The sequence below is a fragment of the Myripristis murdjan genome, chromosome 8, assembly GCF_902150065.1.
Source record: "Myripristis murdjan chromosome 8, fMyrMur1.1, whole genome shotgun sequence".
Lineage (NCBI taxonomy): Eukaryota > Metazoa > Chordata > Actinopteri > Holocentriformes > Holocentridae > Myripristis > Myripristis murdjan.
In genome coordinates this window covers 32,637,088-32,707,415 of record NC_043987.1, presented here as the reverse complement: position 1 = coordinate 32,707,415, position 70,328 = coordinate 32,637,088, and the positions used below count along the sequence as shown (strand labels likewise).

Sequence of the window (70,328 nt, the reverse complement as noted above, 5' to 3'; positions counted from 1 at the left end):
AGTTATTTAAGTGTAATTTATTCCGTATGGATCACCTGTATGGATGTATAAAATGTATAAAATAACATGGACATTTGTAATCTGAGGTTTTACTGTAGGCCTATTTTCCTCACAGACTTTCTTTTTTTGGTGTTTTTTAAACAGTTGCTGCCTCTCAACACACAAATGATACATGAAAATAGTACATAAAATAACAAAAGCGTATTTCTTTGGCATTAAATTAAGATTTTTTTTTAATTCAGTTATATCACCTTGACATTTTAAATCATAGTTAGTAAAAATGGATAATTCCTGCTTCCTAGAGACAACAGACCAATGTGCCTGATAAAAGCTCTCTCTCTCTCTCTCTCTCTCTCTCTCTCTCTCTCTCATTGAAACGTTGGACTTGAAACAAGTCCAAAGCATTAATTTTCAAAGACACAACAATCTTGGTGATGGATCTGCTGCTATAGGCCTAGACTGTCGGAGGACTTCATACCATGCTCTGAGCACGTTTCTCTTTCCTAATCTTCCTCTTTCTTTTCTTTTTTTTAATTTTCTCTTCTTCTCCCCCCTAACAGCAGAGGCTAACGTCAGCGCCGCTGCTAGGCAATAGCCATATGGGCAACAGCTGCACAGCACAGTCGACATTGTCTGGTATCCCCCTTACCCTCCGCTTCATCTCCATCTCCATCTCTCTTAAGCGCACTTTTAGCAGAACACACACAAACCTGGCAACCACAAGTGTGCGTACTTTATAGTCAACTTTCAATCAATAAATTCACTAGAGAAAACGTGTCTTTCAGACTCGATGCGTGGCTCTTAAAAGAGCCTTTTGCGTGTGTTGGTTTGGCTGTGGCTCTACTTGGCCTTGGCCGGCTTGTCGGTCTTCTTGGGCAGCAGCACGGCCTGGATGTTGGGCAGCACGCCGCCCTGAGCGATGGTGACTCCGCCCAGCAGTTTGTTGAGCTCCTCGTCGTTGCGGACGGCCAGCTGCAGATGGCGCGGGATGATGCGGGTCTTCTTGTTGTCACGCGCGGCGTTTCCGGCCAGCTCGAGGATCTCGGCGGTCAGGTACTCCAGCACGGCCGCCAGGTAGACGGGCGCGCCGGCGCCCACGCGCTCGGCGTAGTTGCCTTTACGCAGCAGCCTGTGCACGCGGCCGACCGGAAACTGGAGGCCGGCACGAGACGAGCGGCTCTTAGCCTTGGCGCGAGCCTTGCCGCCGGTTTTGCCTCTTCCGCTCATCGTCAGGTCTCCTCTGTGCAGCTCACACCGACAGGAAATGAGCCGCAACGGCCAAACACACCGCTTTATACCCGCAGAGCGCACGAGGCTGCGCGCGCCCGAGTTTGAATTGGGGCGGAAATTTCCGCACAGCTGTTGTCCAATCAGCGCCGGGCAAGGAGGAGCGTCTCGACTACAAACCAATCACACGCCGCTGACGTCAGAAGCGCTACGTCATTTAATAATAGCCCATTGATTTTTTTTTTGTTTGTTTGTTTGTTTGTTTTCTGCTTTGATTCCAAAACAATTTCACAACAAACGCGCTGTATCCCAACATAAACAAAAAACAGACAGGGGCATAAATAATGACATGAGCGGATACAGAGCGATGGTTCATTGATTATTATCAGTAGTAGGCCTAGTTAGTGAGTAATGAGCCTACAGGCTTTTATTCATTACTCATTCATTCAACTATAATCGATAGTCTACCAGTTCACACTATTTTAATGATTGTATACTTATTTGTCCGGGGACTATGGGTGGAAATTACCTTTATAGCTATAACATTGTACAGTGCATCTCTCCCTTTTGGGTTCATGTCTATTGTACCTTGTCCCAGTTTCAAAAATAAAAATCACTAGCCTATCACTATGTAGGCTAGTGGGTGTTTAAACAAACATTAACTAGAATTGATTGGATGTGATCGGATCCTACTGTATGATCATACACGATATCAAGTCTGCAGTAAGAGAGTGTGTGGCTCTGAAGAGCCGTTGTGTGTGTTGTCCGCGGTGAGTTAATTTTGAGCTGTTCCTCTTCTTGAAGTGATTTAACACAAGGTTACTTTAATTTTTTTAAATTGTGATTTCTTGTAATATACAAAAGAATAAGCTTCTTATGGCTGAAGCTCAGCAGGAGGAATCGTCTCTTCAGTAAGTGTGTGTGTGGCTCTGAAAAGAGCCGGTGTGTGTGTGTGTGTGTGTGTGTGTCCGGTGAGTCTAAGCCCTCTCTCCGCGGATGCGGCGGGCCAGCTGGATGTCTTTGGGCATGATCGTGACCCTCTTGGCGTGGATGGCGCACAGGTTGGTGTCCTCGAACAGGCCGACCAGGTAAGCCTCGCTGGCCTCCTGCAGAGCCATGACGGCCGAGCTCTGGAAGCGCAGGTCGGTCTTGAAGTCCTGGGCGATCTCTCTCACCAGGCGCTGGAAGGGCAGCTTGCGGATCAGCAGCTCGGTGGATTTCTGGTAGCGGCGGATCTCCCTCAGAGCCACGGTGCCGGGCCGGTAGCGGTGAGGCTTCTTGACGCCGCCGGTGGCCGGGGCGCTCTTCCTGGCCGCCTTGGTGGCCAGCTGCTTCCTGGGGGCTTTGCCTCCGGTGGACTTGCGGGCGGTCTGCTTGGTTCGGGCCATGGCGGATCAGCTTCTTCCTCCAAAAGAGATGGAAAACAACCAAATAAAGCTCGAATCAAAACTCTTATGGTCTATAGCAGCAGCGACCACACACATCTGCGCGCTGATTGGTCGGCTGGTGACGTCACTGCTAATGATTGGAGGAGAGAGCCCGCCACAGCCTCGAGCTCAACCCTCCTCCTCCTCCGCTGGGAGGCGCCAAGTCTCAGAAAAAAACACCTGTTCCTGTTGAAACCTTCACTTCAAAATAAAACCCCAAAATAAATACAAATCATCTAAAAGCTGTTTTTAACGCCAAACTGCCAGTGAGGTTACACAGAGGGCTATGGGCCAAAGAGTTTGAGTGTAGTAAATAAAAGGCTGAGTTAGTAAAAGCTGACGGAACACTTTACAGACATGGGGCTAATACAGGGAATTAACAAATGGTTCATTCCAGTATATTCTAAACAATATTGTTTTAGTTGGGGTTAACTAACTAACTACACGTTGGAACTACGCAGACCACAAGAGCTATGATTGGTCCGCCGAACTACATTATTTCCGGTATTTCGCTCCTCCGGCTTCACTGCTGAGTACTACGTCCTAATAGTTTTCACCTCAATACTTTGCACCTTTTGATTGTATTGATTTACGCATTTCAATTCTTTTGCACCCTTTGCACTTAACGTGCGCATTTAAATTCTTTTGCACCTTGTTTTGCACCATCAGGCGGAGCTCCGGGCCTCATAAAGCCGACAGGCAGCCTGACTCTGACCGCTCCGGCGTGCAGAGCGTGTGCGTCAATAAGCCCTATGGGAGAGGCGGTCTGAAATAATTTATTATTCATTTTTTTACTGAAATATAGTTCATTTATGAAGGCTTTTATATACGAAGCTTGTGGTTTGAAACAATTTTTGATAAGGACACTAGACATTGAAAAAGGTTATCTCTCATTTGAAATGTTTTCTCATTTTGTTCGTCCTGCTCACCTGCTGCTGGTGGGTGGACACCTGATGACGTCACCGTCACTGCGTCGCTCCGTCTGTATGATCAGAACTCCAGCAACTATTTTCTACACAATCAATTAATCAATCAAGAGGGAACCACATTTTAATTTCACTATACAACCTGTTGTATAATGACAAATAAACTTCCTTGTATCCTTGTTATTTTCCTATTGCTTCATTTGAATCCATCACCAGCAGATAGTAATTGGAAAGGCATTAAAAAGGCATTCACTTAACCTGCTGACAAGCCAAATTAAGGTACAGTAAACCATTTCCTAGTTGCTCAGACACAGTAAGGTTAACAATAAATCACAATCCAATCCTTTTGACATTTTTTTTTATTGGAAGGGTATGCAAGCCCTAGGTGACTGGAAGCCCCATCCCCCACTCCTTTGGGGTGCATGCTTCAGGTGGTCAGCAGCATGTTGCCTTATGGCTTCCTGAGTCGCATCATTGTCAAAATTCATCACTCCATCTGCACAAGTAGAAAAAGAAATAAGAAATATATCCAGAAAACTGCCTTCATACACCAAATCTGCATATCTGTAAGCCAAAGTGTGCTGCTCCTGCTATGCATCCACTACCAATTCTGTATTAATACATGTCAATAACATGTCATGTAAACAAAACTTAAAGAATTATGTGTCTTAAAAAAAAAAAAATGAAAGAAAGAAAGAAAGAAAACCAGTCAAAACTAAAAGCTTACCTTGTATGGCTTTGTAAATATTTGTTTTTTCCAGGGCTTTTTTGCCGCTCTTCCCCTTGCCCTTCATATTAAATTAAGCCATCAGGGAATTGGCAAAGAGTCTAAAGAGAAAACAATCACTTATATAAATCGTTTTGAACAATATATGCAGGGATAACACAGGAATAGCACATTTCATTAAACCCTTCATACTATACAGATTAAGGAAAGCTAGTAGCCTATGGACTATGCATTGTGTTGTGAACCTGTTATGTATTGCACACTCAAAATAGGGAAACTGCTAATGAAAACATGCAGTCTGGTACACAGCCCACACATTCAAAGAGCACATACCGTACTACCAAAACATTCAACACAAAATAAATGCTTTATGTAGAAACATACCTGTCAAGCACTTTATGGACACAGTCCCTGGTGTTCCTCCTGCCAATTTTTGCTATGTTCTTCACCTGTTAAAATAAGTGCATAATTAAGTTGACTTATTCCCCAGAGGAACATAATGTGCAAGTTCACTGGTTCTGTATTCCAGACTTGTCAATCCTACCAGGGTATCAAAGGCTTCCTTGTCACTCAGGCGTTGTTCCTCTCTCTTGAATTCCTCCATTGTCTCCATCTTCTCAATGTGAGCAGCTGAAGGGGCAGTCTGTGCTCTGTTACACAGATCACGGATGTCAAGCAGTAACCCTAGGACCTTCTTCTGGTACACTGAAATAAATGAGCATATATGATTTTTAGAATGGTTGCCTCTACAATAGCTTACTGACTATTTTAGCAATCAGCTTCAGTGTTTATCATCAACACAAGCAGAGTTGATTATTCTCGTTTATTAATTTCAAATTTTGTCTGATAGTTAGAAAATAGTTTTATTTATCTTTTGGTGTCTCACAGTTTGATTCAATTCAAAATCGATTCTTGACTGATGTGCATCAGGATAGTGCTGTGTTCTCTAGATGGTTAACTTGCAGTGGCACAGATGAGCTCTCTAGTTTATCTTTATTACAAGACTACCATTACCTGCTGGCCTTTCCAGCAAAAAAAAAAAAAAAAAAAAAAAAAAGAGTAATGTGTAGATCTAACTTCCATCTGAGGCACGACCAGCTGCACAATAGTGGTCATTGAATGGAGCATTTCAGTCTTTTTGCAGCAACTTAACTAGCAGCAACACAGCTTCCCACAGTGTCCTGAAGCCTGTGAGAGTTGGAGGAAATGTTAAGATCAATTCCTTAAGTTTATAAATCGATCCAGAAATGTAGAATCACTTTTCTTCCCCCACCCTAGAAGCCATAATTGAAAAGCAGACTGAGCAGTAGAGGGAGTAGGTGGTAGTTTTAAAAGTGTCTCTCTCAATGTCCTGTCATCATATTTGACTAAATACACTATATTACCAAAAGTATTCGCTCACCCATTCAAATGATCAGAATCAGGTGTCCTAATCACTTGGCCTGGCCAAAGGTGTATAAAATCAAGCACTCAGGCATGCAGACTGTGAAACAAGACATTTGTGAAAGAATGGGCCGCTCTCAGGAGCTCAGTGAATTCCAGCGTGGAACTGTCATAGGATGCCACCTGTGCAACAAATCCAGTCGTGAAATTTCCTCGCTCCTAAATATTCCACAGTCAACTGTCAGCTCTATTATAACAAAATGGAAGCGTTTGGGAACAACAGCAACTCAGCCACGAAGTGGTAGGCCACGTAAAGTGACGGAGAGGGGTCAGTGGATGCTGAAGCGCATAGTGCAAAGAGGTCGCCGACTTTCTGCACAGTCAATTGCTACAGAGCTACAAACTTCATGTGACCTTCAGATTAGCCCAAGTACAGTACGCAGAGAGCTTCATGGAATGGGTTTCCATGGCCGAGCAGCTGCAGCCAAGCCACACATCACCAAGTGCAATGCAAAGCGTCGGATGCAATGGTGTAAAGCACGCCGCCACTGGCCTCTAGAGCAGTGGAGACGCGTTCTCTGGAGTGATGAATCACGCTTTTCCATCTGGCAATCTGATGGACGAGTCTGGGTTTGGAGGTTGCCAGGAGAACGGTACATTTCAGACTGCATTGTGCCGACTGTGAAATTTGGTGGAGGAGGAATTATGGTGTGGGGTTGTTTTTCAGGAGCTGGGCTTGGCCCCTTAGTTCCAGTGAAAGGAACTTTGAATGCTTCAGGATACCAAAACATTTTGGACAATTCCATGCTCCCAACCTTGTGGGAACAGTTTGGAGCGGGCCCCTTCCTCTTCCAACATGACTGTGCACCAGTGCACAAAGCAAGGTCCATAAAGACATGGATGACAGAGTCTGGTGTGGATGAACTTGACTGGCCTGCACAGAGTCCTGACCTGAACCCGATAGAACACCTTTGGGATGAATTAGAGCGGAGACTGAGAGCCAGGCCTTCTCGACCAACATCAGTGTGTGACCTCACCAATGCGCTTTTGGAAGAATGGTCAAAAATTCCTATAAACACTCTCCTCAACCTTGTGGACAGTCTTCCCAGAAGAGTTGAAGCTGTAATAGCTGCAAAAGGTGGACCGACATCATATTGAACTCTATGGGTTAGGAATGGGAGGGCACTTCAGTTCATAGTATGAGTAAAGGCAGGTGAGCGAATACTTTTGGTAATATAGTGTACGTACCGGCCAAAGGCAACGGGAAGGTCCTCCTCCTTCCACTCTCACCATCTGCATCTGCAACACAGAAAATGTGTTTTAGAAATTACCAAATGAACATTTGTCAAACTTGGGCTTCATTAGAAGTAAAAAATCTGTAATATTCTAAAAAGTTAGAATACATCAATGCTACTGACTGAATAAAGTGTTTTGATGAAAATGTGTGGTCTTAAGACAACTCACTAGGCCTCGATGTGTGATGGGGGCAGCTGGTGTGATCAGATCTGGGCCTGGCTGGGGTCCTGAAGACATCTCTGCTGCTGTTAGATGTGCAGCGAGACCCTGAGACATCACTTTCGCTGCCTGATCGGTAGTAATGTCTGGAGGCATCACTTTTTGATCTGCTGTGAGGTTGAGATCTGTGGTGATGTCTCAAGTTGTCACTGCTGCTGCTAGATCCGTGCTGACGTCTGGAGGCGTGTCTGTGATGGGATCTGGACCTGTATTGGCAGACAATTGTTGAGTTAGTTGCCGGATCCACCACTGATGTCGTTCAATTCAAATGTTAAATCACTCTGCAATTTGGCAACCGACACATCTTGTTTCCTTACCTAGAGCTATGGCTATCAACAGCATGACCTCTGGCTTCATGCTGGGATCCTAAGAAAGACAAAGAATGTTCTTAAATTTCACAAGGCCTGATGACATAGAAAATTAATAAGATGAACACTTACCGGGTGAGGGCCTAAAAAAGACAATGTTCAGAGGTGGAAAATGAGCCAAAAGTAAACAAAACAGGTGAATACTTCTGACAAATATTTACCTGCTCTTGACTTTTCCCTTCCCCCTGATCCACTGGCACACTCCAGGCGAGGCAAGGCTGAAACACATGATTGAGCCTGTAACTACCGTCTTGTGGGTAAATAATGTGTAGTGAATATTGCAAAGGGGAAGTAAATAATTACAAGGAGTGAACATTTCCCTGCCCGAGTTGTCCGCAGTTGCACGCTCTGCTACGCCTTCATCCGCTATGTCTTCTTCTCCAGAGACTGAAACACAAAATCAGCCTATACTACCATTTTATTGATACAACACATTACCATGCTTCATAAGTTGTCATCAGTACTCACATGCTTTATCCATCATGGGTGTATCCTGTATGGGCTGCAGTTTCATCGGTGGAGCAGGGAAGTTAGGCAGCTCAACACCTAGGTCAGAAAAAAAAAAGACAAAAAAAAAAAAAAACAAACAAACAAACAAAAAAAAAAAAAACAGCATGCTCATCTCCAACGTTATCAAATTCAGGAGTTTAAAACTGGAATTTTACATACATATTAGAAAGACTTTACCATCTGAACTCTGCCTTTCCTCATCTGAATCTGTAACTGCCACAAAATAAATAAAAATGTTAGAAAAAATTGATGAGTGAACTTTGAGGCCAAATTTCTGACAGATTTTACAGTGCATTAATGTCAAGAGAAGGAGAAAACATACCATTTGATAGGAAATCCTCGATCACTTTTTTGGTGCGTTTTCTGGGCCTCTTCACTTCCTCCTCATCGTCATCGTCGTCCTGCTCTGCCTGACTTGTAAAGTTATAGTTTTCACATTCTCTACGGACAGCTAGAAGAAAGAAAATTAAACTTAAAAAAAAAAAATTAAAAGCATTCCAATGCTCAAACCTTGAAGTACGTATACTTGCCTGATGTCATTTTTACTTTTATTAATGTAAAAGTCATCCAGTCGTCTTCTGGGGTCATTTTGTCCTTGAGCGCCTTCTGAGTTTTCGTGGTGCTCATGCAGGGCCATCTAATGGTTCTCTTAGTGTTATCAATCCAGTTTACTGGAACAACACCCTCCTCCTCTCCTTCTCCCTCCTTCCACACGGCCCTTGCATACATGATCTGAAGAGGACAACATATGCAGGTTTTATTTAAGATACACAACTTAAAGCAGTGAGTGGACAAGTGGTTCTCCTTTTGATAGGATACAGTTGAATTTCACACCTAGGGGCCCTGAACCCCATTTTGAGAACCACTGTAACAGATCTGAGATACAAGGGGATATAAAATGACATGAACCCAATTCTGACAAAAAAAAAGTGACATGTTAGAAAAGACAGAAATTAGTCTGCAACAATTTTCCCTGGGAAAGGAAAGATTACCAATAAGTAAATGGCACCCACTTAAGTTAGTGTATAAAGCAAGAGAGTTGCGGTTGAGATGGTTAGGATATCAATCAATCAATCAATCAAACCTTTATTTAAAGCCTCGAAGATCATTGAGGTGTCCCTCATTTACAATGATGTCGAGGTCGACATACACCGCAAAAAAGTATATACACAATACAACATGAAAAATACACAATCAGATACATTCAGTGTTAAAATATATAAAACAAAACATTAAAAACAATTGCATACAGGAGCAAGGTAGTTTGCAAGTAGTGACCTAAAATGGCCAGGAAGGATGGAAGAGTCAAACAGGAGTGTGTTCTGCAAAATGTTCCAAGAGGTTGGTGCACAGTAACTAAAAGCAGTTTTTCCAAACTCGGAGTGAACTCGTGGAACTTGAAATGAGACATAGTCAGCTGAACGGGTATGGTAAGTATTTGTAGTCGGATTCAGCATGGATGAGATATATGGTGGCAAGTGTCCAGTAAGGGCTTTGTAAATAAAAAGATAAAAATGTTTGTCTCGTCTCTGTGCAAGGGAAGTCCAGCCAACATTACTGTACAAAGAGCAGTGGTGTGTTTTGAAAGAATCGCCAGTGATAAATCTGATGGCAGAGTGGTAAACTGAGTCGAGGGGTTTGAGGGTGGTAATGGCAGCATGTCTATAGATTGTGTCACCATAATCAAGTACAGATAAAAAGACTGACTGAATTATTTTTTTCCTGCAGTGCTGGGGAAAGCTGGACTTATTTCTATATAAAAAACCTAGTTTTTGCCGTAGTTTTGTGACAAGATTATTGATGTGGTGTTTAAAAGTAAATGACTCATCAAGCCAGATACCAAGATATTTGTACTCAGAGACTCGTTCAATATGACAACCATTCAGTGCTGATATGTGCAGGCTGTTAAAATCAATGCCTCTGGCTCTAGAAAAAAGCATGTACTTTGTTTTGCTTGCATTGAGAACTAATTTAAGATCAACAAGGGCATTTTGGAGAGCAGTGAGGGAAAGCTGCAGGTTCTCAACTGCATGATGAACAGTGTCCGCAGAACAATACAAAACAGTGTCATCCGCATAAAGGTGAGCATTACAATTAACAAGCGTAGAGGTAATATCATTTATATAGAGCGAAAATAAGACAGGTCCCAAAACTGATCCTTGTGGGACACCTTTTTTTACTGACACAACATCTGAGTGGATGTTTCCAGCTTTTACACACTGTGTTCTTTCGGAAAGGTAATTGCAGAACCATCTACAGGCAGATGAATCAAACCCAATGCTATATAGTTTTTGGATAAGCAGGGAATGATCAACCGTGTCAAAGGCTTCTGATAAATCAACAAAAACAGCAGCACAATGTTCCCTTCTGTCCATGGCTCCTCCTGACATGGAGCGGGAGTGGAGCTAACCAGAGCCTTGGGCTTAGCGTCCAGCCGGGACCAGTGCTCTGTAGCCGAGGCAGCAACGACATCCGCACATGGGAGTGGAACAGTTGAGTCCATCTCTCCAGCGGCTGCAGGGCTGGCAGCGAGACCCACGGCGACAACCATCGAATCGATGATCCGCTCTTCATCCCTCAGCTGATATAAGGTGGACATTCTCTCTTCCAGCTCGGAGATCCTCTGGGTCAGGCGAAGGCAGCCGTTGCATCCAGGTGAGGTGAGTGGAGGCATGTCTTGTTGTGTTAGGTGGTGGTTGCTGGGGAGAGAAAACAGCTGTGGCCAGTAAAGATGTCGAGATAAGGGGGATACTAGTGTTGTTGTTGTTGTTGGTGGTGGTGGTGGTGGTCGACTCGAGTTAGCAGTTATAGTGACACAGGGCAAGACTTACTCGCGAGGGCTCCACAACGGGAGCCCACAGCAGAGAGTAGATTTGACACGCTAAGCTGCAAATAGAGGGTCCTGGATCAGATCGAAACTTACCGGCACAGGCCCATAGACTGGGCCTGCTGCGTTGGATCAGCCTCCGGTAAGCAGGTTTGACGGTGGTTGATTCCTCTCGTTTGGTGGTGAGAGTTAGTCCAGTGCTAACCGTGCTAAAAACAAGCTGAGCCAGGCCAGTCGTGGCAACCGATTCGAATAGTTAAAAATCCGAACATCCGATGTCTAAGAGCGTTGTACCGAGTTAAAGCACAGACATAGGACGAAAGGAGTTAGACAAGTGTGACACAAAATTCTGTCTAAAAACTGAGTAAAATATAGATTAGTGACAGAGCTTCTGTCCGCCAACGCCAACGCCGGCGCATGTGTGGGTGGAGGAGGGATGAGGGTAACATTTGGAAATGTTTGGACAAGAGGAAAGGGGGCAGAGCTGGTAGCAGTGACAAAGGACATGCAGGTGGGAGGATTATCAGAGAACACCACAGGTGAATAGGATATAAAAAAAAAATAATAATTAAAAAAATGAGAACCGAACCTTTAATATTTGAGTTCCAGACCATGGCGAAGGGGTATAAGCACAGCACCACCAGATTCTTGTGAGAGATAGGCCACCTTGCGGACCAGGTCCTGTTCGCGCAGCAGCCCATTTTTCATCCTGACCTGACCATTAACTAGGCACACTATATTTACAAGTGCAGAGCCATATGTTTGGTGAAATAATGGTGAGGTCCGACGCTGGTGCAGGATTTGACAAGCCAAGGTACCATCTGCATTTTGTTGCCAAACAAAAGCAAATCTGTCATCCTTCAAGAGAAAACAACTGTCCCTTTCTTTAACGGAGACAAACACTCTAGGTTGCTTTTTGCTCACATTCTCTTCCAATTGCTCCATTTCTGACAGACGCCTAGTGACTTGTTCAAGAGGATTTCTCCCACTCCTGACATGTTTTTTGACTTGTTGCAGGTAGTTTTCAAATGGAAAACAGGAAATGTCATTTAATGAGCAGTTGAAGTGGCTGACATCTTTATGGAGATGAATTAGTCCGTGCACATTGTAAACTGGAAAGGTCTTGCCATACAGGACAGCACAGCAGGTGACAAAATGTTTGATGAGCTCCTGTGCATACTTGAGATAGCCATTTCGAACCCTAGCATCGGACTCAAGCAGTAGCGACATGGCTATTGTTAAGGACAAGAAATGCTTGCATCCTTCAGGGGACAGCACAGTTTTCAATACCACAGGTCCTGTGTATAAAAGAAACTGCCTGAGTTCGGTGGCTTTCCACCTATCCAATTCGTGGAGACCATGTGGTTGCCGAGCAAACTCACTAGGCATCCTCCCCCTTAGTGCAATAAGTTTTTGTGAAATTGCCTCTTTTTGCCTCGCAGATAGACGGCAGATTTTTGGGCCTCGAGTCATGTAGATTAAAAGGCGTCTACTACTCCCAAACAGACCATGTGCATTAGGGGTGGTTAATCTGTGTGATTTCACGATTCGATTCGATTACGATTATTGAGGTCCCGATTCGATTAACAACCGATTTTCGATTATTAGCGATTCTCGATTACCGCGCTCCTTCTCGTCTGTGTCTTTCCTCTGCTGTCTCGCGGTGTTTGTCTAACCTCTCGCGAGGGGATCGAGCGCGAATCGCTGATCGGCTTGGTGAAGCGTGAAGAACAGTGTCACCAAATAATCGATTCTTAAAAATTTAATAATGGATTCATAATCATCCACAACATAATCGTGATTAATCGATCATCGATTTTTTTCACCACCCCTAATGTGCATGCAATCTAGTACAAATGAACTGACGCAAGGAATTTCTGCAGCAATGAGGGGGCTGACATCAGTTTGGTGGTTCTTGTACTCGGCTCTAGAGAAACTGTCATCTGTTCGTGAAGTGCATTCATGGTCACTGAATACCATCCTTCCCTCCACACGAGTACCTCTGATAATGCATCTTTCACAACTCTCATAGGAAGTATGACCCTTAACACATTTGATGTATGCCCTTGCTGGTGCATCACAGATGAAAGCATCAATATTGACAGTGTAGGTCTGGCCTTTGTAAACTATGCCATTGTCTTTGAGATGCTTGTACTCGGTCAAAAAGTCTTTCAGGTAGTCCTCAAGTGGACTTGGCTTAGTTTTTCCACTAAATATGGCTGCAATGAAGGGATCAAAACTGCCACACTTAACCAGTATTGGCCAGAATTGGACTCCACTACTTTTGAAAAGTGGGATGCCATCAATGTTTACAGTGAGGTGCACATCAGTACTGTCCATCAGACTTATGGAACGACAAATTCCCTTCTCTAAGCCATAATGCTTGTAGTGCCCCCCACATTTAGGCTCTGATGTGTTTTGCTGTGGTGTAGCGAGGAGTGTCCGACAATCCATAGGCAATAGGTGCCCTTGCTTTCTTAACGTGGACAATAACCCGTTAAGTGCTCTGTGTGTCACTTTGTGCTCTATAGCCCACTTTCTCAGGTCATCTTCAAAGCTGCTAATCACTTCAGCTTCATCATCTGATTCATTTTCAGAGTCCGTAGAAAAATAGTCCACATCACTGTCAAAATCAAAATCACATGTTGTGTCAGGAATACTCTCACTTGTTGAACTGTGTGGGGCCTCAGACACATTGCTACTGCTACTACTATTCTGTATCCCAGATCCAGCATCGCTAGTGATGTCAATGCTCTGATATTCAGCTTCACTGTCAGAGTGACGTAGAAGTTCATCCATGTCTCTTTTGCGTTTACGCCATTCTCGCATTTTGTTAGCCATCTGTAGATACAGATGAAGAATAAGTCAGCTTGATCTCACAATGCCTTTGACTGGGTGTGTGCAAAAAAAGCACGTCATCATAATCTATACCTTGTTCAGTTGACTCTCTTTGAGGGGCAGGACACCTTACGCCCACGGTCAGAAAAGGACCTTAAACCACCTGAAAGAAAGATAAGACAGATTTAGCAACACTTTAGCTTTACAGTACTGAACTCAGTACTCCATTGCACTAAATTGTTATGTATTTGGCTGCCAGTGCCAACCCCCTCTTCATGACTCTCTGAAGAGCGCACTCCCCACGTCTTTATTCTGGACATCTTTGTCTCCTCGACCTGCTAGCAGGAACGGTTTTTGCTATGGGCAATGTGGCAGGGTATATGCAGGAATCTTGAAGTTAATTTTAATACCTTTAAGACTTTTTCAAGACCCTTTCAATATTTTTTTAATACCTCACCGCACAACAACAGAGTACTTTTTACCACAGATCTTTTGTAGCCCAGAGAAGATATGTTGCTCAAACACTCGGTATGTAGTGTTAGTGTATGTTTATGAGTTGTGGAACATAATAAATTATCTTGCAGGAGTACATGCTAAATTATTATTTGTTTTAAAAATGTAAATTCATTATCAAACAGACCAAACAATTCAACTACCATGAGCAGTAGTATGCCTGTGTGAATGAGCAGTAATATGCCTGTGATAACATAGATTGAAAAATAAAGTAGTGATACCTCTTCTATGAATAGACAAGCTCAGCCAGTGTGCTGCTGTTAGCCAGTGAAAATATTTCGGAGTGGCGACTTTTCACTTTGTTACACAATCTATGTCAGTGCGCTGCTGTAGCCTGGAGAATTGCTTTGCTTTTTGGACTCGTATGGTGCCGGTGCAGGTGTTGTAATGTTTTTTCTTGGTGGTGCAGGTGCAGGTGAAACCACTGGAGGGGTTGTGCAACCCAGATTCGCTTCCCTCCATGTAATTCTCCCCAGACATACGTTCATATTCCACACAAAACAGCATTTCATTCAAATTATGTCAGATTCCGCGTTAAAAATAGATTCCTTTTTATTTGGCAAATTCCGCGATTCCGCCCTAGTTAAGTTGAACGCATGGATTCATGTAATATCTCGGTGCGTTCGTAATATGCACTGGGAGCGCCAGAGCGTACTTTGTGCTTCTGAATTTCCACCCACCTGCTCGCTCGCTCTGGCGCTCTCAGAGACAATTTACAAACGCACCCATAATAGCCTAGTTTTTTATGTACCTGTTCATCTTTGTTTTTTAATAAAAATGAATAAATTCACACACTTTTACGATGTTTTTGGGACTCAAACTCTTGAACAACTAATTCAGAAAAAATACTTTCAAAATTTAAGACTTTATAAAGTCGTGATAAGACTTTTTAATACTTTTTAAGGGTCTTAATTTTCCCAAAATTGATTTATCACCTTTTAATACTTTTCAAGACCCGCGGATACCCTGTGTGGGCAACCGCCCAGGGCTCAATCCACTTAAGGGCGCACGAGCGCCCGCCAAAAAAAAAAAAAAAAAAAACGCCAGTTTTCTAGACTACCATATTGACCCACATAAAAGACGACCCTGATTTTAAGACAACCCCTCTTTTGTAAGACAATTTTTCGGAAAAATAGGCCACTTTTTATATGGACAAAATCTTGTTTGCATAAAAAACCCACCGGGCGGCATCAGGCGGGCCGACCGCGGTAGCAGTAGTAGGCTAACATGGAAGGGCGCAAGCCAGTAATTCCGCCTAGGGCGGCAACATAGGCAGATCCGCCATTGCCTGCTGGCCCCTCTAATGTTAGCTGTCCTGGAGCAAAGACAACTACAGGCCATTATCGACGGCTAAAACCTCGGTTAATAACATGTGTGAGGGCCGGAAGGTGAGCTAGCTCGACATTAACTTCAACTAGCGGTGACTGTTAGCGTCTGCCGATGGCCGGGAGTGGCCATCGGCAGACGCGGTTCTGCTAATGGTGCTGCTAGCTGGGGCAGGCGGTAGTCACAAAGCTGGGCCTGTGATAGGACTAAAACAAAATAAAAGAAAATCCAAACTCTACTTTTAGAACAAGCGTCACACAAATGCACCGTGTTATAACGCTGTGCATTGCTCTATATACAGTGGCGGTTCTGCCTATGTTGCCGCCCTAGGCGAAATTACTGGCTTGCGCCCTTACATGTTAGCCTACTACTCCTACCGCGGCCGGCCCGCCTGATGCCGACCAGTGTTTTTTTTTTGTTTTGTTTTTTTTTTTTTAATCCAAACAAGATTTTGTATATATAAAAAGTAGCCTATTTTTCCGGAAAAAAAAGGTCTTGCAAAAGAGGGGTCATCTTAAAATCAGGGTCGTCTTTTATGTGGGTCAATATGTTAGTCTAGAAAACTGGCGGGTTTTTTTTGTTTTTTTTGTTTTTTTTTTTGGAGGGCGCTCGTGCGCCCTTAAGCTAAGCTAAGCTAACGTTAGCGGATGCAACACTAATTGTAACGACAACCGGTTTGAAATAGATGTACAAAACGAAGCTAAAAGGGCAAACGCTTTAGATGAACATATTAACTAGACGCCCGATGGCTGACAACTTACCTACAATTTGAAGACTGACGGATGACTGACGGATGATGGGGACGTCGACGATACTGTCTGCCAGTTGCGATTTGCTTCGACAATACCTGAGCCGATGGGAGTGGCTCTTAAGTAGTACGTTGGGCTGACGCAATGCTTTAGCCAATCACAACGGCGTTGATTCTTCTTCTTCTTTTTCTTCTTCTTCTTCTTCTTCAATACACAATTTCTATACCATAGACATACAAGGTCATATAATAATCTCCATTCCGATTATTTTAGGTCTACTTTTTCCACAATTTTCTATTACGTTCAGAGGTCCGCATTTCTGGAACACCTTACCAATCCACATTAGACACTGCACCACGGTAAAGTCATTTAAGAAACAAGTCTTACATTTTTTACTGGCTCGGTTGTCGTTGTTGTTGTTGTTGTTGTTATTATTATTATTATTATTATTATTATTATTATCATTATTATTATTATTATTATTATTATTAGGCCTAAGGGCTATACTACATTTGTCTTAGATGTCCTGAAAATTGACCTATCCTGACGTCTTAATGTTCAGCAGCATATCGACGTCAAAATTTTGGTCATAATGTGACGTCCAAATGTTCAACTATATAACGATGTCGAAATTTGATCATAATTTAGACGTCCAGATGTTCAACTGCATAAAGACGTCGAAGTTGGGTAATAATTTAGACGTCCAGATGTTCAACTACATAAAGACGTCGAAATGGGGTCATAATAAGATGTCCAAATAGTTGACCTATTTTGGACGTCGAGAATAGGTCTATATCTAGTCTTGGACGGACGGACGCAATATGGACATGATCTGGACGTCCATACGACGTCCAATGTTTAAGGGGATGATATCCATAATAACCCTAACCCTGGAGGAAAGCCTAAAAACTAACTTGTTACTCTACAGAAGCAGTAACTTGGTAAAGTAACTACTAACTAGCAGCCAAGTTCAAATTCATTCTCCCAGTCTAGTTTTGTTTGTGTTTTGTGCTCTTTGTTTTCTCATTTCTCCCCAATATGAGACAGAAAAGTCAGGTGGAAAACATCATTTTACTGGCTATCTTTGTGATTACATATGGACGGCACAATGCAACATTCCACAATTTCCCTGAGGGAACCTCCCCAAAGCGATCAGTAAAGTTCTATCTAATCTAATCTAATCTAATCTAATCTCTAATCTAATCTAATAGTCATAAATGTCATAAATGTTTAAGATGCACACTTCTTGGATTGAGAAAATTGCGATACACATCGTCTAAGGCTGCGGCGCTAGCTCTGCGTCCCAGATGAACTTCAGTGCCAGGTCACCCAGTCGCTCCTCAAAGATCTGATCACACCTCTCGCTCTGGGCCACAGTAAAGGTGTTCTTCCAGTCACCGATCTTACCTGCAATAAAAAACAAATGAATAAATAAAATGTCATGTTTGATGTCTGTTTACAGAAACCTGAACAGGATCTACAGTTCAGAGGTTATACTACCTTTGCGCATGAACGGTCCCTTGAGGAAGTCCTTTGGCAGGAACTGATAATTGGCCTTTGGATCATTCTTCATGTTCTGGAAAGCCGTTTTCTCAACAATGTGATCAATCCCTGCCTCGCTGAGCTTTCTCCCCAGGAAGCTGCAGATCTTAGTTACTGCTGTCTTCGGATCCTAAAAGAGAGACAAAAAAATCAAGCTGAGAAAGGAAACGGTGATTGAGAAATTACTTATTTGGTAGTCAGCACTGATGAACATGACTTTCACTCTATACAAAGCATCAAATGGATTTGAAATGCATTTCTCTTCCAGACTCTTCACCAGCCTCAGGTCCCTGGACGTCCCCAGAGGAGACCACAAGGCCTGCAGGGCTGAAGCTTACCAGAACCATGTCCTCGTATGTCAGGAACAGGATGTCGTACTGGTCTCTCTCATCATGCCACTCCCTGATGTGATCAAACCAGGAAGATCCAACAACTGCAAGAAGACAAACATTCATGTTTTGTTTTAATATTTTCCTCAAATCAGATTTTTATTTCAGAAATTATGGGGCGGCGCGGCTCAGGAGGTAGAGCGGTCGCCTCGTAATTGGAAGGTTCCCGGCAAGGGCGGATATTCCAATTCCTTGTTGAGAGGGTGGGGGGTCAAAAGACAGAAAAATTTCCCTTCAGCAATTCTTAAGGAGGGACACCAAAAGTGATGCCCCCAGCGCCCCCTATTGGCCACATTTTCACCATCAGCAATCTGCTCCTGCCTGCTCCCCATGAAAGCTGAGAGTCACCAACATCACAACCAGCCAAGAGGAGCAGAGAGAAGCTTTACCCAGAAGTGATGTTACACCTTTACAGTTTGCAGATCAAAACCTGTGTGCCAGCATTGATAATCAATTTGGTTTCTGGGTTGAGTCAAAGTCTTGGGGGGCATTTTGATATGAAAACCAATTTTCATAATTAAACAATATATTCATTATCAGAAAAAAAAAAATCTGACATTTGTGACAAAGCAAACAACCTGAAAGGGAGCTATGGTTAGTAGTCCAGTAATTTTAGGCCAAAATTGGGGTCAACCTAGGACAAATTGCAAGAGAAGCAAACTCAACTGATTTTGTATCCTCAGTTTGTCCTGAGTGAGGGGAAAAAAAGTCCCAAGAAATCCCATTGGTGGAAAGTTTTGAAAATCACCTATTTATGACCACATATTACCAAAAAACACTGTTTTTAACACACAGGGGAAAGGGTTCAAAATTTATTTTCAGATATCACTATAAAAAGTCAATTACAAGTTCTTTGAATTATTCTGTTTACACATGCATATCACACATTATCTGATTTGATATGCGCTAATAAGGAATATAAGGAATAAATCCCAGAAGAGACATTTTAACAATGAATTAAAAGGTTGCTATTTATATAGTTACCTTGCATTAAAAGGTTACTATGCAACAGTGAATTAAAAGGTTACTATATATATAGTAACCTTTTAATTCACTGTTTAAATATCTGTTCTGGCATTTATTCCTTATATTCCTTATTAGTGCATATCAAATCAGATAATGTGTGATATGCATGTGTAAACAGAATAATTCAAAGAACTTGTAATTGACTTTTTTTCTTGTCTTTGTGTGTGTAATCAACTTATGAATTTTTATAGTGATATCTGAAAGTAAAATTTTGAACCCCTTTCCCCTGTGTGTTAAAAACAGTGTTTTTTGGTAATATATGGTCATAAATAGGTGATTTTCAAAACTTTCCACCAATGGGATTTCCTGGGACTTTTTTCCCCTCACTCAGGACATACTGAGGATACAAAATCAGTTGAGTTTGCTTCTCAACCTGAAAGGGAGCTATGGTTAGAGCTGGGGACAGAAGTCAGATAGGCATCAGGGGGGCAGAGCTACAGCGGCAGGCGGGAGGCCAGAAAACGAACGATAAACAAATTTTGTTCAACAGAGGGAAGGTGGGAGGAAACATGTCCATCACCTTGTTTTTTAAGTTCAGAGTGACGACTCACCAGAGGTGGGCAAACCAACACACACACACAGACACACACACACAACACACAACACACACACACACACACACACACACACACACACACACACACACACACACACACACACACAAAGAGTTGGCAGCAAACCAGGAGGTGCAGTGGACATAACCACTATGTAGCATGAAAGAGGGGTGTGTCAATCTTTCTAAACTTAAAACCACATTGTTTTCCCTCTATAATTAACACAAGTGCTTCCAAAATTTCTTGCATGTTTTAGTACTACATAGTTTTGTTTCCAATGACTTTTGTGGGGGAGACCTACCCCTTTTTCCCAGGATTGGGGAGGCAAACATTGTAAAGAGCTGTGAGTGGCCAGTAGACTAATAAAGCACTACAGAAATACAGTCCAAGAAACAACATCTGTGAGTGAGGAAATATGGTAAAAAAAAAAAAAAAAAAAAAAAAAAGGCAAAATGAAGTGAAATAATGTGAATCAAAAAATGCTCTTCCCTCAATTGTTCACTCTCAGCATCTTTGACAATCAGTATATGTTTTTATGAACTCACCGTTTCCTGCCAGATACTGCTCCAGGAAGTCCTCGAAGCTCTTGGGGGTCTCCCAGTGGGCTAAGGCACAGCAGAAGTGGTAATAGGACATAATGTTGTCCTTTGGGTTGCGCATCACATAGACAATCTGTCATGGAAATGAACAACCAGTGTTAAATTCTATTTAGTTTTAGTCTTAGTCTTGTGTCATATGACTAGTTTTAGTCATATTTAGTCAACTTGTATTCTTTTTTGTTTAGTCACATTTTAGTCAACGAAAAGTCTTGGCTTTTTAGTCTACTTTTAGTCGAAAATCCAAAGTATTTTAGTCTAGTTTCAGTCGACTAAATTACAAAGTATTTTAGTCAATAGTCTTTTTTTAGTCTTTGACCATGTTGACTTTTTTTTAATTTAACAGTATGTTAAATTATTATTATTTTAAAAATGTTAATTGCTTATCAAACATACCTAACAATTCAGCTGCCAATGAATGAGCAGTAGCCTAGTATGCATGCGATAACATAGATTGAAAAATAAGCCGAAGTGATACCTCTTCTATGAATAGACAAGCTAAGCCAGTGTGCTGCTGTTAGCCAGTGAAAATATAGCGGAGTGGCAACTCTTCGTTTTGTTACACAATCTATGTCAGTGCGCTGCTGTTTTAACTTTGTTCGCCGCGTGTGTGCTCCTCAGTCACACACACACACACACACACACACACACACACACACACACACACACAGACACCCAAAATTGACGAGTGTTTCCTCTGATTCATAAAATTTTCTACTCCACCTCATGCTCTTACAATTTCCAAGCAAGGCAATCGACCTCCAAACACCTTGCATTTCTGTCCGCATTTATCTAAAAGTCTATTGCTCAGTCCGTTACCTTTGCCTTCTTATTCTTCAGGCCTGGAGGCATGAGACGGGGCGTGAGGTGAGACATGAGGAGCCGGGGAGAAGGTCGTTGCGAGATGTCGTGCTTGGGCTTGTACTCCAGCCACGGCATCTGCCTCATGTTGGTGGGATGAGCAGGAAGACCGCCGTCTTGCTCCAAAATGGAGATGATGATGTTTTGAGTCCATATGGTGCCTGAGTGTAAAAACCACAGAGACAAATGGAAATGGCTCCTACTTTATTTTGACGGTGCACTGAGTCAAGAAAGGCTGATAAAATAATAATAATGATGATGATGATGATGATGATGATAATAATAATAATAATAATAATAATAATAATGAGACCCTAGGCCAAAAATTGTGAGTGCAAAAAAAGTATCTGTCGGCCAAATGCTCACCTGACTTCAGATACGTGACCAGGAATATGTCACTGTCACGGACCTCAAAGCTTTGGAGAGAGTCAATGTACTCTGGAGTGGTGTGAATGTCAAAATTGTAGTTCTTATACCTGAGGAAGTAGTCAGTGGTCTTCTCCATCATACAGGATCTCTGACTCAGACAGAGAGACAGAGAAGCTCATTAATGCCTAAATACCAGGAGGGAAAATCAAATGGCTGATAGGAGGATGAGGAGGTGTGGAGAGTGAATGAGAGGAGGAGGAAAAGTGAGAAGTCGCAGAGGTCTGAGGGTGAACTCGCCCCATCTCAAACGTCCAGTCTCACCAGACACTATGTTTGTCTCACAGTAAATATGGCTTTGTGTGAGGGGTTAGTTCATAATATTTCACGTTGGCTTTTAAAGCATTAAGTATATACACAATATCGAAAGAGATAGTCATCCAGAGAGATAACAGCAATACAGCAGCAGTATTTTACTATTTAATATTGTCCTTTAGGCCAATGTCCAATGTAAACCTCGTGTTTTGCATTACATGTCCCAAACGCCCAAGATGACCTGCATTAAACCCAGCTTTCATTTGAAAAAAAAAAAAAAAAAAAAAAAAAAAAAATCACCTTTGGGACCCTGATATTATAAGATGAGGTGAGGTGAAAACATAAAGTTAAAATAGTCATTCATAAATAATTTCATTTTATTTATTTATTTATTTAATTATTTATTCATTCATTCATTCATTCATTCATTCATTTAAATTGAAAAAAATCATAGTGAAATTAAATTTGGCCTCATTTTGCTGAGAACCCTCTGAAGGACCCCGGGAGGTTCCCAGACCTTAGGTTGAAAACCTAACAATAGGGAACAATAGGGAAAACTGTCCGTCACTGATTCTGTGCAAATGCAGCAAATTCAGGTGCAATTTCCATATCTACAGTAATAAAACATCAAGCATATGAAACAGCACAGGACTGAACGAATAAACAATAGATTACTCACTTTATCACCAGGGACTCACACCAAGTGAGAAATAATGTTCCTTAAACCACGACAACTTCAACAACTCTGGAGAGAGTTGACACAGCCGTGTCACCAGGTTGAGGAATATTATCTAACCTAACTGGGTGGGATTATGTGTCCTGCAAGATATTATTGGTCCACTGGGCTGGACTTGCCCTTCCTTCCCTGTATTTCACGTTAAAACACAATGAACTGTGGGTAATTCCCTCAGGCAGAGTCTGCAGAGATGCTGGAATGAGTGGCTGGATGTAAAGGATGTGGCAAATATGTTTAAGATGTTTAGTATGTACTGCTGTGCGTGCGAGCTTCTCGTTTGCTTTGCCCTGAGGTCAGACTAAGCAGTTTCATGCGTGGAGCACACATGGATTTGTTCATGTAAACGACTAAACCATTCAGCTTCATGGTCTTAGCCTATAGAAAACCACAAAATACTGCTTTGAGTCATGATGGGAAAAGTATTGCACTAAACTCACGAGGCATGTATAAGTTACATTCTTGGAGAATTTAATTACCATTCATCATATTTTACCATGTAATAACAAAGTGGTGAGCCTTCTTCTTTCAAACTACACACTCTGCCTTTAACCACAAGTTTTTAAAATGTATTTTAAAGGCTCCGTCTGTCTATCTCCGCATTTTATCGCTGAGTGAGGCGAGGCTCTGCAGTCAGCACACACAATGAATGAATGAATGAATGAATGAATGAATGAATGAATTAATTAATTAATTAAATTGTGGAAATTCACTTAAGTTTTTTTCCCCTCCAGGTAGTACACTGGTACTCTGTGGTGGACATTGAGCATTAATGAATATATCTGAACAACACCTGCACTGTGTCCTGTAACACACCTGCTGGCTGATGGCATGTGCAATTTAAATATGACTTTATTGAAATTTTACAAAGGTTTGAATTACTGAAAAAAGGAAAAAGGACCCATCCCATGTATAAAGTGTGTGAAGTTAAAGTTGAAGCATGTAAAGATGGTGCACGACTGGCCACAGAAAGGCCCAATGTTCGTCTCAGACTCGTATTATTTAACCCTGACCTCAGTACCTAAAACAGTATAGTTTAGAATATATACACTGTAATAAATTACCAGCATTTCACAATAATTGACAGTATTATTTTACAGTAACTTGTTGTAATTAAGTTCCCCTGTAATATCCCAATGAATACCTGTAAAAACTACAGCATCCTTGGATTTTACAGCATTTAACTGTTATTTTACAGTAAAATGCTGCAATCAAAACACCCCTGTTATATCACAACAAGGTCTGTAATATCACAGCAACACAGTAAAATAAAAAAAAAATGCAAGGATTTCACAGCATTCAACAGTATTATTACAGTGAAATTTTGTATTCAAATATTCCCTGGTAAGTCACATGACATAACCAAACTCGGCACTGAGCCTGAAGAGGCCATTTCCCTCTTCTCTTCTGGGCTGAATGGAGAAGGTGAGCTGCATGCAGAACATCTGTTTGCAGTACATCTGTGGTATTTTAAATGATATTAGCACTATTAGCTAAAGTGTACATGTGTCATTAACTTTATTTGCTGTTTTCCTCTGTGTGTGTGTGTGTGTGTAAGATTATGAAGGATGATGACTCAGCTTGATAAATGCTGCCTGCAATACATAAGTCTATTTAAAACTGAAACTGTCTTTGCTTATTAACAGGTACTTCTTGGGCATCAATCCTGAAAGAGGCTCAAAGACCAGGAAGCGGACAACAATGAACCCTCATATGAGCACCTTTTGAGGAAACTAACTGACTTTGAGTGGGCATCATAGGCTCGCTCTCTCCCTTCCTCTCTTACCTTGCCATGTAGGCCTCATTCCCATCCTCTTACTGTTATTGTGGCACATGATTAACCTGGGAAGAGGTGCAAAGTGACCTCAGTACGCAGGCAAGCCAAGACCAGTCATGGGTTGGATAGCAGTGTTAATGATTCTCCTGATACAATGGAATGCTAGAAGTTTGATGGCTAATGTACAGGAATTTAAAAAGTAAGTGAGTTATCCAGTAAACCAGATATTATTTTTGTGCAAGAGACATAGTTGAAGTCACAGTTAGATTTTAGATTGGCAGAATATGTTTCTGTTAGATGTGATAGGGAGGGGGGAGTAGGGGGAGGATGTGCAACGTTTATAAGTGAAGATATTACATACAGGGAAGTGATGGTAGGAACTGAGCAGGAGTATGTATCTGTAAAGATATGGACAAGTGAAGGGGAAATTAGGATTATAAATTATTACAATCCATGCCGAAAACTAGACATGGAAAAATTATCACAAATTAAAGGGGTCGATGAGAACAAGGTGGTGATGTGTGCGGATTTCAATGCTCATAGTACATTGTGGGGAGGAAAGAGAACAGATGCAAATGGAGAAATAGTTGAGGATTTATTAGAGGGAAAGAATATGGTATGTTTAAATGATGGGAGAGGGACGAGAATAAATGTACACACAGGGAACACTTCAGTACTTTTTTATTGATTTAACTCTAGTGTCTAGTAATTTGCCTGGGATATGTGAGTCAATCAATCAAATCAATCAAAACTTTATTTATAGAGCAGTTTTCGTGCATGAAATGTAGCACAAAGTGCTTTACATGTTAAAAACACCCCCGGCCCCCCAACCCCAACCCCTACACCCCCACCCCCACCCCATGATTCTCTGGTTGAGCTGCAGGAAGTTTTCTGTCATCCAGGATTTGACGTCTAAAATACAGTTAAAAAGGGCATCAAGTGGCCCTGTGGCATCAGGAGACATGGAAATATACAGCTGTGTGTCATCAGCATAGCTGTGAAAATTGATCCCATGTCTCCTGATGGCACTGCCAAGTGGGAGCATATATAGATTGAAAAGAATGGGGCCTAAAATTGATCCTTGGGGCACACCACATTTTATCTCATGCATTCTTGAGGAGCATGTATCCAAACTAACCAGGAATTTTCTTGCTGTGAGATAGGAAGTGAACCACTTAAGAACAGTGCCAGAGAGGCCGACAAGGTGTCTGAGTCTATTTAAAAGAATAGTGTGATCTACTGTATCGAAAGCAGCGCTTAGATCCAGTAGCGGGATGTATCAGAAGAAACCTCTATAGGAAGTCATTTGCCTTTATTAATATTTTACACAGGAATAGTGTGTAAAATATTAATGCAAAGGCACAGCCCTCAAAAACAAGGACTGGGGAAGTGGGTTTTTAACAGAGCACAGTGGGATATGTTTGAGTTTATTTGTGAGAGGGAAATAGGTGAAATAGATCTTAATGGGGATACTGAGGAGATTGAGGGGAAATTTAAAAGTATATTATTCGATGCTGCTAAGCAGACAATTTCTAGGAGTAAAGGGAAGATGAAGAGGAAAGCAGTCCTGTGGTGGACAGATAAATGTGGTGAAGTGATAAAAGAGAGAAATAAAGTTCTGAGTGTATTAAGGAGAACTCATAATTTTCAGAATTTAATTAAGTATAAACAAACACAAGCAAAAGTAAGGAAAATTATACGAAATGCAAAAAGGCAAAGTTGGCAAACTTATTGTAACAAAATAGGTAGATCAACAAACGTGGGAGAGGTGTGGAACATGATTAAAAGTATGAGAGGAATTAGAGGGGAGTGGAACTACCCAGTACTGAAGATGGGGGAGGAAGTTGCAGTCTCGGATGGAGAGAAGGTTGAAATGTTAGCAAAAGTGTTAATTCAAATTCACAGCTCCAATAATTTGAGTGAAGAAGGTAAGAGAGGAAGAGAAAAGACCAGATCAAATTATCCAGGAGTATTTGAGAGAAGGGAGGACATAACTAGTACAATGGACGCTCCATTTACCTTAGAAGAAATGAGGAGAGCGATTATAAGATCAGGGCTTACATCTCCAGGAAAGGATGAAATTTGTTATGTTATGTTAAAACACTTAGGTGTAAAAACATCTTTGAAGTTGCTAGGTCTGTATAACAAAGTATGGGAAACAGGGAAACTTCCAGTTGAGTGGAAAGAGGTAGTGATTATCCCTATCAGGAAACCAGGAAAGGATTCATCAAATCCAATGAATTACAAACCAATCGCGTTAACTTCACATATACTGTAGGTAAGATAATGGAAAGAATGATAACAGAAAGGTTGACATTTTATATGGAAAGTAGAGGAATGTTCTCACTTCACCAGAGCGGATTCAGGAAGGGGAGAGGAACCATGGATCCCATCATGTGTCTGGAGACAGAGGTTAAGAAAGCACAACTTAATAAAGAATCTGTGATGGCAGTTTTCTTTGACGTAGAAAAGGCATATGATATGGTTTGGAAGGAGGGACTAATGATTAAATTAAATATGATGGGAATAGGTGGAAGAATGTACAACTGGATAAAGGATTTCCTATTTGATAGATTTATTCAGGTTAGAATTGGAACAGTTTTATCACAGGTTTCAAATTTTCAGTTGACAAAACTAAATCTGTATTATTTACTAGGAAAAGGAATGCTGAGGGAAAGTTGTATATGTATGATCTAGGGATAGAGCAAGTGAAAGTATTCGGTTTTTTGGGTGTATGGTTTGATGCAAAGTTGACATGGAATGAACATATTGATAGGGTAATTTCTAAATGCAAAAAGGTATTGAATGTAATGAGATGCTTATCAGGATCAGAATGGGGAGCAAGCAGATGTGCTATGAAAAATATTTATATAGCATTGATTATATCTGTTTTTGATTATGGATGTATTGCATATGGTTCAGCAGCAATTAATGGTAACCTACTGGGCAAATCTCCAGGTAAATACAGGAGACAAACACCCAACGGTAAAAGTGCTTCTTCCATGTTGGGAAAGAGAGAGATATAAGGGAAAATGTTTTGCATGGAGCAGTGGAAGAACAGCTGCAGAGATGGAATTAAGTCAGAAAATTTTTATTTCTGCTGTGCAATTAACAGCACCCTGTTTTTTTCCATCAGTTCATATTGACTTTCACATTCAAGAAATTGTGCATAAAGGTTGTGGAGATGTTGTGAGTTTAGTGGAGGAAAGATTACATACCATATATCATACATTTATTCCAGTATTTACAAATGGATCCAAATACCCTCAAACTGGAAGAACAGGATTTTCTATTTTTATTCCACAATTGAAGAATTCAATCAAAAGGAGGACATCTGATGATTTGACTGTATACACTGTTGAGATATTGGCAATATAAAGTTATTATATGTTCAGATTCAAGATCAGCATTACTATCAATACAATCATTCACATCTAGCAGCAGGCAGGATGTAGTTAATGAAGTCTATGAATCCATGTATAGATTTCAGAGGCAGGATAGAATAGTCACCTTTATGTGGATACCAGGTCATAGAGGAATTAAAGGCAACAAGATGGCTGATACCAGAGGCGCCGCCAGGAATTTTGGGCCCCATGAAAAAGATATAGATATACAGTACAGGCCAAAAGTTTGGACACACCTTCTCATTCAATGCGTTTTCTTTATTTTCATGACTATTTACATTGTAGATTCTAACTGAAGGAATCAAAACTATGAATGAACACATGTGGAGTTATGTACTTAACAAAAAAAGGTGAAATAACTGAAAACATGTTTTATATTCTAGTTTCTTCAAAACAGCCACCCTTTGCTCTGATTACTGCTTTCCACACTCTTGGCATTCTCTCCATGAGCTTCAAGAGGTAGTCACCTGAAATGGTTTTCACTTCACAGGTGTGCCTTATCAGGGTTAATTAGTGGAATTTCTTGCTTTGTCAATGGGGTTGGGACCATCAGTTGTGTTGTGAAGAAGTCAGGTTAAAGGTTTAAGGTATTTGTGCAGGTGCCAGCGCCCCTGCTCTGGAAGCTCTAACACAGAAGGGCGCAAGACAGTAATTTCGCACAGGGCGGCAACATGGGCAGAACCACCACTGGATGCGGACGATCTCCATGCTTCATCAACATGAATATTGAAATCACCGGTGAGGATGATGCTGTCATACCTTCTGATAATCTCATACAACAGATTTTTAAACTCATTCAGGAAAAGCACATGGTTTGGTTTTGGTGGGCGATACATGTTGATGAGCAGGATCGGCGTATCCCACTCATCAGTGGCGGTTCAGCCTATGTTGATGCCCTAGGCGAAATTCATGCCGGGGCCAACCGGGCCTCGTGTAAGAAGCTAAAATTTTCAGGTGAAGCCTCAGCCAGGACTGCGTCTTCTCCGTGCCAGTCTAACCAGGTCTCGGTTGAGAGAAACACATTGACCTTGTTTCGTGTTATGAGCTGTCTGATTCGGTCCTTTTTGTCATTCAAAGACCGAGCATTGAGCAGCGCCATCCTGAACCCCACATCTCGATCAGTCTCCCTGTCGCTGTCCACCTCTGAAACAGCCTGGGTGTCCTGCCAGAAGCCTGTGCTCTCTTGATGTCTCGCCAACTCATCAAACATCGTCCTGTGAATAACAGTTATCAAGATCATTGTAGGAACACCACCAACACCATGCAATACCATAAATTCCTAAAGCATTTAACATGTAGGCCTATCTTAAATCCACATGATACTCTGGGCAAATAAGACAGTTTCAGAGTTGCTGTAAGGTTTGTTTTTTTCACTTTGACGGATCGAGGCTAATTACTCCCATAGACTTCAAGGAAATGCCACTCAAAGGCACATAAAACATTAAAAGACCCAACCACCAACGTTTGAACTCACTCTGCTTTTTAGTCATCCAACACAAATCTGGACCCTATATATTGATAATGACCCCGTGGTGGTGTCTTTGTCTGCTGAGCTCAGATCAAATTCAGCTTCTGTGTAGGAAACACTGAGGGCAAAGGTGCTGCTTATCCTGCTTCATCAGTGCTGTGTGTCAGTGTGCATGTGATCTTAGGTTTCTGGCACACCTTCATAACCCCAGGTGATGTAGTTCTACATAGCGGCCACTAGATGGAGCACATTTTATTGTTCTGGACTTCAGTCTGTGCAGGACAGTGACATCTCTCCCCAGTCACTCTCTGAGACATGACAATATATGTGGTGATATGGCATAAATGCTGCCTATTTTTATTTTATATTTTATATTTTATGTCAGCATTTGTTGAGTTGGCCTGCAATGATTTTCTGTTTCTGTATTATTATTTATGTTCTATGAGGGTAAGATGAGACGTAGAGCACTCAGCAATATGACAAATGGGCTGTATTTCCATAGGATTAGTGTAAATGCAAGTATTTATGCTAATGCAGGTGAAGAAACCATATCCGCCCTGCTGGTCTGTTTGTTAGTTAACTATATAGATATGGGTTTGGTTACTTGCATTGTTGTTAATATACACCTTTGGAGTGACGCTAACTAACCACTTTATTTTCTCAGACACATGAGATGAAACTTATGACAGCAGCAGGGATTCCTCAGACAGAAAGTGCCCAAGGGAATCTAGGAAGGCAAGTGAAGCCACGATGAAACCCAGCATGTTGCATAACACACACACCCACGGCAACACACACTAAACAAACATCGGTACAGCAAACATACAGCTCTTCTCTCATCAGGGAAACTGCACAACTAGTGGCCACAAACTAACTTTAAAAATACTTTTAGTCGTCAAAGTGCTTGACAATTTATAGTTTTAGTTTTCATTCTCAAATTCCACAGTCAATGCATATGTATAGTCCTCCTGTTCTCTCCAGTGGATGAGTAAAACTGTATCAGGTGTTCTGTGGTTTTGTTTCCACACCCTGGGTTTCTGCCAACTGGTTCAGACCGGTTTCCAACATATATAAAGGAAGTGGAAGCAGCCGACAGACACAAAGGACACACAATGGAGAATAAGAAATGTCTTCCATACTTCACTGCTTTATCAACTTTAATCTGACCAGGGAGTCCCACTGATTATAAAATAACGCTTTTTTTTTTGTTGGAGAGACCTGACCGAGACAAAATAAGTGACCCGCTGCTGAGACCGACAATCCAAGGAACAACTTGAGTAAGTGACACATGTTTTGGGGAATTCTCTATATTTGAGTCTCTGCCTTCTGATAACCTTTGTTTTTGGGATACTGACAACCACAAACTGCCTAATAATTTCATCTTGGGTGTCACAGCTCCCTTTGTCTTTAATGGCTGGTCAGAATCAGGTTATTAGTCGCAGAGATTTCACAGTCCACATCTGTCCAAATAATGCATCAACTCAGACATTTTTATATCTAAATGGTTCCTTTTATCTTAGACGTGCTCATTTTGTCATAACCTTGATATTGTGCTGACGCTGGGCTTTACGTTAAACGTTACTGTTTGTTTAAAAACTGAAAAACTGAACATGAAGAACAGAGATATGAGAGTTTCTGCATGACAGCTATACTGACAAAAAGAGGGCAATAGCAGACTACATAGTGTGATCATACACACAATAAAATGTAAATGTGTAGATATAGGCCTGATTTTAAAATCATGTCTGCATTTAAATGTCACACCATGTGATTCAGGAAAACAAGAATGACATTTGCCGGTAATGCGCTCTCTCTCTCTCTCTCTCTCTCTCTCTCTCTCTCTCTGCTGCAGACTTTCATACTAATTTCATGTTATGTGCTCAGTTAATTAATAAGACAGACATATTCCACCTCTGTTGCATTCCTTCAGGTTTCTCCCTATCGTTTCTTCCCGTTAAAGTTTTTTTGTTTGTTTGTTTGTTTGTTTTTCTTGAGGGGAGTTGTTCCTTATTGGATGTGAGGGTCTAAGGACAGAAGATGTTGTACGGCTGTCAAGCCCCTTGAGGCAGATTTGTAATTTGTGATACTGGGCTATACAAATAAAATTAACTTGACTCGACATTTACAACACAAGAACGTCCCACAGCACTGAGGTTCATGAGAGGGAGCGTGTTTTGTTCTGACCTTCCACTACAGGATATATCCACTGTGTGTTAGCGCTCCCTACTCCAGCTGGCCGATATGGACAAAATCAAATATGATATCACTGACCAATTTTTATATGATGACCAAGCAGGTAGACGCAAATATGAGAGCAGCTACAACAGTGTGTTAAGCTCAGAAAACTGGATATCTTTGCTTTAATGCAGCCTTTAAAACCACAAAAAGGCAGCACTTATGCCATATCACCACTATATCCATAATTCCAGAAGATGTTTAGTCTCATGTCACCATCTTGATATAATATTGATATATTGCCATGTCCTAGAGAGCGACAGGGGGGAGATGTCACTGTCCTCCTGCACAGACTGAAGTCCAGAGCAATAAAATGTGCTCCATCTAGTGGCTGCTGAATAGAACTACATCACCTGGGGTTATGAAGGCGTGGGCAGCAGCAGGTTGAACAGTTCTGATGTCACACTGATGACTGTAGATACTTTGATATTGAGGTTATGAAGGTGTGACAGAAACCTAAGCTCACATGCACACTGACACACAGCACTGATGAATCAGGATAAGCAGCACCTTTACTCTCCCTGTTTCCTACACAGAAGCTGAATTTGAGACACCACCACGGGGTCATTTTAAATATATAAGGTACACATTTGTGTTGGATGACTATAAAGCGGGGTGAGTTCAAACGATGGTGGTTGAATCTTTTAATGTTTTATGTATCTTTGATGTTTTCAGATCGAAACGTTCATTAGAATTCATTGTGCCATCGTTTTCTACATTATCACTGAGACAGTGCGGACAAAATTATAATAGTCTAAGTATGTTTCACCTGTGTTATTTTCAGCTGCGGTGAGAGTCACGCCTAGTTGCATTGACACCTAATGCCAGTGGTTTAAGATGCAGGAAGAGTCAGAAATAGTCTGGCAGCTTGGATTAGCTCAACTAAAGTGCACTGTTTCCCAGTGTTAACACACCAAGTGAGAGTACAAAACTAAAACACACTAACTTTGCCTCAAGACTCAGAAAGTCCACATTTCAGCTGTCCCAGGGGCTTAAAGGAATACTCCAACGCTTTGGGCAAAACACCCTTTTTCCTGACTTAGCCAGAATGAGACAAGATATGCCACACCATTTCCACCTCTGTAGGCCCACTGGTTCAGTTCCTATGGGTGACATTTCCTTGAAGTCTATGGGAGTCATTAGCCTCGTCTTATTTGCCCAGAGTATCATGTGGATTTAAGATACATGTTAAATGCTTTAGGACTTTATGTTATTGCATGGTGTTGGTGGTGTTCCTACAATGATCTTGATAACTGTTATTCACAGGATGATGTTTGCGAGATATCAAGAGAGCGCAGGCTTCTGGCGGGACACCCAGGCTGTTTCAGAGGTGGACAGCGACAGGGAGACTGATCGAGATGTGGGGATCAGGATGGCGCTGCTCAACACTCGGTCTTTGAATGACAAAAAGGACCGAATCAGACAGCTCATAACACGAAACAAGGTCGATGTGTTTCTCTCAACCGAGACCTGGTTAGACTGGCATGGAGAAGACGCAGTCCTGGCTGAGGCTTCACCTGAAAATTTTAGCTTCTTCCATGAGGCCCGGTTTGAGAGAGGAGGAGGTGTAGCGATTCAATATTCAGAAGTATTTCAGTGCAGGAAAATTGCCTTAAACTGCAGAGAAACATTTGAATGTGTTGCCATGGAACTGCAACATGATGAGTGGGATACACCGATCCTGCTCATCAACATGTATCGCCCACCAAAACCAAACCATGTGCTTTTCCTGAATGAGTTTAAAAATCTGTTGCATGAGATTATCAGAGGATATGACAACATCATCCTCACCGGTGATTTCAATATCCATGTTGATGAAGCATGGAGATCGTCCGCATCCAACTTCTGTTCCCTTCTGCAGGAATCTGGTTTCGATCAACATGTGGATCAGCCAACCCATAAAAATGGCCACACGTTGGACCTGGTCATCACCAAGAACGTTGAGATTTCCAATCTCTCTGTCCAGGATGATGGCATATCTGATCATTATACTGTGCTATTCAATGCAATGCCATTTTAAAAAGGTTAGGAGTAAGAGTAATCAATGAAAATTATTGAAAAAAGTTGGTGAAAAGGTGAAAGTTGCTCTGAAAGTCATTGGTAGAAAAGATTCTGTCTCTGAACCTGATCTTTGAGAACATTGTGGTAAATCAGACATGTCTTGTACCCTGAATATGAAGTACTTCCTTCAGGGAGACGTTATAGAGCAAGTAGATATAAATACAATCGATACAAGCTCTCCTTCCTCCCTACTTCCATAGCACTTTTGAATAAATTACCTGCTATAAGTTAGGTGCTATCTCTTCCTTCTTTTGTCCCCCTCTGGTGGGCAATTTTTGATTGTGATGACTTTTAACTATATTTTATGCTGTCATGGGTTTCCATGGTTATAATTGTATTTATTTTCATGTATCTCAGGCTCAACAAGTGTATTTGCAGTGCTAAGGACTCATGCACTTTTTAAACACAAGTGGGGCGATGCAATATAATGACTTGTGCGAAGTCAGGTGCGGACTCGTGTTATGTCTTGTGTTTTTTCTTTCTGTATTTTAAATGTTGTTTTGAGTGTGGTGTACTGTACTCGCAGCTGTGGTACTTGAGTCCACAACAAATGTCCCCTGGGGACAATAAAGTCATTCTGATTCTGATTCTGATTCTGAAAAAGTGAACAATAGAAAGCACTTGAGGCCCAAGAAGCTTTCACTGATTTAATGGGATGGTTTTACTTTGTTTAATAAAGGATTCAATAAATTTTTAAAAAATCATCTGTGAGTCAAATATGTAATTGTAAGTACGGTGGACAAGCTGCCCAAATAAAACTGGGATTGTTCGTGACCATTATTGCACCAATGTCACTTTCAGACTATGAGGTGTTTTCTTCAATCCCAGCTCCAGGGTTTGTAATTTTTTGAAGACATGGATTTGTGAGTGATGTGTGTTAGGGAGCTCCCATATCATCTAGTGGCCACGATTCCTGTTTTTCCCCCCAGCAGCCTGGGTTAAATTCCCAGCATCTGGGGAGGATCACTTAAATGTGGTCTTTAGAATGGGTCATATAAAATACCAGAGATTACACTGGAATTTATGAAACCATTAGAATATGTAGATCTGCTTTTATGGAGTGAAAATGTTTTACAAATCCTATTTATAACATGTTTGTTAAAAGTTGTTATAAACATAAATATAAAATTCACTCCAAACCATAAACTACATAATTTAACGCAATTTTACATATAAAGTCAGGAAAAAGATCACAGTTTAACCTTAAAACCCCATATGGGGTGGCTTTCCTTGAATCTGAGCACCAAGGTTTTGAATTTGTTGGAATAATGGGAATCAGAATGGCTTGGTGCGTAATGTCCCATATGGTCTAGCGGTCAGGATTCCTGGTTTTCACCCAGGCGGCCCGGGTTCGACTCCCGGTATGGGAATAACTGTTTGAACAAACTTGTGTCTCTGACAAGAGGGTGGACAAGTGTTTCTAACAAAAAGGTATTGCTTGGGTGTTTTGAAAAATCAAAGACACCAGGAGACTAGAAAAACCTTATCATTAAGTTGCGTTGATTAACGTGACAGACTCCCTTCTAGAAGTCACTGAAATGTTTCCTTTAATCAGGGTTTTGAATGATATTAGATGATGATGAGAGTATAGCATTTATCAATTAGATCTGTGTTAACAAGCTCCCATATGATCAGCCTGGGTTCAGCTCCTGGTATGGGAAAGAATGTGTTTTAATTGGTGAGAAACACATTGGTCTCATGTTTTAAATTAAATAATTCTGTGGTGGTTTTGATTGATTGATTGATTGATTGATTGATTGATTGATTGATTGATTTGATTATAAACAACATCATTTAACGCAGTTTTACATATAAAGTCAGGGAACAGATCACAGGTTAAACTTAAAAACCTATATGGGGGGCTTTCCTTGAATCCCAGCACCAAGGTTTTGAATTTGTTGGAATAATGGGAATCAGAATGGCTTGGTGCATAATGTCCCATATGGTCTAGCGGTCAGGATTCCTGGTTTTCACCCAGGCGGCCCGGGTTCGACTCCCGGTATGGGAATAACTGTTTGAAGAAACTTGTGTCTCAGACAAGAGGGTGGACAAATGTTTCAAAATGAAAGGTGTTGCTTGGGTGTTTTGAAAAATCAAAGACACTAACAAACTAGAAAATGTTGCACGTTAAGTTGCTTTGATTAATGTGTCCGACTCCCTTCTAGAAATCACTGAAATGTTCCCTTTAATCACAGTATCAGGGCTTTGAATGATATTAGATGATGAGAGTATGGCATTTATCAATTACATCTGTGTTAACAAGCTCCCATATGATCAGCCTGGGTTCACCTCCTGGTATGGGAAAGAATGTGATTTAACTGGTGAGAAACACATTAGTGTCATGTTTTCAATTAAATAATTCTATGGTGGTTTTGATTGATTGATTGATAGATTGATTGATTGATTTGAACATAAACTACATAATTTAACGCAACTTTGCATATAAAGTCAGGAAACAGATCACAGTTTAACCTTAAAAACCCATTTGGGGAGATTTCCTTGAATCCCAGCACCATGGTTTTGAATTTGTTGGAATAATGGGAATCAGAATGGCTTGGTGCATAATGTCCCATATGGTCTAGCGGTCAGGATTCCTGGTTTTCACCCAGGTGGCCCGGGTTCGACTCCCGGTATGGGAACAACTGTTTGAACAAACTTGTGTCTCAGACAAGAGGGTGGACAAGCGTTTCAAACAAAAAGGTATTGCTTGGGTGTTTTGAAAAATCAAAGACACCAGCAGACTAGAAAAACCTTATCATTAAGTTGCATTGATTAATGTGACAGACTCCCTTCTAGAAGTCACTGAAATGTTTCCTTTAATCAGGGTTTTGAATGATATTAGATGATGATGAGAGTATAGTATTTATCAATTAGATCTGTGTTAACAAGCTCCCATATGATCAGCCTGGGTTCAGCTCCTGGTATGGGAAAGAATGTGTTTTAATTGGTGAGAAACACATTAGTGTCATGTTTTAAATTAAACAATTCTGTGGTGGTTTTGATTGATTGATTGATAGATTGATCGATTGATTTGAACATAAACTACATAATTTAACGCAACTTTGCATATAAAGTCAGGAAACAGATCACAGTTTAACCTTAAAAACCCATTTGGGGAGATTTCCTTGAATCCCAGCACCATGGTTTTGAATTTGTTGGAATAATGGGAATCAGAATGGCTTGGTGCGTAATGTCCCATATGGTCTAGCGGTCAGGATTCCTGGTTTTCACCCAGGCGGCCCGGGTTCGACTCCCGGTCTGGGAACAACTGTTTGAACAAACTTGTGTCTCAGCCAAGAGGGTGGACAAGTGTTTCTAACAAAGAGGTATTGCTTGGGTGTTTTAAAAAATCAAAGACACCAACAGACTGAACAAATCTTCCTCAGAAGCCAGTCTCAGCATGGATTTGGTGTCCATGACACTTCCAGCTAAGTGAGGATGGTGTGGTTTTGTTGCCAATGCACTGGGTGAAAGGGTGATTTTGGTTGTAATATGGAAGAGGCGAAAACAGAAATTCTGCTAGTAGGCACTGAGGCTCAGAGATCATTATTTTTTAGAATATCTGTATGTAAAGGCTAAAGCTCAACAAATAAATTCAGGGATTGTTGTGGATGCTAACCATAACTAAGACAGAAAGAAAAAAAATCACACCAATAATGTTTCCAAAGCAGCCATTTAGCTCTTGAGAAATATTCAAAGTACACAACTATATTTCTGTTAGACTCAGAAAAACTTCACTCTAATTTGTCACAAGTTGCTTTGATTGTGACAGACTCCCTTCTAGAAGTCACTGAAATGTTTCCTTTATCACAGTATCAGGGTTTTGAATGATATTAGATGATGATGAGAGTATGGCATTTATCAATTAGATCTGTGTTAACAAGCTCCCATATGATTAGCCTGGGTTCAGCTCCTGGTATGGGAAAGAATGTGTTGTAATTGGTGAGAAACACATTGGTCTCATGTTTTAAATTAAATAATTCTGTGGTGGTTTTGATTGATTGATTGATTGATTGATTGATTGAATGATTGATTGATTTGAATATAAACAACATCATTTAACGCAATTTTACATATAAAGTCAGGAAACAGATCACAGGTTAAACTTAAAAACCTGTATGGGGGGCTTTCCTTGAATCCCAGCACCAAGGTTTTGAATTTGTTGGAACAATGGGAATCAGAATGGCTTGGTGCTTAATGTCCCATATGGTCTAGCGGTCAGGATTCCTGGTTTTCACCCAGGCGGCCCGGGTTCAACTCCCGGTATGGGAACAACTGTTTGAACAAACTTGTGTCTCAGCCAAGAGGGTGGACAAGTGTTTCTAACAAAAAGGTATTGCTTGGGTGTTTTGAAAAATCAAAGACACCAGCAGACTAGAAAAACCAGATCATTAAGTTGTGTTGATTAATGTGACAGACTCCCTTCTAGAAGTCACTGAAATGTTTCCTTTAATCAGGGTTTTGAATGATATTAGATGATGATGAGAGTATAGCATTTATCAATTAGAGCGGTGTTAACAAGCTCCCATATGATCAGCCTGGGTTCAGCTCCTGGTATGGGAAAGAATGTGTTTTAATTGGTGAGAAACACATTAGTGTCATGTTTTAAATTAAACAATTCTGTGGTGGTTTTGATTGATTGATTGATAGATTGATCGATTGATTTGAACATAAACTACATAATTTAACGCAACTTTGCATATAAAGTCAGGAAACAGATCACAGTTTAACCTTAAAAACCCATTTGGGGAGATTTCCTTGAATCCCAGCACCATGGTTTTGAATTTGTTGGAATAATGGGAATCAGAATGGCTTGGTGCGTAATGTCCCATATGGTCTAGCGGTCAGGATTCCTGGTTTTCACCCAGGCGGCCCGGGTTCGACTCCCGGTATGGGAACAACTGTTTGAACAAACTTGTGTCTCAGCCAAGAGGGTGGACAAGTGTTTCTAACAAAGAGGTATTGCTTGGGTGTTTTGAAAAATCAAAGACACCAGCAGACTAGAAAAACCTGACCATTAAGTTGCGTTGATTAATGTGTCCGACTCCCTTCTAGAAATCACTGAAATGTTTCCTTTAATCACAGTATCAGGGCTTTGAATGATATTAGATGATGAGAGTATGGCATTTATCAATTACATCTGTGTTAACAAGCTCCCATATGATCAGCCTGGGTTCAGCTCCTGGTATGGGAAAGAATGTGATTTAACTGGTGAGAAACACATTAGTGTCATGTTTTCAATTAAATAATTCTATGGTGGTTTTGACTGATTGATTGATAGATTGATTGATTGATTTGAACATAAACTACATAATTTAACGCAACTTTGCATATAAAGTCAGGAAACAGATCACAGGTTAACCTTAAAAACCCATTTGGGGAGATTTCCTTGAATCCCAGCACCAAGGTTTTGAATTTGTTGGAATAATGGGAATCAGAATGGCTTGGTGCATAATGTCCCATATGGTCTAGCGGTCAGGATTCCTGGTTTTCACCCAGGCGGCCCGGGTTCAACTCCCGGTATGGGAACAACTGTTTGAACAAACTTGTGTCTCAGCCAAGAGGGTGGGCAAGTGTTTCTAACAAAGAGGTATTGCTTGGGTGTTTTGAAAAATCAAAGACACCAGCAGACTAGAAAAACCTGACCATTAAGTTGCGTTGATTAATGTGACAGACTGCCTTCTAGAAGTCACTGAAATGTTTCCTTTAATCAGGGTTTTGAATGATATTAGATGATGATGAGAGTATAGCATTTATGAATTAGATCTGTGTTAACAAGCTCCCATATGATCAGCCTGGGTTCAGCTCCTGGTATGGGAAAGAATGTGCTTTAATTGGTGAGAAACACATTGGTCTCATGTTTTAAATTAAACAATTCTGTGGTGGTTTTGATTGATTGATTTGAACATAAACTACATAATTTAACGCAATTTTACATATAAAGTCAGGAAACAGATCACAGGTTAAACTTAAAAACCTATATGGGGGGCTTTCCTTGAATCCCAGCACCATGTTTTTGAATTTGTTGGAATAATGGGAATCAGAATGGCTTGGTGCATAACGTCCCATATGGTCTAGCGGTCAGGATTCCTGGTTTTCACCCAGGCGGCCCGGGTTCGACTCCCGGTATGGGAATAACTGTTTGAACAAACTTGTGTCTCAGACAAGAGGGTGGAAAAATGTTTCAAACAGAAAGGTGTTGCTTGGGTGTTTTGAAAAATCAAAGACACTAGAAAATGTTGCATGTTAAGTTGCTTTGATTAATGTGTCTGACTCCCTTCTAGAAGTCACTGAAATGTTTCCTTTTATCACAGTATCAGGGCTTTGAATGATATTAGATGATGAGAGTATGGCATTTATCAATTAGAGCGGTGTTAACAAGCTCCCATATGATCAGCCTGGGTTCAGCTCCTGGTATGCGAAAGAATGTGATTTAACTGGTGAGAAACACATTGGTCTCATGTTTTCAATTAAATAATTCTATGGTGGTTTTGATTGATTAATTGATTGATTGATTGATTGATTTGATTATAAACAACATCATTTAACGCAGTTTTACATATAAAGTCAGGGAACAGATCACAGGTTAAACTTAAAAACCTATATGGGGGGCTTTCCTTGAATCCCAGCACCATGGTTTTGAATTTGTTGGAAAAATGGGAATCAGAATGGCTTGTTGCATAATGTCCCATATGGTCTAGCGGTCAGGATTCCTGGTTTTCACCCAGGTGGCCCGGGTTCGACTCCCGGTATGGGAATAACTGTTTGAAGATACTTGTGTCTCGGACAAGTATTTCTAACAATAGGGTGTTTTGAAAAATCAAAGACACCAGCAGCAGCCTCTGGAGACTCCTTCTCCAGAGGCTGGTCTCAGCTTGGATTTAGTGTCCATGACATTTTCAGCTAAGCGAGGATCACAAGGTTTTGTTGCAGATGCACTGTTTGAAAGGACCTCAAGGTTTTGGTTGGAATATGTGTTCCTCAACATTGTTTGGTCCAAGGCTGAAATTTACGATGAAGATTTGTACAAAGCCATCCCAAATGTGTGAACCCAGAGAGAATCTGTCAGCCCACATAGCAGCATCTCTTTGTAAAGGCCAAAATGCATCATACAGTTTATGTGAAGTGGTCTAGTGACACAGTCTACAACACCCATCCCAAGCTTTCCAACCAGACTCTCAGCACTCGCAGGTTTTGCCCATGGAAGAATTCACAGAAATATAAAAGCACAATGTCATTGTTTGGAGACTAATCCCACATGTTGTTCCCCAACAGTCCCTGATTTTGCCAAAACCTCCAAGCTACTCAGACGGGAAAGTGTCCAGTTAGTGATCTTTAATTTTGAATTTCAAGGAAAGACCTAAAGTTAAACCAAAAATTTTTTTTCTATAAATCTGTTTATGTAAAATTCATTTCAACAGAGCACTGATGCCATATATTAATTCCATTTAATGTGTAAATAAATCAAAATAAATTAAAGTTCTGTACTGTATATAAAGTACCAGTGTCACCACCAATATATGAGGGGATTCCTTGAATTCCAGTATCAGGGTCTCAAATTTGTTGAGATCAGTAGATTGGGACTGAAGTGAGTTAGGATGTTAAACGTCCAGCTGATGGACTTTCACCAAAAGTTAATCACACCCACACACCCTCGGGCCAGTCAGTGTGAAAAGTGAATCACTTCTTCCAGCCTTTCCAGTTTCATGCAAATCTGTTCATAACTTTGAGAGATTTCCTGCTGACAAACAAACAAAACAGACAAACAGACTGGGCCGACAACACAACTCCCTTCCACCTTCCACCTAACACTTTTAGCGTAGAAATGAAAATGAACAAAGTGGATTATGCCAGTTTAAAAAAAAAAAAGAAAAAAAAAGTCCTGGTGCCTTTTTTCAGTGTAATTGCAATTGTTTGTTTAAGTGGCAGCAGGTCGTTTCGTCTTACTGCAAAGCTCCTCTATGAAGTTTCCTGCAGACTCCACCTGCCGGATCTACTTTCCAAATCAAATATGAAAATGACAAAAGAAGGTACCAAGACTTGGTTTGTGTTCATTTACGTGCTGAAAGTGTTACTTTGGGACCAGTTTTATCATTTTGGAAGTGGAGTGATGGAAATACAGTTGAGGATTTTGCAGCCCAGAGCAACAATTGAGGATATTTCACCACCATGTGTTTATCACAACCGGGGAAATGTATGAGCAAACACTGCAACAAAGTTCAGGACCACACCACAACAAAAAGTCAGAATAGTACCTGTGTTTATGGTCCTTTAAACACCAAATCACTCAAGTCAAGTAACTGAAAGCTGATCAGATTATTTCAAACCTTAACACTTCAGATTAAACTAACCGGCACAGTTACTTTAACAAAATAAGATTAACTAAGTCACAACATTACAAGCAGCTAATAGGAGTCCAAGGGCCAGGTCACCTTCCCCTGTGTGTGTGTGTGTGTGTGTGTGTGTGTGTGTGTGTGTGTGTGTGTGTGTGTGAGAGAGAGATGGGACAAAAGAATGAGACATGTCATCTTTCATTATTTCCACTGACAGTTTTTATTTTTTTATTTGTTCTGGTAACGCGGTTTTGTCCGGTAAAAGACGTCTAGCAAGGATTCCAGTTCAGCTCGGAGCAGACCATACCTCAGTGATATCACACAGACATGCGCGCACACACACACGCACGCACACACACACGCAGGCACTCACTCTCTCACACACACACACACAATGCCAATGATACTTTTTCCACCTAGTAACTCTGGTCTGCTACAAATATATCCATCATACAATATTTACACACACATACAAATATATACAGAAACGTGCGCTCGGGACAGACAATCTCTCTCTCTCACACACACACACACACACACAGTCAGTCTCAGTACATACGGCCAGTCTGGAAGGTGCAGGTCGTGGGCTTTTTGTCAACCAGGCAGCAGAGAATTTTTTTACGAGTCCGTCCTGCAGGTTAGTGGTTTCCAGTTTGTCCTGCGGGCTGCCGGTCAGGGCAGGAGCGACCCTCCGTACAGAGGTGAGAGTATTCTACTGCACACTGAAAGACCTCAGACCTGCTCCGCTTCCCGTCTTTGACGCACTGATCCACACCTCTTTCAAATAAATAAATGTCCACTTTGCTACTCTGCATCGCTGATTGCTATAACACAACAGTGATCCAAGTTTTCTCCATGTGCTGCTCCTTTTCCTGGGAAACATCCTCCGGGCGCACGGGAAGTGGTGTGTTCTGCGTTCACGGTTGGTTTGGAATAAACAGAAGAAGAAGAAGAAGAAGAAGACGAAGAAAAAGTGGGCAGTTCGGCTGAACAGACACAGAGAAGAGAAACTGAAACTCCATCGTCGGAAAATCCAAGTCCCGCACAAACGGCTTGATTGGCAGGTGATCGGTGGGAGGTGCAGTGCAGAGACACCACGGCGAGGAGCGCTTAGCACCAAAGACGGAGACAAAAATCAAATCAAATCAAACCAAACAATAATCGTAATACATCATTTCACAAATAATTACTACGTCATTCTCTCTGTAAATCAAGAAGTGCATTGGAGTGAATGAACGATGCGCCTCAGGTCTCGCAGCCTTTCAGTGCACAGTATTCATACGTCCTTCGACCGTCGAGTCCCACCGGGCCTCGCCAAGCCCCCCGCACACTTTGACATCTTGGGAGCTCGGAGCTCGGCGTCGACGCTCACAGTCTCCATCTCTGCCGGGACAAAAGTCGCCCAAAGCAACATCTCTCACGCAAATAAAAGGTCCTGTTTTGTTGGAAAAGCCCAGCTCAGGCGCTTCCTTGTCGTGGTGAAAAGTCGGCCTCGGTGAGCTCTGTGAGCGTCGCAGTACAGTAGTAGTCATGGTAAGCTTTTTTTTTTTTTTTTTTTTTTTTTTTTTTACTCTTATTTATTTTTTTGTTTGTTTTTTTACTTTTTTTTTGGTAATACTGCCGTAACAGTCAGTCCGGCAAGTCGCTTCTAGGATCCTTATGCTTCCCACGGTGATTTTTTTTTCCTGGTAATTCGTGCATTCGCTACCAGCCGTGGTGCGTTGCAGTGCACACAGCTGATAGAGCAAACAGGATCATTCAAGTAGTTTATATTTGATCACCAGTGCCTGTTTGCCTTAAAATGGCAAACAGTATTAAATTATTACACAAGGACAGTGCATGATGAATATCCAAATGCAACATTTTTTGCTATTTTATTGACCCCTTTTTGGAAATTAAATCAAATTATTTTTTATTTTACCCATTTCTCTTCTTGTAGTTACTTTCACTGACATTTTTTTGTCTGTAAAGCACTTTATCTTTTTATTTATTTATTTTTTTAAAAAGTGCTATCATGTAGGAATAAGGCCATTGTAACATTAGTTGTGAAGTGTTGAGGACAAAGTGCCTTGTGAAATTGCACATTCAAGTTTGGGAAACAAAAGGATTCTAGAAACGACAAAATGTTTCACTACTCAGGCGGAGTTTGCTGTTGTTTTGTTTTTGTATGTTTTTTTTTTTTTTTTTTCTTTTAACAAGTTAGCTTTATCGCTAACAGTCACTTTTCTTCAAGTTCAGCCGCTCAGCTATGACATCAACAGAGAGGCGGAGTCTCCACATCCCCTGCCCCGCCCCACTCCCCGCGAGCCAATCAGAGAGCTGGGCCGGTGGATCATCTGAAACTCCGCCGGGATACGGAACCGATCTGAGGGAGCTGATTGGCCGTCAGCCCCGTCTCCGGAGGGAGGTTGTATCCAATTGCATGTGAGTGTGTCAGTCCTCAGGTCAGCTGTTCAGGTATCAAAAACAAAAAAAAAAAACACCTGGAGAGGGACAGGAGAGAGACATCAGAGTCACAACTGGTAAACATCAAAGTCCGGGGTGTACTTTGCTGACTTCACATTAAAGGAGCATTTCACCAAAAAAGAAAAAAAAAATGAAAATGCCCTCATTATTATCATCATTATTGTAGTTCTCTGTGCAGACCACATGAGGCTTAGGTGCACGTTTGCATGAACTCTTTAGCTACTAAAGGCTATAGTGAAGATCTGCACGACATAACAGTGTGACCATCAGTCTCTGCTTCAGGATGAGATGGTTTGACTTCAGATGATTTGGCTCAGGCTGCATGAGCTGTATGGACTCATTCTTCAAACTCATTTTTTTTTTGGAACTCTAAATGCACGACCAATTGAGTTCAGTTGTTTTGGAAAGAGCTGCTGCAGAGACGGATCAGCCTCCCTGCACGTTTATGGACCTTTCACATATAAACAAACAGAGCTTTCACCTTAGAGAGAGAACGTTCATCACATGCAGTCAAATCCAGGTGAGTCCAACACAGTGACGATATCAAATTACTTTGATACTGCAAAGCTGTTGCTTGTGGCAACATGGGCCCTTATTGTTGCGTTTACCCTCAACCAAACCGGTTTCCACTGGAATTGCATGACTGAAATTATACTGTTGACAGTGACCTTTTCTGACTCTGTAAACTTTTATTTTCTCCTGTTTTTCTCTGCACGTGAAGACTGAAAGCTATGCAGAGGTTCACGTCTCCTGGCATTTAATTTTCGGCCACAAGAGGGAGACAAATCATACACAAGTGGAAAGCTTCATACTGCAAGTTTAACCTGACTTGCTGTTGCACTGCATCCTGATCTATTTGCTTCTGTGTTGGAGAAATTGCTCTGTCCTCCTCTACAATAGGTTTCTCGCTGTATGTAGAACACTGGTGTAAAATGGCAGCACCAGAAAAAAATCCTCTTGTTCTTTGCTCATCCCATTACAAATTGTTGACATATTTTGTCTTTAACACACTATGACAATAATTTAAAGCGATAGTTCACATTCTTATCCATATAGTGATATTTGCTGAACTGTGCGCTGTCAACTCCTTCCCTGTCAGTTTTTTGGAGCAGTCCACTCCCGGTGGAGGTTATTACAGTACTACTCTCGCATGGAGGAGCAAATACAACTAAGAGCCCAAACTGTTACTTGAATTCAACTCTGCCTCTACTTTAAAGATCACTCACTTTGTCCTATCAGGCCCCAGCGCTACGTTTGAGACTCCACCCCCAGCTGGGTGTTCTGCTCCTGCCCCCTCTCCTTGATTGACAGGTACATCTCCTCCTCGGGGTCATAGTAGTAGAACTTCCTCAGATACATGATCAGAGGCCTAGAGAGAGAGAAAGGGAGAGAGAGATTCAGTTTGTATGTAATGCTCTGCTGCATGTGATTTATGCAGGCCACGTGTGTGTTTGTGTGGGACATGTATGTAGTATGAGAGTATTTATGTCTCTGTGTCTGTATATGCATGCAAGTACCTGTGTGTGTGAGTGTGTGTGTGTGTGTGTGTGTGTGGTGGGGGGGTTGTCTTAAAAAGCAGCTTTCGCCTGCTTGTGCTTTCTGAAGGACATTGGGGGGATACTGCAGTGTTTTGTTTCTGTGGTTTGGCAGAGAGACATTTGCCTCCCACTCCTCAAGTCAACATGACAACCATGACTGCAGCAGCAGCCCGCACAGAGAGGCGGCGTGCCAAGTTGCATGATAACCTAAAAGGGGCTAGGATCAAAGTAAAACCACGCCGCTATGTACTGGGAAGGGGAAAAAAAAAAAAAAAAAGATTCAATGTTGAGGAAAAAACACACAAAACACACACCAGCTTCCAGTTCATGCAGTCTTATTCTCTGATGCTCAAACCAGTGAAGAAGAACACCTGAAGAAACACATGAATATGAGCATCAGGCCACTCTTTGGCTCCGTCTAAAACATGACGAAGCCCCCGACATGGGTGGCATTTAAATTTAGGAAGTCGATTTTTTTGGCTGTGCAGCGGTGTCACTTCAGTTGGCGCTTCCTTTTAAGGTTCCTTCTTTTGGGCAGAAGTCGCCACTTTGTGAAAACAGTTCCCCACATATGACGTTAAAGCTGTGAAGAATAAACATCGGGTAGTTTCAACCGATTTTGTGTGCAAATGGTGAATACATTATCGCTTTAATTCACTGCAGCCAGTTCACTTGTTTCTGAAAAACTGCTGAAATTACTTTTGCCGGCTGGATGTGCCTGTGGATTTTAAAAAGCATTAAACAGGTCACGTCTTGCCGTCTCCCTCAACCCATAATCCCTTGCATTTTGCTGTTGTTTCATGTATTTGGGTCAGACGACACCCGTAATCAATCGCACGGCAGAAAAACAAACCAAATAAAGACCTCCGAACACGCTCGGTGTGAACGTGTCCTCAGAAACGGAGATACTGACGCAGCCTGACAGAGAGCTGCACTCCAGCAGAGGTGAGGTTTTTTGTTTCAGCTGCACACCGCCGCTGAAGGAAGGCATTGCAACGCCGTGTGTGCACCATGGGAATCAGCTGTGTGTGTGTGTGTGTGTGTGTGTGTGTGTGTGCGTGTCCTTACGTGGGCAGGGGCAGCTCCTGGATGTGGTCGATACGGACCAGCTGTCTGATGCAGAAACGACAGAGGTGCTGCAGCGACTTGACGCTACTGAACCTGGACACTGGGTACAGGAGCTGGACCGGGGTGGGTGGCAGGCCTGGAGCACACACACACACACACACACACACACACACACACACACACACACACTATGAATTACACAACAATAACTGAAAATACTTTCTCATCGTAGTTTGTTCCAGACAGAGACAGAAGGTCACACGTGATTGGCTGCTGGTTACCGGGCACTCTGGAGCGCAGGAAGTAGAGGAACTTCCCGTTCTTGGAGTGCATGATGGCTCTCTCGATAAACTCCACCACCGAGTGGCAACGGTCCTCGAACTTCGGATGGCACCACAGGCTGAACGTACCTGGATGGAAGGCGGGGTGGAAAATTAGGGAGGGGGGCGAATCGGGGAATTTCTCAATAAGACACATTTCTGTTGCGGAACAAAGGTCACCTTGCTGCCGCGGCTCCGAGTCGCCGTGTAATCGGCGTTTACGGCGGCTGTGAAAATATTATCTGAACGGGACAGAAAGCAGACCAGCAGCAGCCGCAGCCTCAAGAAAAAACTGGCTTTTATATTGTGGAAATTTATTTTTAGGCCTCTCATTAACTCCAATCTAAACCTTCAGATTAATGCATAAATGGATGGAAATTCCAAATATTAGGTTGTGTCCAAAACCATAATCCAAAAATGAAATTCAAATGACACTTTAATGAAGTCATGTGCATATCCTCCTGAGACCCAGCCTATGCAATTATGTCCTCTGTAGTGGACATCAATTGATCGTCTATATCCTTTTACTCATTTGAGCTATCCTATCAAGTCCTGGTGTACAGAGGACATCCAGGCCTTTCCAATGATATCTCATGTGATAAGGTGGGATGAGGGAAACACCCACTTTCTATTGAGCCAAAATGGCAGCTGCAGAAAAACGCACATGTCGTGAAAAAAGAAACAGGAAGTCAAATATTGTTTAGCTATTGGTTTTTACTTATGAAAATTATATATTTTCTTGTTAATGGCATTGATTGTCTGTAATTGATTATCTGTGGTTATTTGGCTGTTTTTTTATTTAAATTTAAAATTATCTGTTTTTTACAGTAAAATCCACTACAGTGGACGTACTCTAAAATCTAAAATAAAAATATTTTTGTGAAATTCTAAATTGTGAGTTGTTGTTTTAACTCTAAATAGACAAGAAATCACAAAAAAGTTAAATTGGAAGAAACTTTTTTCTCAGGTCTCAGGAGGATATATTAAGAGTTAAAATAAACAAGACAAACTTAAAATCTGAAAGCTGATACAAAAATCCCAACAGGGACTGTATACTTGAAATCTTATGAGTATGCACGTGTTTTATGAGTATGGAGACTGTTATATGTATTTGTACTTCAGAGATATTTTCAGTGGTTTGGTCTCCGCTTCAGCCACGGCGAATATTTATTTCTTCGTCTTCGGTTCCATGAGCTGGTTGATCTGCTTCAACAGGATTATCCCCTTTGTTGCTTCACACTCACCAGCTCATGCCAAATAAATACTTGGCAAGTTATATCACTTTTACACCAAGTGTGCAGGTTTCACACCAACTTGTTTTTGGACTGCCCGCTAAAGAAAAACCCAGTGAACATATTTCACCTCCAGGTACGACCCGACTCAAACGCTGTTTGCAGAAACTTGAAATGGGCAGAAATTTCAAGCACACGGGCCAGGACGGATTTTCAGCCTCAGGTTTCTGATTTCATATTTTTCTGTCTTATTTAATGAATGCTGGATATGTTGTTTTAAGGCGTGGGATTAATGAGATTCAAGTGGCATTTCGATTTTGGATGGATTTGATGGATAAAAGGTTAATGTTAAATTGAGATTTTCCATCTATCTGTTATAATTTGAAGGTGGCAGGCGCTACATAAGCTACAGTTAATGAGAAGTCTACAGGTACATTTCTACCAAAGGCCAATAATTTTGGTGTTTTGTTGAGGCTGTGGCTGCTGGTCGTCGCTTTCGGACAAATTTTGCTCCGCCACGGTTATTCAGAACATCAGGCCTGATTTAATATGTCGTTTTTTCACCTCTGCTGATGGAAGCTGAAGCCGATAATGACCCCGGACTGCCGCAGAGGTCAAAGACGCGCGACTTCAATGTTAACCTGTTTACACTGAGACCGAGTCCCAGATGGCGGGGAGTTTAGAAGGGCTGTTATCAGCAGACTCTGCATGGCGGAGCAAAGAAAATGCCTCATGTGCCCTTTGACTTGTGGCTCTCATCTCACCTCGCTCCGTCTATACGCAAGGGAATAAAGGCTCATTTACGCTCCACATTAAATACAGATCCGGATATGGACGGAGCCTTCTGTCTGCGCTCTGTGTTCATTTCGTCCACATTTTTGCTCATTTTCCGGCAGCGTACGGATACAGACCAAACAGAGCAGCACCACCACGGATCATGGGGGCAGTGCAGCCGATGGTTCAAGCGATACACAAAGAAAAAAATTTAAAAACCTGATCATATTAGAGAGAAGAACTGTCCGTCCTCCTGTCGTGATGTGTTTAATGACCTCACAGACCTCATTTGCCATATGCCACGCCACTTTTTGCCTCTTAGGCGGCCTGTGATTACGACTTACACTACTCACAAAAAGTTAGGGATATTTGGCTTTTGGGTGAAATTTATGGAAAATGTAAAAAGTTCACGCTACAGTGATATTATATCATGAAAGTAGGGCATTTAAGTAGAAGCATACGCTGGTGATTTCCTCATCTCAAACAATTTCTTGAAACAAAAGCCAACAACCGTGGTGGATATACCACAACAAAAAATGTCAGTGTCAATAACTTGTCATGTGCCCTTGAGCATCAATTACAGCTTGACAGCGACGTCTCATGCTGTTCACAAGTCGACTTATTGTCTGCTGAGGCATGGCATCCCACTCTTCTTGAAGGGCGGCCCTCAGGACATTGAGGTTCTGGGGTACAGAGCTCCGAGCCTCTACACGGTGACTCAGCTGATCCCATAGGTTTTCTATGGGATTCAGGTCTGAGAAAGTGCAGGCCACTCCATTTGAGGTACCCCAGTCTCCAGCAGCCGTTCCCTAATGATACGACCTCGATGAGCTGGAGCATCAAACACCTGATGTGAATTTTGCCGTTAAACTCCTTGTTAGAGAACAGCAACTTGTGCAAAAAGTACTGAAACACTGAACAGTTGGACATGTGCATTCAAAAGTTTACAGAAGGTCACATTAAGTTCACCTGTAAAGGTTAGAATGCATTTTAGGTTCATCCTGAAATTTCACCCGAAAGCCGAATATCCCTAACTTTTTGTGAGTAGTGTATTTTGGATTCGTTGCTAATCACCCACCCCAAAATAAAGGACGTACAGAAGTAAGTCAGCAGTGGCAGTTACATCGTTTGAAACACATATTTATTTTTGTCCATAAAGGGAGCATAAATGAGCCTTTAGTGTCCTGCCAGAACGCAGCCTTCGCCCCGTACTCCCACAGCAGTGAATGAACATGTGTGTGTGTGTGTGTGTGTCTCACCTCGGTAGTGCTCCATGCGTGTGTGGTGTGTGACCCCCTGCGACCTGAAGCTGAGGCTCAGGATGTATCGGGGGTCCGAGCTGTCCCGCACCAGGAAGGAGCCGTCCGGTTTGCCCTTGAGCTTCATCTCTGCGTCCTCCCAGTTCATGGGACCCCAGTACCAGCCGCACTGCGCGCACACACACACACACACACACACACACACACACACAGCACCGCAGGGTCAGGATTTAACATTTAACACACAAAATGCTGCCTTCGGGTGCAGGTCGGAGGATCGTACATCTGACTTGGGAAGGACGAGCTGGGTTTTCCAATGAACTTTGCAACAATACAAACACCATTCATTAAAAAAGTTGCTTTGCTGTTCAGAATGCATTCTCAAGGGGGCGTTCATGTGCTACAAACTCATAAATACAGTAAATATGATGTTTCCAACATGCACATGACTTCAGCTTCGGTATATTCCATCTATTCTGCAGCGGTGCACATTATGACCGCCCTGCTGTTTGGATGGCCAGAGGAAATATTTCCATAATGTTAACATCACAGTGGTTTAATGTTTTAAGAAGCTAATATTACTGCTTGGGTTGTTAACACTGTAAGAAGGCTTTGTGTTTTTATTTTTTATTATTTTTTTTTTTTCAGCCGCTCCTGCATATTTTTTGTCCTGTTGCTTTTAGCGTCTCTTTAATTGTGCTGATAAATAAACGTTAAAGTTCATATGAGCCCCACACCAACCACAGTGGACACGGATCAGTGCACCGCATAAAAAGCCAGGGTGGGAAATTAACATCAGTAATCAACAATACCTACACCACACATATAGAATACAAGGGGAAAAGTATTGATTAAAGTTTTGCCTGTGGCCATTAAGGTTTTCTACAACCTATTAATCTTCCTTAGGGTCTCACAGAGTGTTTTTCTCTGAACGTGTTGCTGTAGAAACAGAGAGGTGGTCTGGATGTGTAATTTTAAGTCTGTTCCCTGGTTAAAAAAAGGGGTTTAAGGTAAATGATGTTCTAAATTATTCTGCTATTTATTACTCCTGGATGTTTGATATCATCAGATTGTCACATAAAGTGGTGATGGATCTAAAATTCTGATGATTCAACTGGATCGTTCTGATAAAAGAAATAAATTGTACAAATCAGCCTGAAATTATATAAAATGTTTTGAAATGATTCACTCATATTTCTTAAAAAAAAAAAAAAAAAAAAAAAAAAAAAAAAAAAAAAAAACAGGCCTTATATGATTTGTTCAGTATTTTTTTTTTTTTTTTTTTTTTTATAAATTTATCAGCAAATCTGCCGTCTGATGTTTCTCATTTCAGAAGGAGAAGAACAGTCTTACTTTACTGCACATGTTGAATGGATACAACATTTTGGCTAAAAAGTAATGGATCAAATTGCTGACTCAGATCTTGGTTTGCAAACTCGAGTCGACCTGAATCGCTCTGAAAAAGAAAAATTTGTTCAATTGAATCGCCGACCGGTGAATCATGAATCAAACTGAATCGCAGCCGTACAGAGTCATAGGCTTAGAGCAGAGAAATTAAATGGGATCCCATTCACTTCAATTCATTCAGTTTCTGTGGTTTAACGCTTCATTGCTGACTCATGAATTTGCTTTTGTATCAACCTTGAAAAACCGAGACTGATTCTGTCTGTATTTTGCTTCTGTCGTTATTATTGTTATTGTCTGACACATTTCTGTGTGTTTCGATGCTTTTCCCTGAAAAACAGATTTCTGATACTCTTATTGAGCCTCTATTGATTCTCTATTCACTGTCTCCACGCACAGGGACCGGGACACTGCAGCAGGGCGGATGAAGGTTGGTCTGCATGCCCACTGCACCAGAGGCTTTCCAAACCTTTTCATGTTCACACCCTCTAAAGACCCTCTGGACCACACACACAGATCTGACTGTTGCTTATTTCGCTGGGGACCCGCAGGAGCTCTTCGAGGACCCCTGTGGGTTCCCAGTCCCCAGTTTGGGCACCACTGCACCGTGCCTCCCCGCTGCTTGGCGGTCAGCTAGTTAAGATAACAGTGAAGTCGCGGCAGCTGTCGCCGCAGTCCCGACCTTTTCCAGTTCCCGCAGGCTGGTGGCGAAGCTGCTGGCGTCGGGCCGGCTGAGCGGACAGAGGACGGGGCGGGGGCCCAGCCGGGGAGGGGGGGGCTGGCCGTCGGGACGCAGCGGCACCGGCCTCGGCAAACCCCGCAGGAAGGTGTCTAGATCCATACACACACACACACACACACACACACAGATTCAACAGTCGCACAAAAGGTGAAATCCTTATTGTTTCACCTCCATAATTCTTCATTGCATTTGATGCACCTTACATCAACATCATGATTATTTTCAACCGCAGTGCAAAAATAAATCAGTGGTTCTCCGTCGTGTTGGTTTTCTGTCCTACCAGCTGGTTAAGTGAAGTTTGTCGTGTTGCCTCTAAAACTTGGCTTTAACAAATCCCTGATCACACGGCGAGAATGAAACCCATCAGAAAGAGCAGGACCGAAAAACAAAACGCTCCCCTGATGAAGTGATGGTGTGTTCCATCCAGAGAGAGTAAAATAATGCCTCTGTATTGCCAGAAAATATCTAGTTATTAAAGTTGCACTACAAATGATTTGTTTATGCAAAAACACTTGAAAGGATGAGGTTTGATCTCTTCCCTCACCACACTAACCTCTGACCTTATCGTTACTTTACTGTTGTCATGGCTGGATTTAATTATTTTACCTTTTTATTTATTAGCTTATTACCTTCATCACTTGTATTTTACTTATCTTTGTGTTTACTGATTCATCCTTATATGATTATAAGGTCTGCCCTGTGAAAACTGACAAGCCCTAGTCATAGATGTCCACAGCTGACACAGAAGCTGGGGTCAGAGTGTTTTTTTTTTTATTTATTTATTTATTTATTTATTTTTATTATTATTGTTCTGTTTGTTTTGGATAGTTAATGGGCATTGCAACAGGACAATAAAACAAGACACATTCTCTAATGAATGCACCGGGAATATAACGCAACATGGTGTGGAAAAATATAAAGCTTATGAGTCGTCGTATTAAAAAAACACTGACTCTGAGTCAACTCTGGAAACTGTGAACTGCGTACAGCCCTGATTATTATTATTATTATTATTAGCCTTATCATTATTATCAGTATCAACCTGAATCAAAATGATGCTGCAACAGAACAGAGCATCCGGTTCTCAGTAAGTGAGACACACACATTTGCCCCAACAATTCTTGTGTCTTGTGGACACGGGTGGGAAAGAAGCTCCAACAAGTACAGGGTGAACTTTTTAACAATCCAATAAAACCAAGAGTGATGGAAGAAAAATATTTCATTCATAGTAATTGAAACCTGAAAACATGCCATTTGAGAAACAATGATGGAATTTTCATTTTTTTAAAAATTGTGTTGCCACTAGCTCACGTCTGCCAATACGCACTTCAAAGATTCCCGTTTTTTTGGGTCACCCTGTATAACAGTTGTCCCTCGCTATAACGCGGTTCACCTTTCGCGGCCTTGCAGTTTTGCGGATTTTTTTTAGTGCAATTTTGCATGCTTTTTTTTTTTTTTTTTTTTTTACCCAGCGCATTGTGCTCTGCGTCCTTATTTTTCTACGAAGGTTTGAACTTTGAGAGTGTTTAACCCTCTGAACCCTCTGAATTTTCTGCTCCCCTCACATTTTGCCTCACTGTGGGCTTGTTTTTCATTGCAATTACAAGTGCTGCACCTCTATGGAAACAGCACAGCTGTGGCTATCACCTGAAGCCATTCAAAAATGTCTTTCACACAGTATGAAAGAGTTATAGTGCCATAAATAATAAAAAAAAAAAGGGAAAACTGATTTTTTTTGGATAATTTATTTTATAAAAATCGAGAAAAACTGGAATAAATGTACAGAACATTTTTTCAGGTGCCCACAAGTGTCACTGATCCAGAAAAAAAAAGTAGGGCTTCACATGATTTATTTCCTGAAATATTAAAATTTTTCCAACCTGAATAAACTCAGGGGTTTTTACTGCCTTGTGCCCTTCCATATTACTACTGTCGCCTACACACTGAAATTCAGTGAATTTTTGTCACGCGACTGTTGGGCTCACCTGAATCAATCAAGATGTCTCAGATCCGCTGAAGACCGCAGAATTTTCTGTTTTTTGAATGATCTGGATTGAGTAAACGACTATTTTTTGGCCAATTGTTGAATGAAGCATGTATAATAAAATGATTCGAATGAAAAATCACTTTTTTAGCCTTAGTTTCGTCCTTTTTTCTACTGCTAAATCGAAGTCGTACATGTTGCATTCAGGGACCGTTGGAAAATTCAAATTCCGACGAAAAAATAGGTTTTTAAAGCTTCCAGCTATGATAAACGGTTGAATTTTGGCGATTTTTTAAAAAATACATGTCTTTCTATCCCGCCGGCGGGTTTGGGGTTCAGGGGGTTAAACAAGAGAGAAAAGTGAGAAAATGTTAACGCCTGTCTGAGAAAAGTGTATAAAGTGTGTAGTGAGGGGTTTTACAGCCTTAAAACATCTATAACAATTGTAAAAAATAAAGTTGACTACTTCGCGGATTTCGCTTTTTGAGGGTTATTTTTAGAACGTAACTCCCGTGATTAACGAGGGGCCGCTGTACATCAAAAGCAAACAAAATGCAAACTGTGTCCTCAGCAACGGTGGGACGGAGATGTTTTTTTCAGCACAAACAAGCCAGGTTCAATTCCCAGCTCATGAACATAAGTTTTCTACTGAGAGGAGAAGTCTGGCTTTATTTAACCCAGACCAAAACCGTGAGACAACCTGAGCCAAACTGCTTCAGCTGCTGTGAAACTGTCACGTCCATCATCCACGTCCAACACATCATCTACATGTCAGAGTCGGTTCTGATTACCACATTTGTTTTCTGTGTGTGTGTGTGTGTGTGTGTGTGTGTGTGTGTCTCACCGTTGAGGCTGAGGCTGTGCTGGATGGTGCTGAGGGAGGGGGGCAGCGCCAGCGGCCGCGGGGGGAGAGACTGCATCGAAGCCCCCACGCTGCGCTCCAGGAAAGGCCCCTGCTGCTGCTGCGGAGGCCCGCCAAAGTCATCTGGAACCACAACAACAAGCCAGGTCAATATTCATCCATACACTGCAAAAAGTCAAAATCTAAAAATTAAAAAAAAAAAAAAGTCAAAAAAAAAAAAAAAAAAGTCAAAATTTACTTGAAACAAATTCTGCCAATGGAACAAGCAAATTTTTACTAGTGACACAAGTGAACAAGTAAAAATTTGCTTGTTCCATTGGCAGAATTTGTTTCTTGTTTCAAGCAAATTTTAACTTGTTTCAAGTAAATTTTCACTTGAAACAAGTGAAAATTGTCTAAAGACAAGTAATTTCTCAGGTGATCATGTCTTATTTTAAGTGTAATGAGAAATTTTGACTAGAAATAAGACATTTTTACTTGAAATAAGACAAATAATCTTGGTAAGATTTTGAGTTTTTGCGGTTTACATTCACCTGTCTGTCCATCCGTCCGTCTGTATCTTACGTTTTTTAATCTAATCTCACCCATTTGCTCACATTCCTTCCACTCATCCATCCACTTTACGTCTGCATTCATTGGACTTTGTTTATCTGGATGATTCCCTTTGCATGACGGTCAACATTAGCATCCAAACACTATCAGCCGCTGGCGTTAGACGCACTAGACGCTGACTCTCCACTCTGACCAGCCTCTGTTCTCCAAAACACATTTGGCCGGGAGGAGAAACAGTAGGAGCGCTCATTTTTTTCTCAGTCTAAGAACGAGCGCAGGTCATTTCTTTTAACGGCTCCTTGATAAAAAAAAAAAAAAAAAAAAAAAAAAAAAAAAGAACTCCACACTACGGACTGTATAGCAAGCATGGAGCCTCTTCACCCAGATGACATTAAATCATCACATCAAACCATTTTGGATTTATTTATTTTTTTCATTAAAATGGAAAAATAAAACATACATTGTCATTTTTAATGTTAGAAAAGAGCTGAGACACTCAAACAAGTCAGTTTGCTACATTGTTACTTTTTTCATTTGGTTTGGTTGGTTTTCATACAGCTTCGGCGGGATGCCTCAGACGTCATGCCGACATTTGTCAAAAAATAGTCTGTTGCAGAAATGAATAATACCGGGCGTTTAGTGATTCTCCTCTTAATACTTTTGTTGTCGTCCTTGAACAAAGAGAAACAGATCAGACAGACACACGGCCAGAGTAGCTGCTATCCAGCTAGATTATTCTGGTTGGAAATTTATCGGGGAAACTCGCTCGCAGAACAGCTGGCTGTGTGTTCAGCGTGCTGCAGCGTTCGCTTTTTGGTAGAAAAATAATGAGCTGGGCTGGAAGGCGGCAGCAGAATCCAGTGGATCCGGTCCCATTTAAGGGAGACACGTGCAGATAAAAAGATCAGGGTTTTTATTTTTAACACCAGCTTCGATCACAGACTGTGACAGAGATGTGATGTGATGTGAAAAACCCCTCGGATTTTCTCTGTTCAATATTTGGGGAGAGGTTAGCAGGCGACTTTTGAGGTCTGGAGTCATTTCCATTACTGTAAATCATGCGTGGTTGAGATTCAAATGAACTACTCCAGAGTTCAGACAGGGGACGGCCTCCTGGAAGTGGACTGAGGTTTGAATGTTTCTGCTGCCTGAGCAAACCGCACCAAAGGTGTTAAACACACCAACGTTCGATTCAAGCGGACTAAACGCAGGGCGTGTTAAAGCGACCTTGGTTTTCACCTGCCACTGAGGCACGATGGTTTAAAAAAAACCCGTTTGTTCACTGGCCGGCGCATGTTAAACTTTCAGAGCCGGGACTGCTTTGTCCTTCATGTCTGACGCTGACAGAGACAACATCAGCGGCAGGTGAGACCGACACTGCAAGCAGAATCAAAAGGACGACTTCCTCTGTGAGAAGGGATGAATAATATACAGCACTCAGAAGGGGTGTGTGTGTGTGTGGGTGTGTGTGTGTTGGGGAGAGTAAAAACAAGACAGGGAGAAACTCAAAAGGAAGATGGACAGAAAGGAAAATGGAATCAAAGGAGGACAGAAAAGAGAGAGAGTACCAAGCAGACTGAGGCTCCGTCTGGGCGGGGGAGGAGGGGTCGGGGGGTGCAGAGAGTTGCCCCCCCTCCGAGAAATATCCACATCAACTAGAGACACCGTCTCACCTGCACGCACACACACACACACACACACACACAGAGAAGAGGAGAGAGAGAGAAATTTTAGAGCAGAGCTGCGTCTCAGAGTAAAATGTTAGTACAGCAGAGCTGAAGCAGCAGAGGGAAGAAGAAGAAGGAGCTGGAAACACAGAAGAAGAGACCAGGAAGTCAGTCGACACCGGGAGGCAGGAAATAGAAACGGCACCGCCGCTGGAAATAAGAGCAGAGAGCGGCACGAGCAGCGGCTCAGGAAATAACATCCACAGCTCCGTGTGCTTCCCTGCCCTGTGTGTGTGACTTCCTGACACACTCAGCCATACCAACACTGACATCTGACATGTGTGTCAGGTTACGCTCACATAATGGAATTATGAGCTGGCAGTATTATTATTATTATGTTGGGCTTAATCATATGTCACAGGTCACATGGAGGCGTTTTGTTACAACTCAACTTCCCCCACAAGTCCCAGCGTCGTGTTTCAGTCACAACCTTTGCACACTCGATATGCATCGTATTATTAATTCTTCAAGTAAATGGGGGCGTCCCGGTGCCTCACTGACTGGAGCTGAGTCCAAACCACAGCGGCCAAAGGTTAGATTCTTCACTGCATGTCACCCCCCCTCTCATCTCTGCCCTTAATGCCTCTCTCTACTATCACGATCGAATTAAAAAAAAATAGTCATGATGAGCAAAGTTGAAAAGATCAAACTGGTTTTCCATTTCCAGTAGGGCGGACATGGCCCACCCACTCCTGCAGATTGCTAGAAGATTGCTATAACCACTTAAACCCTTATTTTCCCTTAAATTTCCCCTTAAGAAACTTCAGAGTTAATAAAAAGGCTGTTTTTTCCGATAGAGCAGGACAGAGTCACATCCGTATCATGTCTCTGCTGGTCGCAGCTTCACTGAGGCTCCATCACACTGATATTGCGTGAAATATTAAAAGCCTAGATGCCATTGTTTTATGGCTGCAGCATCAAACAGAATACCAGAACATATCTGCATGTCTCGCGCATCATTTTAGACATATTTCCCTGGAAGTCAGCATGTTTCAAGACCTTGGGATCTCAACTAGAATTGAAAAGCAACTTCTGTGGGTTGGAACGAAGCTCGGCTGCACAGTAATGATAAAGCAGCTGAAAGAAGTGGATAAAGCGTATTTTGACATTTTTGACACTAGCTGAAATGCCATATACCCCACCCCGCCCCAGGTGCACACCTAAACATGCCCCCTCTCCTTTTGAGACCAAAGCTGCACCCCTGACTTTTACTTTTTAAATGATGATCTGTCATTTAAAACAAACCAATGACAAACAAGAGCAGATGCTACGTAAACATTTGAGCTTTGTTTAAAAAAATGACACAATAAGAGAAAGAGTTAAAACAAGACGATCAAGCTGCTGAGTGAGAAATACAGCACAGAAAAAAAAAAAACAGAAAATTGGTGTTTGAGTACAAAAGTGTATCCTCGCAGCTTCATGATCACATTATTTAACAAAATAATTGGTATTATCTTTTTTTCCTATGCTGGGTCAGTTATCCACAGGAATGGGAAATTGCCGAAAGCGAGTTTTCAACAGCATCTCGGTGCTCTAACGTGAACTTTTCCCTTTAAAATTCAATGCTAGATGAAGTGACAGGACACTTTTACTCTGCAGAGTAAAAAAGCAGGAAACATGTGAACGTCCCCAAAAATAACCCCACGACGATTCCATCCCCCGCCAAGAGCAAACGGTCACACAATGTCAGGTAAAAATACCCCACCTACATGCGAACACACACACACACACACACACACACACACAGCCACACACACCGAGGCAGACTTACCGGTGAATGCAGGAGTGAAGGGCACCGGTGAGAAGGCACTTTGGGGCCTGGAGACCTGCAGCCTACCAGAGAGAGAGGGAGAGAGGGAGAGAGAGAGAGAGAGAGAGAGAGAGAGAGAGGGAGAGAGAGAGAGAGAGAGAGAGAGGGAGAGAGAGGAGAAAGACATTTATATTTAAAAGGCGTTCAACTTGTCCAGAGAGACTTTTTAGTCCGTGCAAACGGACAAACGTGCTGCAGTTCCAGGATCAGCAGTATCATTGCAATGAACTAGGTCAAAGGTCAAAGAAAACAGATGCATTGGGTGACCTTGTTTCAGCAAAATGAAGATAGATAGATAGATTCACTTTACTGATCCCAAACTGGGAAATGATTATGTTACAGCAGCATCAAAAACACACTGTGCAATATAAGGCAGGTAGATTAAATAGAATAAATACAAATATATACAATAAAGACTATTTAAAAAGAATAAATCGAAATATATACAATAAAGAGTATCGTGCAACTGTGCAAAAAAATGTGGCAGTGTAAGAGGTAGAATGACTTCTGATTTTTTTAAGAGGCACTTTAATTCCTTGTCTTTTTCTATCTGTTTGTTGCTTTTGTTTATTTGAGAGACACTTAGGTGCAGAACTTGCTTTCTTTTGAAAGCGCTGCAAAAATTAAATAAACTTGATCTATGACAGAGATGAGCTGAGCACATGAGTAAGGGCCGACATGATTGCGGGGACTTTTGTTTTTCGGGCACTTTGATGCATCATAGTCACCTTCTAACTCATCTGTGTTGTTTTCAAATGAATTTAGGTCGCAACACAGACCACAATGAAACAACTGGCAGCACCCAGGAGGAGAAAAACTTAAACAAAGCCACACTTAAAAATTAAAAATGGTGGAGACGGGAAGAGGTAAACGTCAGATGAAGGGAGAGAAGAGAGGTAGAGAGAAGGAAAAGACGAGTAACAAAGTGGGACACAATGAAACGCTGACTTCTGATGCCCTTTGATAAAAACGTCTCAGTTCGGAAACCACAGCAGAGGACAGCTCAACATGACAACAAACGTTTGACACACAACCTCAGATAAAGACGCTGCACGGAGCAAACACCACGACAGGAAAAAGCAGCGATGCAGATGAGACAAGACGAGACGAGAGCGAATGAGGACAAGAGGGGACGTGATAACAACTATTCATCCTTTTTTCCACCTGCAAAGATCTCTGAAACATGGCTATTTTTTCCTACAAGTCGAGCACTGCAAACCACGGGCAAAAAAAAAAAAAGAAAAAAAAAAGAAACCCAACCAAGGGTGGAGATGGAGGCTGTGACATTGTAGAGAAGATTCAAGTTCAACGTATTCTCAAAATCCCATCCACGTCCATTTCTTATTCCTGCTGTTATACTACAGCGGTGGGAGGAAAGTGGGCACCATGAAACTGTTTCCTTCACATTGACTTTCTCTAGCACTGACGCTAAAAGGAGACTAATGAGAAAGAAAAACACAGGCAATTAAAACTTTTCGCAAGTCCTTAATAGGATAGGATGAGCAAAATCTAGGGCTCGGGTTCAGGTCGTGTTCAGCGACTATGTTCTCGGGCTCGGGTCAGCTTCAGATAAAAATATGCATCCCGATCTGCAGGCCTTAAAAATAAAATAATAATAATAATAAATTTAAAAAAACATAAAACTTCCCTTTAAGTAGCATTATTATACGATCATGTCAAAGCTGAGTTCCAAGCAGCGACACGGGCCTCATTCTGCTTTACGCCAAAAAATGGATACCAACTCTTGCAAGCAGGGTGTCTTTCTGTAACTTCTGCAGACGACCCTTCAGTTTGAATGAGACGCTCCAGACGGTGCATGTGATCTTACAGCCACGGTGTGAACGCCCCTAAAAGAGCATCCTGTGCTGTGCTGGAGGGTATTTTAGTGACAGGGGCTGTCAAGATCTAAAATTAAGACCTGCCAAGTGCCAAATACTGAGACGTGTGATAGTGTCTTTAGCTTCAATATGCTCGCTTTTTTCTTTTTTTTTTTTTTTTTTATTCTGTTGCACTTCATAAGGAATTACAAAGTGACTGGTCAAAGATGCAGCACCTGATTCTTTGCATCAGGTGCAGGGATTTTTTTTCCATTTTATGTTCCAGTGAGATCACCGAGGTCCTGCACAGCTTATCGTTTAAATGGTCCTGCTGTGTCCCCTAAAAGTACCAGAGAGACTGCCTCCTGTTTTTACGTCCCTAAACCGTGCAACAAACTGCCTCCAGGAAACTTAAGAAATATCTTTTTAAATCGGCCTTTTATTTTGGAGTAACATTACTGCCTCAGTTTTCCAGTTTAATCGCTGGTTTTCACATTTGTTTTTGTTTTTAAGTTTTATTGTAGGGACTTTTATTCATTTGGTTTTAACATTTTATAGTTTTTATCGTTGTGTCTTTTAGTCTAGCATAATTTTTATTGATGTCTATTTTTATTTTTCTGTCTCTTTTCTCTTAATCGTGCAGTGTGAAGCACTTTGGGCTGCATGTTTGTATGAAAGGAGCTACATAAATAAAGTTGAGTTGAGCTGAGTTCACATGAAATAGCACTGATTTGTGGTGACTTTTCTATTGCTGCCATCCTAAGTTCAAGTGTGTAAAACTTTTTTTTGCCCCCCGTTAGGCAGATTATCCTCTCATTTACCAGCTGTGGGCGGCTGAGTTGAAAAGTGAATTTCAGACACTACTGACAGCACTTTACTACACTTTGTACCCACCGGGTCACCACGAATTCCAAAAACAGTAAAGAATGTGATCTCTTCTCTTGAGACTTTGAACCTAAATGCCTGACAAACATCCAAACCCTCCAACTACAGTTTGACAAAAGACAAGTCTTGATGTTTTGCAGTAAAGCGATGCCATACATCCATGACTGCTGCTGTGAAATCAGCACAGTGTCGCCATGGGGATGAGCATCACTTCATACATGTAACACAGAGCATCGAAACTCAGGAAGTCGGAAACACATTGCGGCAAACGATGTCCGCGCCATGGTAACGACCGGCTTGCGGAGTCTTGTCGCCTTGACAACAACAACAAAGTTGTATGGCTGCTATTTGAGAGTATTCCATAAGTGGATTTCACATTATTGACATATAGTTCATACTGTTGTGCAGAGAGCTACAATTCAAAGTCTCCATCTTTGCAAGCAAAAGAGTGGAGTGAAAGGTGACCACAGCACCCAGAGAGGAAATTTAACAAATATTATGCAACAGGCAGCTCCAGCCAAGCATTTCTGTGTTCTCAAGTGATAGAAAAGACGAAGGACGCTGATTGCGGAACTGTCACTTTACGTGACCTTTTTTCTAGGACTGAGTCACTTTGTACAGCAGTCAATTTAGTAGTGTAAAACGAACACACTCTTTTGTTTAAAAAATAATTATCTTAAGACAAGCCTGTCTAAAAAGCTTCACCTATTCTGCATCTGCTTATGTATGACAATTGGTACAAAAATGTGTATCAGCCACTGTTCTCAGCTTAAAAAACATATTTGGTGCATCCCTAGAAAAAAGACAAGAAAAGAAAAACAAGAAAAAGTCAGGCAGAAAATATTAAGTTGTCCTTTCTAAGAAGCTTGAGGGCAAGTGGAGGAGGAGAGTAGGGAAATGTTGAGTTGATTTGATTCTTTGATGTATTTTGATGGATTTTTGTCTTAATTTGCTAGTTAAGAGTGGAAGGAGAGAGGGCAGATTGGGAGAAATTGCAAGCTGATATGCAATAAACTTCCCAGACCACATTCAAACCTGTAGTTACACTGTGTGCACCTCAGCCAGGTGCAAAAAAAAAAAAAGGTGCCAGAACACTTCTCAGACACAGCTACCAAACACTGATACAGTGTGGAGTTAGAGGTTATATGCTGGCCTAGAGGAAACCCTGGCACAACATGAAAAAAGTGAGACTGTCCTCTTCCCACCTCTCTGAAGGTCCAGGTGGGCAAACAGTCACCATCACCTTTTTTTTTTTTTTTTCAGTTAAATCCTCTGTCTGTTACACTGCTCTGCATCTTATTACAACTTCATAGTCTATGTTACTATGTTAAAGTACGCTTTATCGTTATTGCTCCATCCTCCCCTTACCTAGCGTTGTCCTGCTCCGTGTTGCTGGAGGTCGACCCCCACACATCCAGCAGACTCCCCCCGGAGGAGGTGGATGATGCAAGGGAGGGCCTCTTGTCCAGGAGGCCCCCGGACCCGCCGCTGGAGCTCTTGGTTCGGAACAACTTGCTGAGACGCACCTTCAGCGAACCCCCCTTCCTCGACTTCCCCCGTGGAGTTTTCTCTCCATCCCCTCCTCCTCTTCCTCCGACATCCCCTTCCAGCACCACCAGGGGTGAGGCCGACCGCCCGGCTCCCCCAGAGGCGATGCCCAGCTTGGGTGTAGTGGCTCGGCTCTGGGGTTGGGAGCGAGACTGGTGCTGGTGTGGGGGTCGTGGGCTGGGGGAAGGTAGAGCATCCGGTGAGACTTGTAGCCCCGTGAGGGCCAACGCGGCCTGGGAAGCCTGCGGCCGGACAGGGGCATAGGGGCCAGGTGTGGACGTATTGGTTGGGTGGGGGTCTGTGAGGGGGGTGGAACAGGGGGGCAAGGACACTGCTGCACCCAGGACAGCCAGAGAGGGACGGCAGCTCTGGTCAGTGCAAACCCCGGCTTCCTCTGCCAGTCGGTGGACCTGTCGCATCAAACCGCTTAACGTCCCGCTGGAGAACACTGGCCCAGCTCCTGCAGATGTCCCACCTCCTCCACCTACACCTCCTCCCCCTACCCCAGCGTTCTCTCCCTTCTCCACATCCCCCATCTCCCCCGCATCCCCTTGTCCTCCTCCTTCCCCTAAACCATCCACCTCTTCAGACCCCAGACCCTCTAGAACCAAGAGGGCATCACTGGTCTCACTCGGGTCCTCACCAGGTCCCATGCCGCCCGTGCCCGAGGTCAGAACGCTGTGACAGGAGCAACGGGGCAAAGGGAGCACGATCTCATCCCCTCCACCACCTCCCTCTCTAGCCTCCCTCAGCTCTGCGTTTTGTCCCAGCTGTCCCAGCCTCCGGGCCAGGGCGATCACAGGGTCCTCTCCCCCGGACGGGCAGTTCTTCCTAGGATCCAGCAGGCCCAGACGCAGGGCTTGGTCCAACAGGCCCGGAGGCCATTTGGAAAGCCGGTCTGTCAATAAGCGGTGGCGGTGGCACAGCACCGAACCAGAATCAGATTCCAGTGCCGGGACGCCCTGCTGTGGAGTCTGGGTGCCGTCAGACACCACCTTGGACAGTTTGAGCACCGGGTGCCACTGGAGGTGCTGTGGCTGCTGCTGCTGTTGCATGTTTTCCTCTGCAGAGGAGATGCAGTGTGTGTTGTTGTCCCTCCCGCTGCCAGGCCCGGTGGTGGCTGTTGTGCTACCGGGAGCAGTGACTGTCCCTGAGTCCAGGTGCTGCTGCTGCTGCCGCTGCCGGTCCGCCTCGCCGCCGCCGCTCACCGGGCGGTGCAGGAAGCCCGCGGGCGGCTGGTCGAGCCCGCACTCCAGGATCCCGTCGCTGGACCGGAGCAGGTTCTGGAACACCATCAGCTGCGCCCGCGAGCCGTGGCCGCCCGCCCCGTGCGCGTGCGGCACCGGGAAGTCGACGAATCGCTGCGCCGCCACGGAGAAGTCCCCGGCTCCGGCCGGCGGAGGGGACAACGGAGCCTCGGACCCCGGCGGGGCCTGAGTCAACACCACCCCGCTGTCCAGCTCCCCCTTCCCCGGCAGCGGTGAGCTGTAATGCGGTGAGGCCGAGCCGAGGCCTGCCGGGGGGCTGCCGGAGTCCAAATCAAAGCCGTTGTTGATGTTGTTGCCGTGATGACCCAACACGGCTTTCACGGCACCGAACCCGCCGCCTCCGGACATCAGGTCCTCCGGCTCGTTCAGGCGGTCGTACTCGGCCGCGGACACCAGGCGCATCAAGACGAAATCTGGAGACATATCTTGTTGCGCGTTATTCATTATTACTCGCTAACGCAGTTCCGTATAGCTAGCTAGGCTACAACGGGCTCCGTTCTTACATAACATTGATATAAATAAACAGCTGGGTAGCTAGCTAGCTGCAAGCACATCCTCTCCTCTCGGCTAACGGTGGCTAGCTAACCTAACCTAGCCCGGCAGCCCCGCGGAAAAACGGCGCGGCGTCCATTTAAAGTTCCGATCCGTTCGTGGCGATAACAAATCCGCTCGGCGTCGTGCGAGCTAAACGGCGTCAAAACATGAAAATGCATGAGAAACCCGCCTGCCGAGCGGCTCGTTAGCTGGACGTTAGCCTCCTACCGAGTCCTCCTCCTCCGTAGACAACATGGATGTAATGGGTGGCGCGCGGGGCGGCTGCGCAACGGCGACATCAATAATCGGTTTCTGCTGATTGATAACGAAGGCTCGTGCACACACTGATCGTTTCCTGCACTACCGACCGCCGGACCCCAAAACCCCACCCGCTGCGCTCACCCACTTCCGTGTACCGGTGGTAGCCAAACCCTCTGTCATTATCCAGGCTCTCTCTCTCTCTCTCTCTCTCTCTCTCTCTCTCTCTCTCTCTCTCTCTCTCTCTCTCTCTCTCACTCTCTCTCTCTCTCTCTCTCTCACACACACACACACACACACACACACACATACATACATATACTGTGTGTGTGAGTGTAACCCCATGACAACAAACAAAAGGCAGAGTCTCATCAGTGTAACACATAACTGGACACATCTGCAACAAAAAGACACAATAAGTTCATATTTCATTTCCGTGCACACCTGCGCTGCTGTGACAGGTGTCTCTGCTCTGACGTCCTCAGCGGTCATAATTCAAGGACAGAAGCAATGGAAACTTAATATTAGTCATTAGATGAAGTATAGATCGATCGATTGATAGATAGATGTACTTTATTGATCCCAAATTGGGAAATCCTTGGTTGTCCAGACGCCGCACAGGAACAATAACAGACTACACAAAATACACCTGTCAACACTAGACGAGAGAAATATATAGCTTTACAAAAAATATTACACACAAGTAACAAAATAAATAAAGTGGATTTACAAAAAAAAAAAAAAAAAAAAAAAAAAAATATATATATATATATATATATATATAAGAAAAAAATGCATACCCCATAAGAGAAATACAAATAAAATATACTAAAATGTATATATATAAATTATGTATTGAATTTATGATTTATGTATCTAATTTCTCTTCATGATGATTTTTTTAGACTGACATATCTAATTTGTCATTCTATAAACTGTTTAGTATTGTTTAGGTGTCATTAGACTCTTCTGCTTTATTTCTGTCATCACCATCTCTTTAACTCTAAAAAAAAACATTTTTCAGGGCACTGGGGTTTCTGTGCAGTCAAACTAATGAAATCACACCGTAGTGCCCCAACACCATCCCTGTGACGCAGTGTGACGGGAAAGCAAAGGTCAAAGGTCAGTAGAGTTCACTAACGTTTTGTCATTTTGATTTTTTGGGCACCAAAATCTGACTCCATCCTTTATCTTCATCAGATTACGGTCTAACGCTTCAACAGAGGACGTGTTAACCACAGGCAACAAGTTTTATCACAGTATCATCGATCCAGTGGTTTTTATTTTGATTTTTATTCTACAGCGCGTAGATTGAGCTTTTCTGAAAATAAAATTTCAGTTGTCATCATTAGTTATGAATAAACAGTGTAACTTTAGCAGTCTAGCTGACTATGCTCACTTCCTGTGTAAACAAAGTTAAGGGTTTGGGTTTTTTTTCCCAGACGTCTGATGCAGTGGTTCTCAAACTTTTTTCAATAATTTACCTCCTTGGGAATATTCTTTCAGCCAAGTAACCCCCGACCAGTGCAAAAAATGTTTTGGTTGAAAAAAATCCTATCTAAAGAGGTCCACCTGATACTGAGGAGATTTGGTTGTGTCTGTTTCTGCTTCTTCTTCTCTTCTTCCTCCTTGTTTTCGGCTGTATCGCTGCAATGTTTCAACTAATCCATTTTCTGGATTTTTTTGGTCATAGTGAACAAACGTCCTCCCTCGGCAGCAGATTTAAACCACAAACACACACACATCTGACACCTTCCGGAAACCCAAATATAAAATGTGCTTCATCAAACTTACATTTATATTTTTTTATTGAACTTATTATAATATAGGTTAATTATTTTAGCAATTCTGCATCACTAATATTTCTTAAAGTAGCGTTTAGAAAAAACATCTCACGTACAACCTGCAGTACTCCAACACACCCATAGGGGGCCACGTATCCTGATTTGAGAACCACTGGTGTCGTGGTTAGATAGAGATTTTGTGTTTGTGTGTTTTCTTTGTGTCACACTGAAGTTCATTTCAGTCCACTCCTAAACCAACCTGCTCGGTTTAATTAAATCCAGGCTGAGATACGAAACAAGTTCCCTTTTTCTCACTTTTAGGTCTCTGCTAATTATCCACACCTGCAACGGGGAACGCTAAATTGTCAGTATGAGCACCAAACAGCACTGTTTACAAGAAATGCATCTATCTCGACAAAAATGTATTATTGGTTTACCATTTAAAGCACATTAAAACATGAAGTTATAGCGGTGAGATGTCATTTCACTCTGTGATACGACTGCAGCATAACAGCTGGTGATTTTGCTTCCTGACGACATCACAGTTAACTGACTTCGAGGGAATGCCATCCATTTTAAAAACACACATTTTTATCCAGTATTTACATGTTGCAATATTTACTAGCCTATTACCTTATTTCATTCAATCTTATCTTGTTGATTTAGTTGTCATACATTCTTAATTTTTTGTTGCTTGTATTATTTGCAACTTATTTGTTCCTGTACCACTTTTGTAAGATTTTTTTTTTTTTTTTTTGGTCATTTTTCTTGCGCCTGAGGACATTGTTGCTGGTGTATGTCAAGCAGCGGCATGCTTTGTACCGATCAGAGAGCAAACCTGTGAATTAGTGATGTTGGTTTGTGATGTCACTCGGCTGCCCTGCACACAATAAAAGGGGCTTTTTGGACCCGTGCAATGCCAAGCTGGGTCGTCACACCAACATGAAGTTCATATTCTAGCACCGCCACCAGAAATGAACCAGAATTTAACTCTCATTTGTCAGCAGGGACCCACATAAAAACCCAAATCGCTCCTCCAGTAGAAGTACTGTCCCTCTACTGGTATGTGACTGCAGTAGAAGTAGAAGTACTGTTCCTCTGCTGGTATGTGACTGCAGTAGAAGTAGAAGTACTGTTCCTCTGCTGGTATGTGACTGCAGTAGAAGTAGAAGTACTGTTCCTCTGCTGGTATCTGACTGCAGTAGAAGTAGAAGTACTGTTCCTCTGCTGGTATGTGACTGCAGTAGAAGTACTGTTCCTCTGCTGGTATCTGACTGCAGTAGAAGTAGAAGTACTGTTCCTCTGCTGGTATCTGACTGCAGTAGAAGTACTGTTCCTCTGCTGGTATGTGACTGCAGTAGAAGTACTGTTCCTCTGCTGGTATCTGACTGCAGTAGAAGTAGAAGTACTAGTACTGTTCCTCTGCTGGTATTTTACTGCAGTAGAAGTAGAAGTACTGTTCCTCTGCTGGTATGTGACTGCAGTAGAAGTAGAAGTACTGTTCCTCTGCTGGTATGTGACTGCAGTAGAAGTAGAAGTAGTGCAGTAAAAATCTCCTGCAGTAAAAGTACAAAGTGTCTTATTTCAAATGTCCTGGCAGTAAAAGTGACTGAGCTCCTTTTTCCAAACAGTAACTGTGTTAGCTGGGATCTTTTCCATGCAGTTAGAAAAGGAGGAGAGAACACGCTGCACACTGCATGCTTTTAAAGGGACATTACACTCAACTGAAGTGAGGACCCTGTAGATTCAACTGACTGAACACCATTTTTCCAGTCTAAACGATCCTCGCTGCAGTTTTTCATGGTGCAGCTCGTATTGTGAAACTTGGAAACGGCAAAAAGTAGAACCAACAAAGCAGAAGCAGGTTCCTCTTTTCATCTTTGCTGACTGAGCTTTTCCTGTGAAAGGTTCCACAATCTGTCACTGACCATTTGTTCTCTGTAATGGATCTGATGTTGAATGAAGTGGAAGTAAAATAAATTACTAACTTTAAAAAAATGAAGTACACAAAAAACTTCTCAGTCACAGTAATATGAGTAAATGTAATTAATTCCTTCCACCTCTGCATATTCAGGCTTTTGAGCACTTATTTTATTTTCCAGTGAGAAATCTAATATGGCATTTTGTTAAACCCAATATTAATATAGGGAAATGTCTGTTGGCATGGCGACAGAGGAGCAAGTTGATGCATGGTGCGTCTACTAAAAGTCATTCTAGGGCTTGGAACTGACAATAAAATAAAGAAGTAAGTGTTGAAATTCCAAACTGTGGCCACTAGAGGGAGACAAATCCTCAGCTGGAAGCACACAGGGACATTCATCAAGTCAAAAAACTTTTTAATGTCAGGTAGAATTAAATATTAGACATCTGGGAATAACTGAGATGTTGAAATTAAATGAATGAATAAATGAGTGAATGAATAAGCAAGCTGCAGGCCAAAGTCTGTTCCATTTTGCACTTTGGGTACTCAATAATAAAAAACGAATAAAATTAATATTTA

General features: G+C 42.1%; 4 protein-coding genes and 9 non-coding genes across 15 annotated transcripts; 9 read left to right on the top strand and 4 right to left on the bottom strand.

Moving 5' to 3' along the window:
• Positions 1–718: 718 nt before the first annotated feature.
• LOC115364316 (histone H2A-like) lies at positions 719–1,288 on the bottom strand. The gene has a single exon (XM_030058822.1). It carries the CDS (start codon positions 1,225–1,227, stop codon positions 841–843), a length of 387 nt encoding a protein of 128 aa, XP_029914682.1. The 5' UTR covers positions 1,228–1,288; the 3' UTR covers positions 719–840.
• A 775-nt stretch (positions 1,289–2,063) lies between these two features.
• On the bottom strand, positions 2,064–2,675 carry LOC115364094 (histone H3). Its single transcript, XM_030058516.1, has one exon. The coding sequence runs from the start codon at positions 2,613–2,615 to the stop codon at positions 2,205–2,207; it is 411 nt and encodes a 136-aa protein (XP_029914376.1). The 5' UTR covers positions 2,616–2,675; the 3' UTR covers positions 2,064–2,204.
• A 14,823-nt stretch (positions 2,676–17,498) lies between these two features.
• On the bottom strand, positions 17,499–21,809 carry LOC115364046 (amine sulfotransferase-like). The gene is made up of 6 exons (XM_030058459.1): positions 21,671–21,809; positions 21,263–21,465; positions 20,393–20,519; positions 18,217–18,311; positions 17,837–18,008; positions 17,499–17,743 (listed from the first exon to the last, which is right to left on the bottom strand). Exons 1-6 carry the CDS (start codon positions 21,807–21,809, stop codon positions 17,613–17,615), a joined length of 867 nt encoding a protein of 288 aa, XP_029914319.1. The 3' UTR covers positions 17,499–17,612.
• A 13,152-nt stretch (positions 21,810–34,961) lies between these two features.
• On the top strand, positions 34,962–35,033 carry trnae-uuc (transfer RNA glutamic acid (anticodon UUC)). Its single transcript has one exon. It is a non-coding gene; the product is annotated as a tRNA-Glu (tRNA).
• A 566-nt stretch (positions 35,034–35,599) lies between these two features.
• Positions 35,600–35,671, top strand: trnae-uuc (transfer RNA glutamic acid (anticodon UUC)). Its single transcript has one exon. It is a non-coding gene; the product is annotated as a tRNA-Glu (tRNA).
• A 559-nt stretch (positions 35,672–36,230) lies between these two features.
• trnae-uuc (transfer RNA glutamic acid (anticodon UUC)) lies at positions 36,231–36,302 on the top strand. Its single transcript has one exon. It is a non-coding gene; the product is annotated as a tRNA-Glu (tRNA).
• A 554-nt stretch (positions 36,303–36,856) lies between these two features.
• trnae-uuc (transfer RNA glutamic acid (anticodon UUC)) lies at positions 36,857–36,928 on the top strand. The gene has a single exon. It is a non-coding gene; the product is annotated as a tRNA-Glu (tRNA).
• A 935-nt stretch (positions 36,929–37,863) lies between these two features.
• Positions 37,864–37,935, top strand: trnae-uuc (transfer RNA glutamic acid (anticodon UUC)). Its single transcript has one exon. It is a non-coding gene; the product is annotated as a tRNA-Glu (tRNA).
• Positions 37,936–38,489: 554 nt separating this feature from the next.
• trnae-uuc (transfer RNA glutamic acid (anticodon UUC)) lies at positions 38,490–38,561 on the top strand. Its single transcript has one exon. It is a non-coding gene; the product is annotated as a tRNA-Glu (tRNA).
• Positions 38,562–39,120: 559 nt separating this feature from the next.
• trnae-uuc (transfer RNA glutamic acid (anticodon UUC)) lies at positions 39,121–39,192 on the top strand. The gene has a single exon. It is a non-coding gene; the product is annotated as a tRNA-Glu (tRNA).
• Positions 39,193–39,726: 534 nt separating this feature from the next.
• trnae-uuc (transfer RNA glutamic acid (anticodon UUC)) lies at positions 39,727–39,798 on the top strand. The gene has a single exon. It is a non-coding gene; the product is annotated as a tRNA-Glu (tRNA).
• Positions 39,799–40,349: 551 nt separating this feature from the next.
• trnae-uuc (transfer RNA glutamic acid (anticodon UUC)) lies at positions 40,350–40,421 on the top strand. The gene has a single exon. It is a non-coding gene; the product is annotated as a tRNA-Glu (tRNA).
• Positions 40,422–43,535: 3,114 nt separating this feature from the next.
• On the bottom strand, positions 43,536–66,239 carry LOC115363641 (suppressor of cytokine signaling 7-like). Of its 3 annotated transcripts, none has more exons than XM_030057911.1 (10): positions 63,805–66,239; positions 59,696–59,757; positions 57,766–57,870; positions 55,628–55,768; positions 52,740–52,888; positions 50,654–50,822; positions 47,350–47,478; positions 47,069–47,204; positions 45,686–45,831; positions 43,536–44,472 (listed from the first exon to the last, which is right to left on the bottom strand). In XM_030057911.1, exons 1-9 carry the CDS (start codon positions 65,694–65,696, stop codon positions 45,711–45,713), a joined length of 2,904 nt encoding a protein of 967 aa, XP_029913771.1. In that variant the 5' UTR covers positions 65,697–66,239; the 3' UTR covers positions 43,536–44,472; positions 45,686–45,710. The 3 variants fall into 3 exon arrangements, with proteins under 3 accessions (XP_029913771.1, XP_029913772.1, XP_029913773.1); XM_030057912.1 differs by having other exon boundaries at positions 43,536–44,479; positions 45,689–45,831; XM_030057913.1 differs by lacking the exon at positions 57,766–57,870 and having other exon boundaries at positions 63,805–66,237.
• Between the last annotated feature and the right edge of the window lie 4,089 nt (positions 66,240–70,328).

Bases quoted from the DNA above. Each gene is read 5' to 3' on its own strand.
- LOC115364094 (XM_030058516.1), bottom strand. From the start codon at position 2,615: ATGGCCCGAACCAAGCAGACCGCCCGCAAGTCCACCGGAGGCAAAGCC.
- LOC115364046 (XM_030058459.1), bottom strand. From the start codon at position 21,809: ATGGAGAAGACCACTGACTACTTCCTCAGGTATAAGAACTACAATTTT. The intron at 21,466-21,670 runs GTGAGCATTTGG...TTTTACACTCAG, and splicing joins GGTCACGTATCTGAAGTCAG to GCACCATATGGACTCAAAAC. The intron at 17,744-17,836 runs GTAGTATAACCT...TTTTTATTGCAG, and splicing joins GGGACCGTTCATGCGCAAAG to GTAAGATCGGTGACTGGAAG.
- LOC115364316 (XM_030058822.1), bottom strand. From the start codon at position 1,227: ATGAGCGGAAGAGGCAAAACCGGCGGCAAGGCTCGCGCCAAGGCTAAG.
- LOC115363641 (XM_030057911.1), bottom strand. From the start codon at position 65,696: ATGAATAACGCGCAACAAGATATGTCTCCAGATTTCGTCTTGATGCGC. The intron at 52,889-55,627 runs GTGAGACACACA...GTATGGATCTAG, and splicing joins GCACAGCCTCAGCCTCAACG to ACACCTTCCTGCGGGGTTTG. The intron at 47,479-50,653 runs GTGAGACACACA...CCTTCCATCCAG, and splicing joins ACGCATGGAGCACTACCGAG to GTACGTTCAGCCTGTGGTGC.